The sequence below is a fragment of the Hyposmocoma kahamanoa genome, unplaced genomic scaffold, assembly GCF_003589595.1.
Source record: "Hyposmocoma kahamanoa isolate Upper Pololo Valley unplaced genomic scaffold, ASM358959v1 100021, whole genome shotgun sequence".
Taxonomy (NCBI): domain Eukaryota; kingdom Metazoa; phylum Arthropoda; class Insecta; order Lepidoptera; family Cosmopterigidae; genus Hyposmocoma; species Hyposmocoma kahamanoa.
The window spans coordinates 13,252,470-13,324,558 of NW_020653200.1; the positions used below are offsets into that span (position 1 = coordinate 13,252,470).

General features: G+C 37.4%; 5 protein-coding genes across 6 annotated transcripts in view; 1 reads left to right on the plus strand and 4 right to left on the minus strand.

Moving 5' to 3' along the window:
• Positions 1-7,770: 7,770 nt before the first annotated feature.
• On the minus strand, positions 7,771-8,612 carry LOC113225956. Its single transcript, XM_026458446.1, has 2 exons — positions 8,602-8,612; positions 7,771-8,395 (listed from the first exon to the last, which is right to left on the minus strand). Exons 1-2 carry the CDS (start codon positions 8,610-8,612, stop codon positions 7,771-7,773), a joined length of 636 nt encoding a protein of 211 aa, XP_026314231.1.
• Positions 8,613-8,962: 350 nt separating this feature from the next.
• Positions 8,963-28,250, minus strand: LOC113225634. The gene is made up of 8 exons (XM_026458000.1): positions 28,046-28,250; positions 27,773-27,952; positions 27,308-27,393; positions 26,863-27,033; positions 22,806-22,949; positions 16,274-16,414; positions 15,452-15,574; positions 8,963-9,815 (listed from the first exon to the last, which is right to left on the minus strand). Exons 1-8 carry the CDS (start codon positions 28,124-28,126, stop codon positions 9,713-9,715), a joined length of 1,029 nt encoding a protein of 342 aa, XP_026313785.1. The 5' UTR covers positions 28,127-28,250; the 3' UTR covers positions 8,963-9,712.
• A 7,631-nt stretch (positions 28,251-35,881) lies between these two features.
• LOC113227454 (staphylococcal nuclease domain-containing protein 1) lies at positions 35,882-43,350 on the plus strand. The gene is made up of 10 exons (XM_026460387.1): positions 35,882-36,047; positions 36,379-36,500; positions 37,975-38,278; positions 38,394-38,564; positions 38,959-39,184; positions 39,350-39,566; positions 40,063-40,275; positions 40,351-41,329; positions 41,415-41,654; positions 42,117-43,350. Exons 1-10 carry the CDS (start codon positions 35,997-35,999, stop codon positions 42,288-42,290), a joined length of 2,697 nt encoding a protein of 898 aa, XP_026316172.1. The 5' UTR covers positions 35,882-35,996; the 3' UTR covers positions 42,291-43,350.
• Positions 43,351-46,554: 3,204 nt separating this feature from the next.
• LOC113226969 (protein ABHD13) lies at positions 46,555-51,812 on the minus strand. Its single transcript, XM_026459819.1, has 5 exons — positions 51,521-51,812; positions 50,613-50,841; positions 49,126-49,319; positions 48,648-48,808; positions 46,555-48,535 (listed from the first exon to the last, which is right to left on the minus strand). The coding sequence occupies exons 1-5, from the start codon at positions 51,651-51,653 to the stop codon at positions 48,236-48,238; spliced, it is 1,017 nt and encodes a 338-aa protein (XP_026315604.1). The 5' UTR covers positions 51,654-51,812; the 3' UTR covers positions 46,555-48,235.
• Positions 51,813-66,234: 14,422 nt separating this feature from the next.
• Positions 66,235-72,089, minus strand: part of LOC113226978 (carnitine O-palmitoyltransferase 1, liver isoform) — a 26,944-nt gene continuing 21,089 nt past the window's right edge. For both annotated transcript variants that reach the window (XM_026459830.1, XM_026459838.1), the window contains 3 exons: positions 70,319-70,517; positions 68,370-68,530; positions 66,235-67,478 (listed from right to left, as the gene is read on the minus strand). In XM_026459830.1, coding sequence (XP_026315615.1) covers positions 67,374-67,478; positions 68,370-68,530; positions 70,319-70,517 — 465 coding nt within the window. In that variant the 3' untranslated portion in view covers positions 66,235-67,373. The remainder of the gene's footprint in view (positions 67,479-68,369; positions 68,531-70,318; positions 70,518-72,089) is intronic.

Here is a 72,089-nt window from a genome sequence, read left to right on the forward strand (position 1 = left end):
TTCTTTATGATAACCGGAAAAGAAAAATGCAATGGCTGACCCCAGGTCAAATGCCACAACAGTGTCCTAAAGCAAAACTTACCAATAAAAAGGTAATGGTAACTGTTTGGTGGTCTCAGCATGGTGTTATTCACTATAGTTTCCTCCGATCTGGTCAAGCAATAACGGCAGATGTCTATTGTGCCGAACTCCGAACCATGTTGACAAAACTAGCAGTAAAACAGCCCCGACTCATGAATCGATCTTCACCATTATTGCTCCACGACAACGCGAGACCTCACACAGCACGAGAAACCATTTTGACCCTTCAGGAACTGCAGTTAGAAACCATTCGTCATCCTCCGTATTCACCAGACCTTGCTCCAACGGACTACCATTTTTTTTCGTGATTTGGACAATTATCTACGTGACAAGAAGTTTTCTTCCCAGGAGGCAGTACAAAATGCTTTCACACAGTTTGTGCAGTCTAGATCGTCGGAGTTCTATCGCAAAGGCATTAATAACCTTCCCATTACATGGCAGCAATGTATAGATAATAATGGCAACTATTTTGATTAAATAAATTTGTTAAAAATTTAAAAAAGAAACAATTTAGATTTTCAGTACAAATCGGCAATTTCATACTTTAACCCCTATTATTATGTAATATAAATATTATAATAAGTTAGGCAAAAAGTGCACCCAGACTCCTTATTTATTATATTTCTATTTGTGACGGTCTTTAATTGGGTCTCAATTGTTAATATTATTATTTAATTTAGTTTTAAGCTGTTGATCTTAAGCCTTTTAAATAAATAAATTTAATTCAGAATAGCTCCTAGTAGCTTTTCAAACAATAGCTCAGTAAGTACGGTTGGGTAAGGCAAATCACTTCGGAGCGAAAATAAAAGACTAGCGTCAAAGTAATAATCAAGTACACAAGTAAAAAATATTGTAAATATAAGACACGTGCACGCGCACGCGCACGCACGCACAAACGCGTACGCGCACGCGCACACGCACTCGCACTCGCACTCGCACTCGCACACGCACACGCACACGCACACGCACACGCACACGCACACGCACACACACACACACACACACACACACACACACACACACACACACACATTGTTATTTTATGTTCTTGTGACTCGTTTAAAATCTCCTAAAAAATCGTAAATAGCTATTGAGTACATATTTCTCCATCGCCGTTCTTTTTTATTCCTCTTTCCACCCCCAAACCCTGATATCGATTATTCGGGGCGTAGGTTCGTCATGGAAATACTAAAATAACGTAGCTAATATTCACTTAATAATTTTCATTCAATCTTACACAGAAAGCAGAACATGGCGATGATGAGTTGGGGAACGCTGTTCCAGTAAACTCAACATCAAAGCCAAACAATAAAATGATTGTGATCCATAAGTAAAATTTTACACTTGAAAATGTCATTTTTAAGCTACTGCTCGTTCACTGTGCTGACTTTCCTGAAAAGAACGGGCAAGAAATTCTAGGGATTCTTGTTTTCAAATTAACTTATATCATATGAAATACACTTTGAATCAAGTTTGTGCGTAATCTAGACTCATATCGTCTCTCCATAGATCTTTATCTAACAAGTAGTCTTCAATTTTGTAACTCAATTAAATTTGAATATAGATTTTAAAACTCAGAAAATGATAATCTTAACATTGGCTCCGGAATCTTACTGTAACAACATGTACAGTTCCTCATAAAATAATTGCTTATCTTAGTTAAAAAACATCAATTGCGAACTTGCAGTTCACCGGTTTTTTTACATGTAACCATCGTCGATTTATTTGTAGCTTGTGTGCGTCGATTTATATGTAGATGTTGTTGTATCTAGGTATATCTTACCTACAAAATTATGTGGCCAAACAACATGCAGTAAAGGGAAAATTTTATCTTCATAAAATTCTCGACACAACAAAATAATTCTTTTTAACAGGATTACCTACATATTTAACTAATATGTGTACTTACTTAAAGATAACCTTGTATTTTCAATTAATTTTTATCAGAACCAACGTTATTGTGGCTTAAGTACGAAGATATCGTGTCGCGGACATTTTTGTAAATATTATTATACTACCAACAGATCCGCTGCACGGGCTGGGGGCGCACCCTCTGAACTTCACAGTTGAGGGGATGTTGTCCTGGCCCCATGGCCCCTGGCTAGCGGACTCGGGGGAGGTCGCTGCCCAACATGGAGGGGCCCGAGATGGAAGGCTCGTCTGGTGTTCGACGAGCCTTACGTTTGGAGTCGGGGGACCATTGTGTCTCCCTTCTTGGGGAGGGGCTGCGCTTAGCGCGGCCATCCGCGATAGCGTACCCGTGCCTCTACCTGCAGCGGAGAGGAGGAACATCCCGGGGTTTGGTGCGGTCGAGTTGCTCCCCTTAAGGATTCAGCCCAGTCCCACATAACCGCGGCTCTGCCCCCGCAGGGCCGGTGTATAATCTGCTTACAGATTCCCTCAGGTAATAAAAAAAGCGGGCCTAGTGGAGACGTCGCGAAGATGGAGGAGTGCCGCAACATGAACCAAACGAGGCAGCCGCTTGGCGAGCCACTCAGTGTCGATGTCGGTAAAAGATGCTCAACAGTGGTTCAATGGGTCAGCCGTACGCGTACGCTGTGCCGTGAGCGCAGTGGTTGTGATTTGCTTGATATTCGACAAGATAAGTAACGAAAAATGTATGTATACTTAACCAAATTACTACAATAAATCATTAAAAGATCTAAAAGAAAACACATTGAAAATAATTAGCAAAACCTTCCATTCGGAAATAAGAAAAAAGTATACTTTGTGTGGTTTTGTTTGGTTTTGTGTGGTGGAAAAATAACAACATAAGCAGAGCCTCATTACGAGATCAGGTGAAAATAAATTCTTTCAATGTTTTTCTCAGTTACCTAATATATAAAAAAGTATAATTTTTCAAGCCTTCACCATTAATTATGCGCCCTTCAGACGTCCGTGTCACGTATACTCTAAAATATTATAATAAGCATCCACTAAGTCGATCAATACCATGCTGTGAAAAATCTTAACTCATGAATTCGCCGTGACTAGGTACTCCTTAGTGATTGAAGAACAATATGTTTCATCAATAGCGTTATCGCAACGAGAGTAATTAAATGTTTCTGGTTTTTAAAATCTTATACTACTTTCAACATTCTTATTCTGAAGATTGATATACTATATTTCTGAAGATTGTTACCGACATTGCACGTTTTAAGAACTACTTTAACTAGAAAAATAAGTGAGAAAACAGGTAACCGCCACATTGACACCGAGTATAGTACTCCTATATCTATGATACGTGGTGCGCACTATAAGTTTCCGGAATGAATAAGAAAAAATTACTATAAATGGTCAGAAATTAATTTGTTTCTCAAATTATTCTCCGATAGCGTTAATGCACTTTTTCATATGAATGAACAATTTTTAAAAACATACCACTCCTCCGTGACAATCTCTGAAACAATTTCACACACAGCCTTTCACAGACAGCCTCGTCAGGTGATGAAAATCGTTGACCGCATAACTGGGGGTCTACTCTCGATCTCCGTCCAATATCCGTCTGAAACAATTACTGCCAAATAAGCAATACCAAAACCAAATGAAAAGACGCGTGATGCGAATGGAGCTTCATTCTTGATACTTGTCTTTTAATTTTGTCGAATATTACTTATTTAACAGTAAATGTTTTCGGACGGATGTCGGACGGAGATCGAGAGTAGAGCAGTAAATTGTATGGGATCCACTGAGAGCACAGCTTTTTCACAACCAAATGTTTGTGTAGTATTGATTGTATTTGACTTATGCCTATGCCTAATGATGCCCGAATCTCATGGTATGGCACATTCCTGTCTGTTTTGATCATACGGCGCACAGCATCGATGTCTTGTTGATCACAGCAGTGGACGGGCGACAATCACGAAATTCGTCACTGAGATTCACACGACCGCGTTTGAATTCTGCAAACTAGCTGTAAATAGTCGTCTTGCATGGTGCGTCATCGCCAAAAGCAGTTTGAAGCCAAGCGAAGCTCCGCTGAACTGTTAAATTACACTTAAAGTTGTAGAAAATCATACTACGAAAATTTTCACTTTTTTTTTACAATTTCTAAAATGACGCCACAATGTAAAAACAAGTGACAGTCTGATGAAACAAACTGTATTCTACAGTCAAAGAGTTCCATTTTCAAATGTTGTAATTACTTTTAAATATTGCTTATGTAAGTGGCCAGTTCCGGTAACTTATAGTGCGCCCTATGTAGTACTTATGGAGTGCCCCAGGGAAGTGTACCGGGGCCTACACTCTTTTTGGTGTAGTCTGCGGGGGACCGCCACCTCATGCTCCTACTGGGTGCTGCCACTGTCAGGAGTACGAATTCTTATAGGTCCTTATGCCTCTGTCGCGACGTTGTATCTAATAATTATATTGAACTGGATAATAATTGTAACTTTTTCATTAAAAAAACACCTCAAAAGTTTGCTTATCGGCTTTTTTCGATTTCCACGGGATCTTTTCAGAAAATAATTAGTAATTTGTGATAGCTGAAACGAACCCGAAACAGCGTCGTCGGCATCAGGGACCACCTCGAGGATATACCCTTTCCAACAAAAAAAGAATTTTCAAAATCGGTCCACAATCGATGGAGAAATCGGTAATTACTGACATGCCCATAAAATTTGAGGATTTTCCTCGATTTTCATGGGATCCCCTCATCAGATTCTGACTTGGTGACAATGTGCACCCTTTTAACCAAAAAAGAATTTTGAAAATCGGTCCACAATTGACGGAGAAATTGGAACACATAAAACAGCCAAACGTATAAACTCCTCCTTTTTTTAAATCGGTCAATAAGAAATAAATCAAAGTGAAAAGGTCTTTATTTCATAGGTAAGAAAATTACACTTGAAACAGTCACATTGATTTAACGCTACTACTCATTCTCAATGCAGATTTTCCCGAGAATACTAAGCACAAATTAGAAAGATATAGTAGGAAATACTAAGTAAGAAACTGCGCCCAGTTACACGACGTCAAAGTTTTCGTGCGGCCGCCCAGTTACCACGCTTTCACGTACATTAATGGCGAATCTGAATTCTATTTACTAGGCAACAACGTTTAAATTGCTCTGAATAATACAACCGCGCTGTCGCCGCGCGATCGCCGCGTAGACCAAAGTCAAGTCACACTCGCCCGCCGCGCCCGGGGTGCAAATTTAAGTTAAAACGTAAAAGCCAAATAAATAGAGCGTGCTTTGCCATAACAGTTAGATGCTCGCAGTCGCTGCGCGGCGGCGCAAGTGCGATTAAATTCGTGTCGAATAAATAGGTTTGTTTAGATGAAAGGTGACAACTTTGACAGAATGTTAATTTCTTTAAACTTATCTCAAAGACACTGAGGTCCTGATTGTAATATGCGCTAACAGCACGTTTTTGCTAGACGAATATTCTATTAATATTGGCGGCATTACGCCAAAGCAAAATGCCATTGTCATAAACTATAGAAGTAACTAAAGTAAACCAGTACCTGCAGTTTCTACGTCTGAAAGAATTCAACTTTTTTAAATCGCTTAATTATAATTCGACCACTTACTTATTAATAATCAACCAAAACTTAGTTGTAAGAAATTACCAACACTAATTTCGTGGTGCACCTAATTAAAAGCGACATTTGAGTATTCATTTTTAATGTGACGAGATCCTCTTCACTTCAAATAAAATTATTAAATAGTAAACTACGTTTTTCCAATTTTCTCCACGAAAATACCACAAAACGTTATCAACACGATATTTCGTAATTATGAATAATATTAATATTATATGGTATTATGGAATAAATTGATTTTTATGTCAATTTTTTGGAAAGTGAAAAATATTAGTTCGGACTTCCGAGATCATACGACTGAGGATATACGATGGTTAATTCACGTGGGGATACGAATAAGGTGGGAGGCTTTAGTTCTTCCTCATTCTCTTTCTTTTGTCTAAATAATAGAGATGGATGTATAGATGAATAATTCTTGGAAATTTAAAACGCGTAATTATTTGATGTATGAACATTTATGGGAAGGTATAGAAATGTATCTCGAAGGCCATATATTTCTACTGAAATTATTTCGAAAAATGACAAAAAGGTGACGACAAAAATGTCTTATACTTATACTACTCAACAAATATGCTTCACACTAGAAGGCTCAGTCATAACGGTCATAAACATGTTATAACGCATGTTATATATATATATATATACGCATGTTATATATGTTATATTTGCTTCATTGTTTTTTAATTTTTTTTATTTAAAAATATATTTTTTTTACTTTATTTCTTTAGGGGCTTTGATTAGTAGACCGATTGCATCGAAGGGGAATCAGTTGCAAAGAAATGTGAATGGGTTTATGACCATCTCTTTTGGTTTAGCTTTGCCAAATGAAGTATCTTTGTTCGTCATATCTGTATAAAGAAATTAAAATTTTCTAAAAACATTCTCAATTTTTTTATCGTATTAAGGATAGCTTCAAAAATTACCAACCGAAGACTTCATACACTAATAGGTAGATATCAGTTTTCGTGTCTGTTTTGTTTTTCTGTATTTTGGGACGATGGCATCATAGGACCGCTCTATCGTGTAGGTTACGTAGGGTACGTGAATTTGCCGCAATCTGCAGCACGTTCATACTAGAAGCAGCTATCTCTCTTTTCGGTGAAATTCTTTACAATTTTATTATACGAATCCACAAATCGCCGTTTATTCCCACTAGTTCTGTTGTCGCTAATTGCGAGTGGTCCCCTAATTCCTAATAGCGGATTTTGTACATAGCACATTTAGGTTAAAACCTACTAAAATGAATCCCCTAGGGGATCCATGTGGACAAAAACACGTCCCCCCAGGGGATCGTAGCAGAATATTCAAATGGACAGAGGGCTAACATTTGATTTAAAAAATGTTCCGCTTACCGACTTTGGGGATTCTTTGTGGCTATGCTTACCCACAGGTCACAAAATAATGAGACCAAACGGGAAAGTAGACGAACTGGGAAATAGGCGAATCAGGAAAAACAAGTGGACCGATCGGGAAAGTAGACAAATAGTGAAAGTGGACCGATCGGGAAAGTAGACCAATTGTACCAAAGGGTCTCTATATCTTATAAATTTATTCTGTATCTTCTCAAGCATAAGGTTATACTTTTTCTCGTGAGTCGCCCAAACCATTGCATTGCACTCGAGCTGGCTTCTCACCAGAGCATTATATAAAAGTATGATCGCTTTAACATTCGTGAAACTGTGTGATCTGCGCAGGACAAAACCCAAATTACGGTACGCTTTCTTGCAGATGTTATACACGTGATCTCGAAAAGAAAGGGATGCAGTTAAATGAACGCCCAAATTCTTCACCTCATTCACCCTTGGCATGTGGTTATCCCCTCTACCTTGTAATCGTGCACCCTGGGTCTGTGCGCGCGAGAGAAAGTTATAGCTGCGCATTTGGCGGTATTAAATTGTAACATATTCTCATAGTTCCAAGCTACCACTCTGTCGATGTCTCTCTGCAACTTTTCGCAATCATCCTGATCTTGTACTGCCAGATACAATTCAGGTCGTCCGCAAACAACAAGCACTTGGCATATTGTACCTGCTTCGGCAAGTCGTTTATGACTAGCAGGAATTCCAAAGGCCCAAGATTACTGCCTTGACTTACGCCGGATCTGGTGTAATATGTATGTGACACTTACCCAGCGTAATCTACATACTACTGACAGTTGCTCATATTGCTGGTAAAAAGCCTTAACGGATGTGATGTGAATCCCACACTGGCTAGCTTTTGTAGCAACACGTCATTATCGACTAAATCAAAAGCTTTTTTGAAATCGAAATAAGCTGCATCCACCTGCACCCCACTATCCACAAATGAAACCACGTCAGCCATATAGTTGAGTAGGTAACTAGTCGTACTTCGTGCCGGGCGGAACCCGTGCTGCGAGTCTGTCAACTGCGCGCTTATCTGCGAGTACAATCCCTGGATAGCAGTCTCCAGAACCTTTGCCGGCGTCGACAATATTGCTACTGGTCTGTATCCTTCCACGGTAGATGACGACGCACCCTTTGGCACCGGTACTACCCACGTCAGCTTCCACCTTTCGGGGAAAACCGCCGACGCCAGGCAAAGATTATAAATATGCAGTATGTCTCGACAGTCCTTAAAAACGAAGGGTGGAATACTATCTGGCCCCGTAGATGTTTTAGACTTAAGCCGCTGCAGAGCTCTCCTCACATCATCTAGCTGGAGCCGATCCAAATGTATGCACACTCCCTCATAAGCAGCACTAGCAGCGCTCGCTATACTCTCGCGCACATCCAAATCCGGCCGCTCTTTACTATAAAAATATCTCGTGGAAATATCTCACAAACTCCACTACACGTTGTTCACCTGTCAATACAGTATTTTTTAGAATATGGTACGGATCCCGATTTCTATTTGATCTAACATAGTTCCAGAACACCAAGGGGTCGGCCATCAAATGATTTTGCTTCACTGAACAGAATGTGTTTGGCTGAACAGAAAGTGAATGGCTTCACTGACAGTGAAGCCATTCACTTATACTTTTTACCCTAGCCCTACCCATAGCAATGTTTCTATAATCTACGTCTAAACCACTAACGCTTATAGAGGACAGCTTTTTATATTGTTATTTCGCTAATAATACACGCTTCTCAACACCAGCTATGAAGATACTAATTACTAAATAAAAGAAAAATTACTTGAAGTATCCATTGTTTTATTTTCATAACAACGTTATACTTGAAGGTTTATACACAAAGAAACCAATGGAGCAAGTCTTCGTTTCCGAATTGTATTCAACAAATAGAATCACTGCCAAGCCAAAAAGATCGACTAGACGTCGTATTACATTTGATCTCAAAACGTTTGATTAATACTGAAAGGGAATATTAACGGTCTTCTTAAAATAACACCTTGTTGAATGCGCACCGTACTAACTGGGTATGATAGCTGTAGGACAACTTGACTCGACATTAACCAATACACAAAGACATTGTATAAAAATTACCCTTTGTTAGCAAATACGCACTGATCAAAACTTATATAAAATTATTGAGCATATGAGGATGTGTAAAACAAATGTATAAATATATGAAGATAAACACTGCTTCAGTCTAAGCTATTATAAAGTAAAGGTATAAAAAACAAATTACAAAAGGACGTATCGTCATCATCTATTAGGTAGACTACCGGGGGACGTTGATGATCTAACACTTAATCATGAAACTGTAATCTTAATTACTATGAATCGAGTCTAGTCGAAATTTGCAACACAAAAAAGCTTGGCAGTTTACCGAACGATATATAAAATTAAAATTATCAAAAAGTTCTCGACGAGATTTACACACTGACATCGATAAAAAAGAAAAATCACCCGTTAACTTTGAACACGACTTGTCCACGAGTTTCAAATAAATCTAAAGATTGAGAAGCGAAAGAGATACAAGAGTGGGGAAGAGCGGTCAATGGTGTGTTTCAAATGGCCCACTAAGTTCTGTACAACATCGCATGGCGGTTACGACGATCTGCCGGCAGCTGGTATGGGTATCTTCTCAACGTGCAGTGTAGGGCTGAGACGAAAGAGATGAAAGAGCCATAGGCGAAGGCGGGAGGCGGGAGGCGGGAGGCGGGTTCAGTACACCTTCAGCTGGTTCTTATCGTCGAACCCAGCTGAATGACCCGCATTACGTACTATGAAGGAGTTTCCGTCGAAATGCATACGTCGTTCACCGCGTCTGGAAACGATTATGTACCCATTAGACTACAAAATTTTTAAAGGCTTTATGAATATAAGTTGTTTACAAATCTTCTTATCGTATCGAAGGCATACACTGTAATGCTTGCCAACGCGGTAAAAGGATTTGCAAGTCGGCGTAAGGTAATTGCCACTTGTTGCCCAAGGTTGTTATTTTTAGTATGGCCTGAATACAAACGTTTTTTGCGGTTTATCTACCGAATTTGCTCTAATTCGATTGAAAATCGGAATGTTAGGGCCCTGTGGATATGTGATAACAATTTGTAGTCAAAATAATTTTGCAATTCTTAACTATGGCCGTCAATAAAGAACTATTTTCATTTTTTTAAATATAACCCAAAATGAAGGCACGTGACAGACAGCATTACGGAGGCCCTGTTACTAGTACAAGATCTCACAATTGTTAAAAATGTAAAGCATAGGTACTTCCCGATGTAGTGAAAATAAGATACTTATAGCGTTGTTGTATCTCGACCGTCCCTCTTGTCCCTCTTTTATATATATATATATATAATATATATATATATATAATATATATATATATATATAATGTATATATTGTATATGTATATAATAACTAGGGAATGTCTTGTACTATGAGTACCAGAATAGAGGGCAATACCCAGAATACCCTGACCAGAACCAACTTAAAAATGTGTCATAAATTTGCCCAAATCGGGAATCGAACTTGGAAACTCCTTATTAAGCGCCCTTAATACTAACCGCTGTCCCACCGAAAAGCACATTAAGCACAACAAAAAAACAAAACACCCCATAATCTTAATCCGAATTTTAACTTATTGGAAGATCACCGGCTATTACACAGTAAAAACTGAAATAATAATGGAGAGCCAATGATAGGTCCTCACCGATAGACACACATTAAGTAAATAAGCATTAAATTATAACTATATAACTGCTAACTATACTATATACATTTACGCAACAGTTAGTAATTGCCTACTCGCCAAAAAACAAACTACTAATAAGACGCTTCACCGATGCAGCACTAGTGTTAGAAAGGTAATATATATATGATATGATATAATCAAACTGCTTGGACAATTCATTGAAGCTATTACTCGCGCGTAAGAAATATGCATTCCGCCGAAAATTCGAAGAGGCCACAGGTACGCACAAAAGTGAATTAAACCTAAGAGATTTTGTAGGGGCTCTAAGAGAAATCTTCGACACGAGTTCCGGGGAGTCTACGGCTCCAGAAGCAATTTTAGTGTCTTAGCATGTCTGAAATCTCTGGAGTTACGAGTCAGAAATTCGAGGCTTTAGAAGCTTTTGAAATAAAGGCGTCTATACGCGAAGCAAACAGCAACTTATGATAATACAGCACACCAAGAACACTTACCACAGTATCACGTTGTAATTTAGTATCTTTCAATGAGTAGTTGAAATGCACTAAGTTACTTTTGCGGCTAAAAGTGACGACGATACACGACGACGGGATTAAAATCAAGCTGGTTATCGGTGCCAGAAGATGTCCAGCCTCAAAAGTTCCTCTTGAAGCAGGATTGCATGAGATACTTTAGAAATAGGCGCTATAATCTTCATATCATCCGCAAAGCATAAAAGTTGTGATGATTTAAAACAATGCTCGATGTCGTTCACAAAAATCGCGAACAGGAAGGGGGCGAGCAAAGATCCCTGCGGGACTCCACTAGGCTCCATAAGCCACCCAGAGACGTAATTTTTTACTACATCAGCCTGTGATCTATTGTTGATGTACAACAAGTTCTACCAACAAAACAAATTTTATGCCAAAAGCAGCAAATATGTTCTAGCTTCTTTAATGTTTCGCGTACCCATCATCCGGCGAGTGTAATGGTATGGTGGGGGTTTCGTAACAAGGCGTTAAGGTGAAATTAAAAAATTTTTAAACTGACATTTTAAAGACTGTGGTGAAACCCCCGCCTAATACTAAGAATGGATTGTCCAGCAAGACAGCACCAGCCCATCTTAAGGCCTGATAACGACTCAAGCCCGACAAATTTTCTCATAAGAAACATTTTCACTGCGGCGGAAGAATGGCCACCCTCCAATCCTGATCTTAACCAACTTGACTATTCTCTATGGACTGAATTGGAGCTCAAGGTCTGTCAAAAGTCCCACCAAAATTTAGATTATCTAAAGCGACCAAAGAAGCGAAGCGAACCAAACCCCACTGGAAAAGATTCCTGCCGCGGCCCAAGGTTGGGAAGAACGTCTAAGAGTATTACTTGTATTAGGAACAGAGGCGGTCATTTATAATTACTGGTAATCGTTGGTAAGGGTCTACTTACTTATCATCTGAAAATTTTAAAAATGTAACAATACTTAAAATTTTTATGTAACTTTTACGTCGTTTCAAAAGTTATGAATGAACACACTAAGATTTAAAAATGTATGCCCTTGTAAAGGTAGCAAGTCAATTATATCCACTAGGACGCGTATAAATTAGCCACTGTTAGACGCGCTGCAGCCGCGCGGCGGCCGCGCGACAATCGCGCTGCAGTCACGGTTAGTGAGGTGTACATATTAAATTTTCAAATTAACCACGATGCGAATGTAAATAACACCCTACAATATGGGATAACAGTTCCGCCAGTTATTCCAATCGACTGCATGATAAAAAAGGGCATGGGAAAATTTGATGGCACTTCAGCAGCGCGACGACGCGCACGTCTGCAGCGCTTCTAACAGCGGCTAATTTGAACGCGCCCTTAATCTATTTCAAAGACTTGCTTGTAATATAAACAAAAACATTTATTTCTTGAATAAATATCGCTTCACAACACAACATTTACGGATTTTGCAAATAGAGGTTTTTTTTTAAACAACCAGCTATTCTTCCATAGATAATACAACTCGAACTAAAATGTTATAAAAGGCACAAACGCCTGCAGCCACAATGTATTTAGATATAAAAAAAACAATCTCCAAATTCTAAACATACTTCAGAATTTGAATTCTCAAAATAAATTTAGTAATATACCTAGTTCAATTGCAAATGTTCCGATTTTTTTAAATTCAAGTTTATGCGAAATATACGTTTAGATTTTTTGAGCTTTGCTTGATCGGCAAAAGGTGTAAAAAAACCATAGGGCGATAATGTAATGAAAAAGCCCGTGTGCTTAATTTAAGACATTACGGTGGACTTTGCATGTCATGACACTGTTTACGAGCAAGTGTGATGAAAATCGTGTTATTTGCAAATGACATTTGTCATCAATTCTCACGATGTTTTATTATAATTTGTTGTCAACAAAAGGTCTGCTTCTGCTTCTTAAAAAGGAAGTATAGAGGTCTATTATGAAAGACGAAATAACGATAATCCTTTTGCCTTTAGAATGGTATCTTATTACGAAACTCTACCAAAGGAATATCGGCCGGAATATTGTGATTTTGCAAAAAGGTTTGCAAAAAACCCACCCCGAGACATCAAATGCCCGATTGAGCCGCACTGTGTTGTGTGGATAGTGAAACTACCGTTTAATTAGCAATAGCTTGAAAGATATCCTTTGGGTATCTTAAAAACTTGCGAAAACTAGAAAACATCCACATTCTTCATAGTCTTTCCCACACACCATGAAGCTCGATATTTCTTATAGGTAGCACCGCTAAATTTGATTTATTTTCGTTGTGGATGACTTATCACGCAGTAGACCTCCAGCTCCGCCAAGTTTTGGTGCTGTCATGTATCCTTTAATACTTCCAGGAATGATACAAATATTTTAACAAGTCTTTTGTAAGAGATGGATTGAACAACTATTTTCTTAATACCTCTCAGCAATCGTCTGACTTGGCTGTCGACAGATCAGTCGCCCTTTTGTCCTTCAGTCGTCCTGATCGATCGACTTGGAATTATATAGAATATCTACTACTCTTTATGTTGGCTATACGACCAGATAATATATATTGCAAATTATTTATAAATGTAGAAGGACTACTGTTTATTACAAAATGTACTATTTGGAGAAGAGCTTATTAGGAGAAAGCGTGTGTATTTTTTTACGTATTTCGGAATATTGTGGAGTTTCAGTCGGAACTACAAAGAACAATTTAAAAGGAAATGATAAAACAGCACTTTTTCTGTCGCTTAAGAGTAAGAAAGAACAAAACAAAGATTTAAAAATTGATTTACGGTTTTCATTTACGTTAAGTAACAATCTTGTATGACTACGACTTTAAAAGCGAAGTTGGTTGAGGCTATCCAATTTCGAGGCTGACTGGAGACATTAGAAAAAGTTAAGATGAGATTTCGATATAAGAAAACACGAAGTCCTATCCTAATGGAAATTGGTGTAACGAACGAATCTCCGAGAAATAAAAAAATATTGTCTTCATGGATTATCATCGCACACCATCTAGTATATAACCAGAATTAAAAACGAAATGTCATTTAATTTGAAAACTATTCTGCCATATCATTACGGTGACAACTGCGCTCGGACTGACCAGCCTGAGTTCGAAACAATTGTTTCACTTCAAATCGACCAGTTTAACTTGATATAATGGACGAAAATTTATAAATTACATATTTAATATTTAATTACCGATGAAATATGATTCCGTTTGTTTTGTAATTAGATGTTTTGCTGTTTTCCCACACCACCGAATGGAGAGTTCCCCATTGGTAGAGATATTATCTTTGTTACAATAAATACAGAATATTTTTGGAATATACATACAAGTAAGTTGTTGGCGCTGTACTATTTCAACTTTCTAATTTGTGATTTCAGTGCAAACAAGAGTTGATATTTAAAAGTTATATAAGGCCCATTTGCTTGATAAGTTACCATGGATGGATGGCCGTTATTTCGTCTCTATTTCTGGTTTTAAACTCGATGTCGCTCTCTTTATTTCCCTCTTCATGCTATTTGCTTTTGGTCCTTTTTTCCTAAGTCGCAAATAGGAATAATTATTATGGATTAGTCGACATAGGACCTACTTGCAAAAGGATTATCAATCCAAATAAAATACATATATATTTTTAAAATTTCCTGAATATGTATCCTATACTCTAATCAAATTCCACGTAGAATGTCTGATAACAAAACGTTGCTAAGCAACCAACGATGACATAGGAATAAGAACATTTTTTCAATGTTCATTATTTATGCTTGCTTTGCCCAGGGCCTTGTCGCCTAATTGGAACTTAATTAGGTAATTCATTTAAGTAAGTAGGTAAGTGGGTTTTGCAGACGTAATACTTACCTAGCCAATTATTATAAAGTTTATATTGATACGAGTACGTACGATTATTATTTTACGATTATTTACTGCTAGATAGTAGGTAGGTAATGGTAGGTGAAAAGAACATTAAGATTTTATTTTATAATAATTTAGTACAAGTCTCATCCAGCATCTATTTCAGATTCTGAACTTTACTTCTCGAATTTCGAATGTTTTCAATCTGTCCTTTCAAATCAATAAATCACTAGGGATGTCAGTTTTATAAATAATTATCGGTAATTTTTGTTTGAAATTTCTATGAACAAAATTCATCACACGACTTGGAAGATTATTGTCAATAGTCTAATCGAATTTCGAGGGAATACATTGAAACTAAGGTGAAGCCCCTAAAAATACCAGCGATTATATATTATGTACATTCAAACTAACCTTACAAAGAGATGTTGGGTTTGCCCCAGAGAAGCGGTGCAGTGCAGAAATGGGCTAGTGATTGACGCCGATCCATTGCTGGGGCTCGTTCGCAACTGATACTTGTGGCTGCAGCGGTGGATTCTGCAATTGGACAACAAGTTGTCAGCACGAACACGAACAGAAAACGCACAGAAACGAGAATGTTAAATCCCAACCAGAAATTTTACCCACCCACACTAAAATTAAGATTTAAAAAATATATGTTTATCGAGTTCTTAGGTTTTCGCGATTGTTACACATAGGAAATGAATGGTTTATTTGAAAAAACAAATATACACGATTTAAATCCGGAAAAATAGTTTCATTTCCTAAATATATGTTTGCTATATAGAGACTATTTCTCTAATTGCGTGTTCATCGTTATTTTTTAATCATTCATCGCGTTCACGCCGTGCAGTCGCCGCGCGGAGACCGCGTGGCCGCCGCACAGCGACCACGTGTGTCTGTCATGGCGAAATACGATGTATCATTAAGCTTTTACGTTTTAACTTAAATTATCGTGGCGGGCGCGCGGGCGCGCTGGCTTGTCATTGGTCTACGCGATGGCCGCGCAGTTGCATTATTCCGCGGAATTTTCAATTTTGTTGCCTAGCAAACAGAAAACAAAATTGCCATGTACGTGAAATTTGCGCATTGAGTAACTGGGCGCTTAAGCGGCGAATCAATTGAATAGGTATACTTACGTGTTCCGTGCTTTTAAATCCTCACTTATTATAAGCCGTCGTTAATGACCTTTTATGTATTTTAGAAGGTGGAATCCTGAGCATAATAATACGTAACCTGACAAGTCCATCAGAAGTCTGGCTGACGCGCACATTGTTGATAATCCAGTTGTCGATACCATCATCCGTGAGCCAGTATTGAGCAGCCTGCAGCAGTGATAGTGCTTCGTTCACGTACGACGGCCCATGACGGGACTCGCTGCCAAAATTACGTCACCCTTCAAAGGTAATCTGTGCTAAACAATTAGCATTCAACATCAACCCACTACTGGGCATGGGTCTCCTCACACGCGAGGGTTAATTTAGTCATAGTCCGCCATGTAAATCCAAAGTAGGTTGGCGACTTCACACGTTTTACGAAGGTTCACAAACCTACCTTGACGTGCAGGTTTATCACAATCTTTTTCCTTCACCGAAACGCTCACAGTAGATCAAATTAATTTTCTATTTAGCATTTAGCGTTCGGTTGCATTAAAAAGGGTGTGTAAGAGGGGTGTGTAATGTATCACAAAATATTATTCACATAAATTGGCAATTTGCTCAATTGACTCAAAAAGAATAATTTTACTTCCTACAAACTTATTTAATATAACAATCACTTCACATAACGATCGTTTAATATAAACTAACATCCTATAACTTCATTTTTGTTAACAATCACACTCATTTTTATGTTAATAACATTCTTATGTTATAAACCTCAGTTAACATTACACCAATAAGACGATTTTATCTAAATTTAATTTCTTTAATTTTATCTAACTCCCGGTTATTGGCAAACTGATTTCAATTAATAGAATAAACTAGAATTATTTATTTTAGGCATTGTAGCGAATCGCAACAGTCGCTACAAATTTCTTTTGTATATATTTTATAATCTGTAAGTTTTAGTTTTATATTTAAATTCTAAATTTAAATGAGTATGAAACAAAAGGGTTACGCTGAAAAATGTTCCTCTCAAAGTTACCAATATCCAAAGTGTACCCACCCACACGCCTCTCAACGCATCTTCTGGTATTTACCTCATTAGGGTGTATACCATCCACGAAAGAAGAAACTCAGAGTAGTGCATGATGCGGTACCTCAGACATATGGCGTAAGTGTAAACTCTGTTTTGCGTGAATTTAAAAGCGAATCCAGTACTTCATGTCTTTACAAACGCAAGCGCAGCCGTCTACGCTTGCGTAGTATACTAGACTAGACTCGAAGCATGAGATTAGCTCCCGTTACCGACGAACTAGTCGAGAGCCTCATACAACCCTCTCCTCGCCTGCCGTTACCCACCCCGGTAACTGCAAACGCGACCCGCTTCAATAGTTGGTTGAGGGTAGTCCGCGTTATGGCGCGTACTCACTTAGTTGTAAGCCAATTTTTTCCCATAATTCGTTCACGTGTTTATAATCCACCTCCCACCTTTTCATAGTTCTCGTGCTGGTACCCAAACGTTGAAAGCGGAAGACTTAACCACAGCAGAAGAGGATATTGTACGGAGGTATCATTGGATGCCTTTAAAGAAGAATGGAAACAAATCTTGTCCGCACATCCCTTAAAGAAAAACAGCCGTAAAACTCCTTATAATTAATTTTCATCACAAGACTGCACACGCCTACAACGAAACTGTGATAAACGAACTTTGTTAAGGTTTACAATTTTACGTTTTAGAACCACAGTCAGATCAATCACCAGGAAATGCTTGTTCCGCGCCTTCTGACTCCCCGCACTGCGAACTTACAATAAGAAAGGGCTACCCTTCGTCAGCAACGTCTTTTCTAATGTACTGGCATCGGCTATTTTGGACCTACAGATACAGCAGTGGGGAGACGCAAGGAGAAACGTGATGTCGCTCTGTACACGTGCTTCCGCGCCGTACACCTGAAAATTGCTTACAGCTTGCCAGGAGACACGACGATTATGGGTCGTGAGTTTTATTCCTCCTATCGCGCCATCTTTCAAAGGATATACGGAACGCCTTGTAAGAAGTGTGGTTAAGGGTTACTTTAGTCGGACAAGCTCCTAAATCAGGAATATCGGACAAGCTCCTAAATCAGGAATTTTAGAGACTCTCTTGCTGGACTCCGAAGCGATCGTGAACAGCCGTCTCCTAACTCTTGTTGCGATGGGTGCCAACACCGATGTTGCCAACACTGACGTCGACCACTCACTCCTTTTCATTTTAGCATTAATAGGCGCTTCGTCCAAAATAATTATTGTATAAATCATTTAAGAATTAAATGACCTTGACCTACGCAGGGTAGAGTGGAAGAAACCTCTCCGCCTGAGTAACCACTTTTCAAAGCTGACCTCCCAAAACACGTCTGAATGTAGGAGTTGGTAATAATCGCCCAAGTCTACCCTGGTAGACAGTGAGGTTAGAGTCGCAGACTTAGCGACTCGCGGCGACAGGCTACGTCGTCCTCTCAAGAATTAATCAAGATGCTCTCTCACTACATAAAGGTGGCCACATCCTTTTCTCCGCCCGGACGATGTAGCGAATCGCAGCAGTCTCTACAAATCTCTTTTGTATATATTTTATAATCTCTTTAAGTTTTAGTTTTATATTTAAATTCTAAATTGAAATGTGTTTGTTTTTGGCGCCTTCTTGACTTTAGTTAGTGTTTGCTGTTTTGCTTTAGCGACATACGTGTTTTCTACTAAATTATTATTAAACTGTACATTTGCTTGCCCTTACTCACTGGCTGTTAGCACCCATCCTTTAACACATTAGACCATTGACCTACGCATAGATACTATTAGTAACATTTATAATCAAAAAGTGAAATTTATTTTCGTTTATTTGGTCGCTTTTCGTGATAATTTTAGTATTTTAAAGTTTGATTTAATAGTTAGTTAGTTTAAATGTAAATGTTTATGTAAATGATTGTTTTTATTTCCTCTTTCTTTAAATTTTATATAAAAAGTAAAGTATAGTAAGTAACTGTTAGGTATCTTACGTTCTTTTCCTTACCGCTCATTGACCTGAAAACAAGTTCGGAAACGGAAACAAATTCGCTTCTGGCTTTGCTTTTTCATGTTCTAACTTTATTGTTTACGCGGGTAATACCCATCATACCTTCCGCCTGAGGATACAGGCGGAAGTTATGTGATACTCCTTCTCACTAAAACCCCGCGGTACCCGTCTCTGCACCATGTGCTGGGTCACCTAACCTACTGAATGGAAGCTGCAGTCAAGATTTAAAATAAATACGTTTGTTTTTTAAAATCACTAAGAATCCAGTGTCTAACAATAATAATTTGAAATATTATAATTAATTAATAACGGAAAACGACTCACCCTCCTTATTAAATTACACCCCTAGTATCGAACAAACAAGTACCTTGGCGAGTCGGGTTTAAACTTTTATAAAAAGTGATATGTGACAAAAATTATCTAAATTGACAAATCATACGAAATGATTGTTATATAATATGAGCTTTATATAATAGGAGTCCTGTACCCCACCTACGGGGTCGGGCTCGGCCTGCGGCGCGTGGTCAGTTTCAGTTTACGGGGTGTGCTCATGCTCTTCGGTGGCACAGCAGTTAGTACTATGGGCGCTTGATGAGGAGGTCGATTCCCGATTTGGGCCAATTTAAGAAACGAACATTTCTAGATTGGTTTTTTTGGTCTGAGTATTTTGGATTATCGCTGTTTTGGTATTCATAGTACAGGAAATTCGGCAGTAGTTTGACATTTTTTCCCCCCTAAATACTCTCTTTGGCATAGCTTTCAAGAAAATGGAATCTAACAGATATAGTTGAGATACAACATCAACGCTATAATAAGTATCTCATTTCCACTACATCGGGAAGTATGCCTTACATTTTTACAATTGTGAGATCTTGTACTCGTAATCTATTACGCCTCCGTATATAATTAATTACCTCCATACGAAGGCGTGCGGACGCTTCGGGCTTCGCCCTCCGCGGACCTCGGCCTGCGGCCTCGGCACTTAAATAAAAAATTGGAAACAACAATAAAAGTTGTGATAGCATGTTGTATATCAAATAATAATAATAATAACGCACACACTCAACATAGCCCCGCACTAGGGAAACCCTGTGTCGCGGGTGCCATGGACACACATAGACAACCACAAATTACACTCAAACTCACGAGAGAAATAAATGTAGGCCATACAAATATTTCTCCCGGCCCGGGAATCGAACCTGGGACCTCTGCGTGGCAGTCCGGCATGGTAACCGTTCGGCCATAGAGGCAGTTAAAAGCTTTAAAAGGCACTTAGGAGCTTTGTTTTAAAAAAAATTAATTGCTCTTTAATGGCGGCCATATTTATAAATTACAAAAATATATTATGACCACTAATTATTATCAAACAATCATAGAAATCTATTCGTGTTAATTTTCAGTCCGAGCAAAGCAAGTTACATAAATAAATTACGGCTATATCGAAAAACAGCGGAAACAAAATTTTTACCCCAAATATTCATGCCATGTCATTTACAGTCGAATTAGAAGAAATTTGTATCTATCGCCAAAAAAGTTTATATGGTAGCCATATTGAAAAATGGTGAAAAATAAATTTTGACCGGTAATTATTATTAAACACTCCTAAAGACCCCGACATGTCCATTTTCAATCGAATTAGTGCAAATTTTTATCTGCCACTAAAAGAGTTTGTATGGCGGCCATATTGAAAAATGGCGGAAAACCAATTTTGATCACAAATTATTATCAAGCACTCCTGGAGACCCCCATATGCCAATTTTCAAAGGGATCTGAGCAATTTTTTTTCTGCCGCCAACGAACGCTTCTATGACGGCCATATTTGAAAATAGCGAAAAACAAATTTTGAGCACAAATTATTATCATATTATATTATATTATATTTCTAGTGACCCTCACATGCCAATTTTCAGTCGAATCAGAGCAAATCTCTTTCGCCAGCTATTTTTAACGAAAAAAACACTTATATGGCAGCCATATTAAAAAATGGCGAAAATTTTTCACCCCAAATTATGATTAAGGACTCTTAAAGACCCTCGCATGCCAATTTTTATAGCCGGATCGAAGCAAGTTTTTCTTCCGACGCCATTTTCAAATCGCCATCTTGAATTTTTTTTAACCTCCTTCGAGCATCTCCTACCTATCTCTAATAGTTTCCGTGATAGGAGGCTTTGAAATTTGTATGGCGGCCATCTTGTTTATTTGAATTTCGAACATTTGCTACTTTCTACGGAAATTGATCAAGGCGTATTTTATAAAAGTGCACAAAAATTCGCCCCATGTATTATGGTTTTTGCACGCCGTTGATCACTCGTTTACATTTTCCACATTCAGGTCTTCTCGTATTTGATTCTTTGCCTTGGAACCTATCCGCGTACAATGTTATAAATATCTTTTTTCCACCATATCGGGAAGTATGCGTCCTATTTCTATCAGTGAGTAAGAACTTGTAGCTTTATAAATATAATGAAATGATTGTTATATAATATGAGTTTTATATAAAATATTCTTGTAAAATGTGAATATTATATTAAACAAGAGTTAGGTACATGCAGTTTAGTTATACGAGTAGGAAGTGTAATTAGTCCAAATAAAAATAATAATAATAATAATAATATAATAACGCACACACTCAACATAGCCCCGCACTAGGGAAACCCTGTGTCGCGGGTGCCATGGACACACACATAGACAACCACAAATTACACCCAAACTCACGAGAGAAATAAATGTAGGTCATACAAATATTTCTCTCGGCCCGGGAATCGAACCTGGGACCTCTGCGTGGCAGTCCGGCATGGTAACCGTTCGGCCACCGAGGTAGTTAATAGAGGTATAATATTAAATGAATGGTGAAATTAGTTTATGTTCGCACAAGTGAGACGCACCCATTAAGAGATTATGTAGATTGTTGAAATCTTTATACTGTGCAAAAACTTTCGCATCCTTTTACACACGCATGAGTGCCTTTCAGGTAAATTATTACCAACAAGATAAAATATTATCAATAATTAATAAATTACTGCTATTATTATATATCCCGAACATATATAACAAAACCTAGCAAGCTAATATACTGATGTCACAAAAATTAACACCATATATATAATTAATATTACATATTGTATACCGTTGGTTTCCAAACTTTTTGGCTCACCGCCCACTTAGGTGAGTACTTACTATGGGAGTAGTATTCCGTTAAGAAATGTTTTTCGAAAAATTTTCCCCTACTCCCCTAGTTTTTTAATGATAGTGTTACATTTATTAACAAAAATCACCCTGCATACAATCAAGTAATCTGCCAAGCTTAATCATACATAATACAGGACATTTATCAAAGGTAAGGCAGAGCTGCCTTTTCAGCTTGCAGTCTGTTTCTTTTATATGATTAGTATATTATTAACACCCGCCCGTTTAAGTCATATCACGACGCGAATATCCGTAATGAATATCAGCATCGATCAATGCGTAGACTGATGCGGATGCAGATATTTTCATTTAAGCGGATTATGCAGATGATAATATTTGTAACAACACTGGATTGTAATAGGTAAGGGACTTGTTGCCGCTAAGTGCGCCATCATGCACTGCCCCTGCCGAGTGGTACAATTTTACTGTGACTTACTTATAGAACACGTTGAGGGTGAAATCTTGGCTCATATCAAGGAACGTATCGGTGGTCGTACGCGTGCCGGCAGCATCCACCAAATACACCAGCGCGCACTGCTCTGCAGTGAACGACACGCCCTTGTACCACATCTTCGCATATCTGAAATGTTTCCACCAATTTTAATACTTTACAAACACATTACAAAATTGTTCAAATGGCTAAACCAATCTATCCTTAATTCAATTCATACTTAATACGGAAGGATATGAAATGGATACAGATCTCAGAAATTTTTAAGCGACCTCGTTGGTCTAGCGCTTAGCCATTATTCCCACTAGTTGTACAGGTCTGTTGTCAGAACTATTGGTACTTTTCTTCCCATTTGTTCTGTTGATAAATAGAGTTTTCTTCACAGAACTACTGAGATTTCTCTCCCACTAGTTCTGTGAATGAGTTTTCAGTATAGAGTTGTGTGACGATGCGACCTCCTTCCATCGTTATCCCACATTTTTATAACATTTTCCCTGGTTCCTGGCCACTTGAATATTAGGTGTACCAGAATCTCATATTAAATATTAGGGAAATTCAACGACTTTCACCTGGCAATGTTAACTTGTCACATATCAATTCAAAATATTACTTGTGTCAAATGGATGTTTTTTCACTTGAAAATAACGATTTTGTTATAATAATTACTGAGAATCCGCTTCAATCTTAAGCAAAAAACATTGTAATGTTTATCGCAAAATCAGCGACGAATTAGTTGCATCGAAGTCAGATTTCACGATTTAGAATCGCGTCTCAAGTCTTACCGATTAGTAGTAAACTTGATCATTGAAATTTTAATGAAGCCAAATCGATATGTAATGTGGTTTGTGATTTTTGTTGGTACTGGTGGTCGCCGGCAAGACTACAGTGTGTACACAAAGACAATGATTGGTAAAAAAAACATGGCGTAAATGAGAATTATTCCAAATTGCAAACATAATAAATTATCGCCCACAATATAAATGACATATTTTTGTTTCATCTTAAAATGTGTCAGATATTACTTACTTTTCTCACACACAAATTCATAGAGATCTTAAAGTAGGTACGAGGATAGATCAATTCTGGTCAATTAAAGTATCTAGTACATTTTTTCCTACTATTGATGTTGCCCACTAGAAATTTAAATTTGTGTAAATACATGGTAAATACCATCAGATTCTGGTATACCTTAAATGTTGTTAAAATAATATTTGCCATATTTCTGTCACGATTTTAATAACTAAAAAAGGGAAAAATGTTGCCTAAGTAAATTTTCAAATCAGAGAAGGTTTTCCGTAAAAGGGATGTCTATTCCATCAATTATTAATTGTGTTTGGAGACCCTGATGAAGTCATCATTTTTTACTTGATCCGTCTTCCGTTTTTTTAATGATCCCTTGCAATCTTCATTCAAGTGGATGATTCGTACCGAAAAATAATAAGAATCTTGTTTCATATTTTGAAGAAATTGAAAAAGTGTTATATTTGAATGTCGCATTTACGGCTCGATGCCAACCTTCGACGAAATTGGTCGTTCAATGACGACGGCCAAAGGTAGTCCACGTTTGTACGACGACAGTACTCGTCTAGTCGTCATCCAAAATTTCATGTAACGGACAAATTTGTTCAAATCCGACCAATTAGAGTAATCGGATTGTTGGGATTGTATATATTTCCACCCTTCTATTCATTTCATTATCGACACTACACCTACCTGAAAACTCTTTGAAGAAAAGTACCACTAGTTCTGTCAACAAAACTGTATAACAGAACTAGTGGGAATAATCAGCGGTTGGCAATGTGGGGATTGAATGAGTTGCTCCCAGGTTTCAATCCCCGTAGACCCTGATTACGAAACAACTTTTCTAATTTTCTGGTCTTGGTGTCCTGGTTGCCTCGGAAATAAATTTCGGTGCACAGAAAATTCCCTAACTTGATATCAAAATTAAAAGAATCGTTTGAAAGTCGAAAGTCAAATAATGTTTATTTCATAAGTAAGCAAATTACTCTTGAAATCATCATACTGATTAAACTCTACTAGTCATTCGTAAGGCAGATTCCCTTGAGAAGAATAAGCAAGAACCTCCAGGTGTTGCTCTTTGTACATACATTTAGGGGAAACCGGGTACAAAAGTAACAGAGGTCGAAAATAACAAACGCTGTGTAGAATTATCCAATGGCCAAAATGACGCGCGCGTCTGAATTGAATGACCGCGCCCGCGTCGCACTGTTAGTTTATGTATGAGGACGCCACATGATTTTACGCTCGAAAATAAGTTTTTTTATATTAATTGTTTTAGTATTACATAATGTTAAGATGCTGATATCACTTTACTATTTTAGTAATTAGTTATTAGATTGTCTGTAGCAATCGTTATAAATGATTGCACAGCATTCAGTTTTAAGGTATTGGCATACCTATGTAACGACAACAAGATGGTTGACAAAAGTAACATAACACGACAAAACTGACACTTATTACGAACGTGCACCGAAGATGATACATATTACGTTTGCTGAATAGAAACATGAATCTCATTAAGTTGATCTCAAGTTGAAGTCGATCTGCCTAAGAGCAAACTATTTTTGGAAAAGAAGAAGTTATTATGTTTTTTGTTATTTTTGAGAATAAATGTTTCGTTTTTTATCTCCAAGTGTCTAATAAAAAAATTCAATAAAAAAATTTGATGCCTAAATGCGCGAGTACACGCTAAAATTCGACGTGTCTGCTAAAGAAAAGATGAGAATGGTCTTGTACACGACAAGAACTTTGTCGGATCTAGCCACGAAAACATGTGTCTATTGCAGACGACAAAATGATGAGTATGTACACGATACGAATGCTTTCGGACAGACGTGTGTCGAGTGTGTCAGTGCATTACGAGTCTTCCAGGTAGGAGTCGTTTTACTACAGACTGTTGTTGTATATGTTGACTACTAAGCAACACCCGTCCACGCGCATAAACATTCGTCCTCACCCCGCCCCATACAATAGCGATAGAGCGCCTCGTGTCGGGGGTAGACAAATTTTATTTCTTGTCCTGCGCCGCCGAGGCACTCTACAGAGTACGTGTGTAGAATCGACACGAATTCTTGCATAGACCCGGCGACTTTCCTTAGCATGGGCACGAGACCTAATAAATAATTTTGTTTCTTTTTCATTGTACACATAATATACTATGCTGGACGTTAGTCCTGAACCTTTTTGTTTGACTATAGTTTTAAACCTCGTAAATGGCAAATTTTGAATATCAATCGGAATCTTATTATAGAAGCGTAGGTATACATTCAAATCCTTAAGTGAATACCAGACTTGGTCAAAAAGACTGTCAAGAACAGCTAGTTTATTTTTATTTCACATGTTAATGTAGTCTGTCACTATTTTCCCTGGCCCAGATTGTAACTTCATTCGTTCAAAGATTATATTAATATTGGTGGCATTACCCAAAACAAAATGCCGTATGCCGTGTTGTCTGACACAATATTATTATTATTATAGATATTTTGTCAATTCTAACACCATGTTATGTTTATTATGCACCAATTATATCACTGAAGTACTCGATTGCTACAAAAACACAATTAAGATCCTGATTCCGAAACCTACATCTGTAGCGAACGTGACTGCTGCTCTCACGAAGAGCCGAAGCTGCACTAAGTGACGTCCTCACGATGTTACCTTCAAGGAACCGCTTCGCGCCCTGTGGTACTCTTGGTTATCGCATTAACCAAGGCAACGAGGTTCCATTACTTCTACTCATTTTCTTTCAAATTAAATCGTTCATTGCTGCCGCTTAATATCCTCACCCCGTCTATAACGTACCTCTACCTGCGGCAAGAACTTAACTCTAACTCTCGCGATGATTGTGGTTATCCAATAGCTGGACTGTGTGTTTATTAGATCACTGTAATTATAACAAAAATGAACCTAGGTTTCATTATCCCGAACTTTCCTTCGCTAATTTTAGTAGCACTGTACTAAGTGGTTGGAACCATTGGAGCAATCATTTTACGAAGGGAACCATATGCACCAAAATACACACTTGTTATTGCCCTGCTGGTGGCGAGCCTGGATTTCGACGCGCGAGCCGTAGTGGTACACGCGGCCATTCGGGTGGATCAGCGCCGCAGCTGCGCCAGACCGAGACAGCGCCAAGATTATGTTGTTCTTAGCGTTGGTCACACGTACAGCTCCATCGATCGTCATATCCACTCTACCACGTACACATAATGATAAAATAGGCTGCTGGGTACGAAATTTTTATTTACATGAGGGAGATTTAGTAATAGGTACCTATGCTTTATTATGACCGCAATGTTTGCATAGCTTCCTCGTTACTCTTCATTATTATTATACGTAGTAAAAACTCGCACGAACCTGCTATATGCATATGTCATTATCATACATGCAGAATATATACCATCACGCCTGATTCAGAATACTTTTTATAGTTTAACAAAACTCTCACGAGGTATGTATTGCCTTACTTGACTCTGTCCCTCAACCTGAGACAGATTGTACCGTGAGGAGTTACAGATGCGTTATAACCAGCGCCGCTGACTACGTCGGTGACCTTTAAAGACAAATATGTACAGCTGCCATATATTCACAAATGTGAAAGTTTTGTATTTCCTAGGAAATAATAGCGAATACCTTCTACATATACAAATATTTACCTACGACCGTGTAAGCAGAAGCAAACTTCGCACATCTCTTACAGTCGAACAAAATTCAATTTAGCAATTTTTAATTCAATTTGCCTTTGAAAGCATTCCACAGCACATTGCATTAAGATAAAAGGATTAAGACGCCCTTTGAATATAACACAGTATCTACATCTATATTTATTGATTACTAATTCCTAAAAGGGGTCAGGCAAAGTCAATGATTCAGAGTTTTGCAATAAATATATTTGTATACACACACCAATACAAATCGATATGTTCTCTTACCTCAAGTTCTCTCCAGGTGTCTGCGTGATAAATATCATCACCAGGATAGAAAGGAGCCTTGCGTTGCAAGGGTGCGCGCCATGGGGGTTGCCAGCCTGCGGCACTACCCAGTTCAGCCTGACCCAAGCCACCTTCCAGAAACTTGCTGTAGTCTTGAAAAGCGGATAAATTCGACTCCTCCTATACGTAAAATTTACATTTCACAAAAATCACCGTGAGAAGCATAACGTTGTCCCAGGCAAGTTCTCATACACATAGCTATAGTGTTCGTACCTGGTTGTAAGAATGTGCTGTGTATACGCTTCTCGGGCGCACGGGCATAGTCACATCCTTCCTAAAATCTGTATTAGCCATTCTAACACTTCTTCAACTTAAAACTGTTAAGGTTATTCACTAAGTATTTTAAAAAATACATGAACAACAGTGACTATCGACACTGAAAAAAGCTACATAGTCATACTTCACGATCGGTGGGCTGAAAAGTGAAACGAAAGTGCAGAAATAAGTCATTTGTCATTTATTTGGTTCTATATTTAAAGTATTCTTTTATTTCTCCAGGGCGATGGCATTGTCATCAAAAAGATTTAAAGATTTCTGGATAACTACTTCGTATTCTACAAAAAAAAAATCTTACAAGTACAATAAAAAGGTCCGGTTACATTTATCCAATATATGAATTCGTATTCGAAAATAGTTTAGTTTTTTTATTATTATAAACAGCCTTTTTTGTTGGTTGCGCTATAATTTTAAAATCCAGGCATGTTTCGATTGAAATTTCCATAGCGCAAGATACTTTCATGCTGTGGAAATGGCAACATCTTCTATTTTTGCATGGAATTTACATATTGCAGTTTGCAAGTAGATGTTGCAATCGTATAGGTGACGCTTGCATATTTTAGGTCTTATGAGGAGAGAATATTAGGTAGATATCTACAAGCCTTTTTTGTATATAAGATCACTGCCCACCAGTAAAACATGCGCGTCCACGAACCTGTAACACCACAAAACGTAAGAAAACGTAATATAATATTAGTAATTGAAAGTCTAGAATCTTTTATACAAACTTACTAATACTTCCGATGGAACTGATGCTTGTTATTTCAATTATCCACCATAAAAAGATAAGAAAATCTACAAGCAGCGAAATTGAGCGCATTTTGAACATTTGATTTTAAATCCATAGATTCATTTGCAGTTTCAAGTGTTTCTTTTTTGAATAAAACGTTGATCCTGTACCAAAATTAATATACTATGTTACTTAAAAGATGACTGACCCTTTCCATCGGCATCATAAAAAGTACAGGTTTTTTTTTTCACATTTAGTCCGTTCAATTCCCAGGCATTCAATGACGTATCTTACTTTTAAAAATAAAATGTTTCCATGTGGAAAAATAGCCTATCTACGGTATTTGAAGTACTTTCCATGCGTATTCCATAGCCGTCTGATGGCTCTGTAAAAGTTGTATGACTCTAAATACTTAGATACTCAAAGGTACTACGGCACATACTCTATATGTGACAAATTTCACTGTGCTAATTTTTTGAAATGGACTAAGTTTTATTACCTGTCAATACTCGACGAAAGTCAGTTTTTTTGTCAATTATGTAATTTTGAATCTGTAATTTTAGCTGTATTTTTGAAAATTTCCATTGTCTTCAAATCTTAAAATAATTAAAATAATAACTGAGCTACGGTGGGATCAAAAGCAACCAGTAGCTTGCGCAATAAACAATTTTCTTTCTTTCCTTTCAGTAGCCGATCGTGTAAATAGTGCACAATACGCACAATAGGTTTTTTTAAAGAAATTGGATGGCGCGCTAGACATGCGCTTTTTCATTGACTTCAAAAAAGGGAGGGAGAGGAGGGAGGTTCTCAATTAGACTGTGTTTTTTTTTCATATATGTTATACGCGATAACTCCTCCATTTGTAAACCGATTTTGATGATTTTTGTTTTTGTTGGAAAGAGGGTACCTCAGCAGTGGTCCCATTTACATTTGAAGAAAATATTCGACCTCTAAGAGTGGTAAACTAGGGGATGAATGACTTTTGAGGTCGGTTTTTTTAGTAGTTCGTACTGAGGTTCGTACAATAATACAAAATCTGGACTCTCTTCATCGTTCGTACAGGTACCTCAGTTACAAAACTGGTAATACAATATTTATTATGCAATACTTTTTATGCTCCATAGCGCGACAGTCCAATTTAATTCATTTAAGTAATATAGCCCTAATCAAAGTTACAAAGCAATCAAGCAAGGCATTGATACTTTTCTTGCCTCAATTCGTCTATTAAACTCGGATTCTACTCCCGATATGTAGGCGAATAAACATAGGAACACATAAAAATCTGCACATTTTCAATAAGAATAAGTAGTGCTCTTAAGTAGGTATATATTTCTATAGAAAGACATAAAATAATGAAAATAAATATGCTCTAATACTCTCTCTGGGGCCTCCTCACGAGAAGCGACGAAGTCGCTGCTGATAAGGCCCCACTTCAAATGGGAGCCCCGTATAAGACCATACTCCGGGTCACCCCGGCGTATAGCCTTCTGCATGGGGCTCCCGGCCTCCCGAGGTTGGGCAGGAGCTTGCCCAACGCCCATGCGGCGCCCACTTGCGCCAGGGCTCCCACGCCAACGGAGGGGCGAGTCGGTTGTCCTCCGACCCGCCCCCCAGACGAGTAAGGCCGTGCAATGCAGGCTCCGGAGTTCCTGTCCAGATCCCGCTGACTGAACTGAACTGTTCGCCTTCGCCCGGTATGTCTGCGCCGAAGCGGGTGCCCGTCCGCCGCGTCCTCGCGCACTCGCTCCGCGGCCTCCTTTTGCGACATAACCTCTGCGCAAAAGGAGGCCACCGCCTCCCAGGACTCCTCGCTATCGAGCATGGCGGCAACCACGCTCGGCAATGAGAGGTCCTGCCCTACAGTCCCCGTCAGAGTGCGGCGCTGCTCATGCACCGGCTGCACACCTCTAGGGTGTGCTGCGCGGTATCATCCGCAGCGCCGCACTCGTGTCACGACGGGGACGGTTCCCTCCTCGCCATCTTGTGCAGGTAGTGACCGAAACACCCATGCCCAGTGTGCGTGAGGGGGTATGGGAGACCCTCATCCGTATGTATTTATGATCAGAGAGGGTCTCCTCGTCCTCCAGGACCTGCCAGCCGGATACTCGCGCGGCTAGTGAGGGGGTCGCAAAGGCGATGTCCACGATTGACCCCCCACTTCGCCGCACGCACGTTTTTGCATGGCCCCGGTTGAGGACGACCAGCCCTAAGGCTGCTGCCCAATCCTCCAACTCTGGCCCCCTGGCATTGGTGACCAGAGAACCCCACGCCGCGCTCTTGGCGTTGAGGTCCCCCAACACCAACACCGGCGTCGGAGCTGCCCTCCTCACCAGTCTCCAGGGTCTCCAGGAACGCCTGGAACTGAGCCAGGGAGAGAAGTACACCCCAATTAGGATGACTTCTCCCCACCTCGCCGCCACGAACCATGACCCGCGTTCCTTCACCACTAGAGGGGGGAGTTTCCGGCGGTCGACGCCCCCTAATCCACACCCTGACCCAACTCCTAGCTCATTCCTAACCCAACACCCAACCTACCCCTAACCCACCCCCAAATTCACTTCTTAACCCCCTGACCGACCCCCTGACCAACCCGAACGCGTGGAAGTCGCCCTACCCTCTTGGGACCGGATGTTACGGGCAGCGAGTTATCCCCGACTCGTCTCTCGAGTCCTATTACGGCGGGAAAAGGCGCATTTCCGCGCGGCGCCTCCGCCCTGTCCTCTTCTGCCGGCGGGGATCAGCGAGGACGTCATCCTCTCTAATCCGCTCCGCTGTCTCCTTCCGTGTTATTACAACCTCACAGAAGGATATTTCCCGCCTCGCGTTCAGTTTCCACCTGTGGACGTCTTCGGGGTACAGGTCTGCCCCTTCCCTCCTGGCGTCAGCCCTATGGGTGTATACGGCCTTTAAGACCTCCGCCTCCAGGTCCCATGGGGGAGTTCCCGCGAGGACGCACGCTGCCTCGCCACTCTGATCGCCATATCCCGTTGCGTCCTCCTTAACAGCGTCCTGGTCTGGGCATTCAGAGCTTCAGCCCATATAGGAGCCCCATAGAGAGCCATGGACCTGACCACCCCTGCAAAAAGGCGGCGATACCCTTCTCCCGGGACTTTCAGGTTCGGCAATAGTCGACCAAGCACGGACGCCGTCCCAGCCAGTTTTGGCGCTAGCGCAGAGAAATGCTGTCGGAATCTCTTCGGAATACTTCATAATAAAATTCATCAAAGTAAATGAACCTACAGATTCACAGAGATCGCTGTGCTTCGGAAATTCAATAAAAAAGTGCTTGTATGTGGACCATTTTCGTCACGAAAATGTTACGTTCTATGACTACGCTCGGTTTTAGTTCCGTGCCTTTTCCGCATAGACAGTGGCGCCATATTCTCTTTCCCGCGTTATTGCGTTTATGTATGAACCATTTTAGTGACTCGAAGACTTAGCACCTAAATCGTTCGAAGATGCTCATGATTGCCAAACTAGCTTGGAAGGAAAAAAAATGCTAAGTTGCGAAAGGCCGCTAATCGTGGCGTTTTGTTGCGGTTGTTGTATTTGTACCATCTGTGTCTACTGGAAAAGATCAAATCGCGAAAACTTTACAATTTTGGTTCGTGACTATGTTGTAGAGTGAAAACTATTAAACTTTTTTTCTCGCACTCGAAGTGAAAAGTAAAGTTTTCACCTCAAGACCACGATTACAATCTAATCAAACATCAAATCATGACGTAAACGTAATTCTCATGAGACAAATAATAAAAATGAGGAGTCCCCACGGTCAGTCTATTAAACCTGCTGTGCAAGTTGTCATTAATTTTAGTACCTATCTGTTGTAATGAGGTAAGTCACTTAATTTGCATATAAATTATATCAAAAGATTTAAAATTAAACCAATCTGTATATTACTAACTAAAAAATAATGCTAACGGGAAATAAAACAAATGCATTATGTAATCACTTTTAATGTAAACCAAGTTACTTAATTTGAATTCTTACTAAGTTTCATAATTATAATCATCCCGAATTTCAAACGTGTTATAAAAGTCTACCAATGATTTGTTTTTGATATTTTCCAAATATTCTTCAAACAATTTTACTCTATTTTGATTCAAGCAGTTGCTGAAACACAGATATGATTCGCATATACCGCCGTGGAAAATTTCTTGGGATCAGTGTAACACAGCGAACGCACAATAGACACTGACGATAATGTAAGTATTTTTATAGATATTATTGTATATACGTAGGTGTCGCGTATAATAAAATGTAAACGTTTGTTAATTTTCGAATATAATTATGTAAATATTAGATATTCCAAAAACAAGTACCTACTTACTTTGTGTTGTGTTCAAACATCGAGTATATAACCAGAAATAGAGGCGAAATAAGGGCCATACATTCCTGGTAACTCATCAGTGATACATCACTTTAAAACATCGACGCTCGTTTGCACGAAGCGCCAAAAACTGACCTGTGTGTACGTCTTTATATATTCCCAAAATATTCTGTATTTATAATATAAAGATAATATCTATAACTATGGCGTGCTGTTTCATTTGGTGGTGTGGGGGAAAAATAGCATATCTAGGTAATTACAAAACAAACGGAATCAAATTTCAACGGTAATTAAATATGTAATTAACTGCCTCTGTGGCCAAACGGTTTCCATGCCGGACTGCCACGCAGAGGTCCCAGGTTCGATTCCCGGGCCGGGAAAAGTATTTGTATGGCCTACATTTATTTCTCTCGTGAGTTTGGGTGTAATTTATGGTTGTCTGTGTGTGTGTCCATGGCCACCGCGACTGTGTGTGCGTTATTATTATTATTATAATTTTGCAATTTTCGTCCATTATAGCAAAGCTCAAGTTAACTGGTCGATTTGTTGTGAAACAATTGACAACACCTATTGACGACACCCGTCAATTGTTTCGAATTCGGACTGGCCAACCGGAGCGCAGTTGTCACAGTAATGATATCGCAGAATAGTTTTCAAACTAGCGATTGGCGTTACTTAGCGTAGTAGTTTTAAAACTATCTATTTGGCTTCACAACCATCACTCGTTTTCTAACCCAGCAAAACTATCTATTTTTCACAACGCCCCGTAAAGATTGTCACTGCGTTTTTGATAACCATCGCTTGTTTTGTAGTGATTTTAAAGTGTTGCTATCTCGCAACGATCTATATAATCACGCAATAGATGTTGACGTTGTGGTTGGCGAGGTAGAGGCTAAAGATGGGTGATAAATAACGTCACGATGAAAAAATCACGATGATCCGCCGCCAAACAGTATCACCGTGACTCGTTCCGAAGGAACGAAGTTCCAAAATCACATAGGTGTTCCTCGGTTCCAATAGCTATCCCCGTCACTCACATCACGACATACGTATTTGATACAATGCGCGATCTCCGTTCCGTGGTGACTGAGCGCGCCACTCGTTGTAGTTCGGATAATCGGGCGATTTCGGCGGTGGGAGCGAGTGAGATAGGATGACTTTCTTTGCTCACTCACAAGGGTCGTAGGTGCTTATTACTATTAGAAAGGGCGAAAAACTTTATGTGGATTACTTTGTATGGATTGTATTTATTGTCATCCATTTATTGATAAGTGAATGGGCAATCTACTCTGGCAAATACAAGTAAAACAATACCATTGTTACACTACACACAAAATTGGAAAAAGAAATTCACTACATCCAGCCTAGCCAAGGGTGGAATTTATCTGTGTATTTGTAAAAATAAGATAGTGGTGTAGACTTTTGTTTGTGTGAGACCATAGTGACACAATTTAATTTTGCATTTGAGTGCACCTGTTTGCTTGTAGTACTTGCCCCCCGCCCGCCCCTCAAAAAGTGGCAGAAAGTTTTGTTCGAGAGAATATAACGTTAATAGTGCCTCCCGTTCTGTATGCTCTAAGCTCATGTGTTCAAAAATATGTAGTAAGTAATCATGTCATGGATTTTTTTTAAAGTATGCTTTTATTTCAGAGAAAAGTAAACAACCGGTGATAAATATACACTCGGTGTTTTATATATTTATCCATATCATTTTAGTAAAAATTATTACTTAGCTTTTGCCTTTTTTAAAATTACGTTTGTGATTTTATCATTATTATGTAACCACTTTTAAAACTACGGAATTTATTAGATTTTAGTCAGAATGTACTATTGAAATTGAAACCAATTGTTTTACCCCATTTGAGTGCTGTCCGAGAATTTACAATAACCGTTTTTTTTTGTATACATTTTAATGAAAATGCATTGTAAAATATTTACGAAAATGATAGGTATACATTCTATGAAGTACCAAGAGTTTATACTTTTCTCTCGAATGAAAGTATATACACCTTATTTTTTTAAAAACTCGTGTCGTTTGACTCGTGCTCGATAAACCGCTCATGATGCGATCGCACGAGTGGCGATGCGAGTCGCAACGCGAATAGCGAGCTGACCGTTAACTTACGCGTGTCGAGTATCGCATCCTATTCGTATCGCCCCTCGGCCCCGGTTGGGGGGCCCGGTTGGGGGCCCGGTTGGGGGCCCGGTTGGGGGACCCGGATGGGGGGCCCGGTTGTGTCCCGGTTGGGGGCCCCGGTGGGGGGGCCGGCTGGGGACCCTGTTGGGGCCCCAGTTGGCAATATGCCCTATAAATTTATCATAATTGTCAGTTTTAATTGTTAATTGTTAATCAAAAACATTGAAAAGATTGAAAATTGATTAATTGTTAATTGTAGATATTTGCGATTAACGATTGATCAATTGACAATTAATTAATTGTCAATCTTTAATTGCCAGAACAATTAAATTTTGCCCAACACTGTGTGAGAACGCATTTCAGCCACTCGACACGAATGTTTCGTCGATTGTTTCGACGAAACATTCGTGTATAGCGAGCACGATAGTTTAAATGCGGTATAAGAAGCAGGCCTCTATAACAAATTGTGTTGCGTGTAGACCATGATGTTAATTGGCAACACTAGAACGCCAAATGTCAGTAATTATGCCAAATAGGGCAACATCAGTACAACCACGTAGTCTATTTTTTGCATGAGCAACACCGACGGCCCGCCACGTTTCGCCATCGGTAGTTTTGCCATTTGCCCACTTGTCAGTAATTTTTTATTTCTTACTCATTTAACGCTCTATCAGTGTATTAACTAACAAAAATGAGTGCTCCAGCACCCGCTCCTGCGTATAAAATTGGAATAGTGAAGCAGGTAATACATTTTTGATTCAATTTCGATGTATTTCCAACTGTAATGGAAACTACCTCGTGCCGATTTCCTATAGTTTGCCCTGTTGGCACCACACCGCGTCCACTGTTTGGTCTTAATATGAAAGATTTTAATCTCTTCATCTTTGCTTTGCTTAACTCAAAATTTGTATGCGTTAAATAGTGACAATATGATAATACCCGACTGCCATCTGGCTGATGTGGGCTGTTATATTGAGGTCGGGCGGTCAGATTGTCAAAAATGTAATGCCCTTTCGTTGTAAGGTTAGTTTTAAGTTTCTTTGTTGAATACCAGAGCTATGTGCTTTTTATAGGTTCTGTCAGGAGACACGATCGTAATACGGAGACAGCCGCAAGGCGGGCCGCCGCCTGAGAAAGTGATAGCTCTCTCTGGGATCACGGCGCCGAAGCTCGCGCGTCAGCGAACTGCCAACAAGTAAGTAGCATATGTTTCGTAGTATATACCACAATAGATTTTCATTTTTAAATGTCTCAACTTATGTCATAAAATACAAGTAATATGTGTCTAAACCATGCTGCCCCTAGATACTGTCAGAATTATGCTAACATTCTATCTAATTAATTGCTTCTCTACTGATCACCATTTCATCACTTGACGAATCAAATAAATGTTTAAGAGACAATTTCAATGTTGTTTATGAATATTTAATTTTTTTAATGACAAGTGTAAGTGAGTTGGTGTTTGTCACTGATTAAATTAATGCATTCGCGAATTGCAGTTAAACCATGTTGTCTCATTAATTAATAGTTTACCTAGTGTGGAAAAATGAATAAACATTTAACAAGTACATAATGTTATCTGTACAGATAAATTGCTGGAATACTCACAATAGTGAAAGTTTATTTTTGCATAGTGAAATTACTTATGCCTAATACCACTTTAGCGATCCAGTTTCCTATCCACAATCATTCAATTATGTGTTGAGAGCACTTTATTGCTATGTCTTGATGTTATACAATTTAAACATGACTGGTGACACATTATTATATTTTATATAAGAATAAGTTAAATTTTTAAATGTTATCTGTTACTCCTATAATAAGAATAAGTGTGTAATAAGATCATATTGTCCAATTTATTTTCTCAAGATTTACAATTTATACCGTATCTACAAGATGTTAAGGCATACTTTAATTCCGTTTAGGCAAATTTTATTCAATCAAAATTGCGCCGTTGAGATAGTGAAATTTTATATGCAAAAATCAGACAATTTGATGAGACAATGTAGTAAATTTTTAAATAAGTTACCTAGTTTGTTGACCTTAATATACAAAAAAGTTATTTAAAATGTGGTGAATAGATGCAGATTTAAGTTTAAAATTATGTATTGCCCAACCTCTATAAAAAGTAGTCAAAGAAGTTCATCTCAAGTGAAATCGTAGGTCCAATGTTACTTATGTACTTGCGCATGTTTATCAACAATATTATTTGCTAAAATAACAGCCCAGCGAATATTTACTGCGACATCTGTGATTACAATCTGCATTATAAAAAAAAATCTGTCTTTCTTCCTTGTAGATGTTGTAGGTATCAGAAAAGTATAAACAATTTTTAAAGGAAATGTGTGTATGCTATGGGTACTTATTAATATATTTTTTTTTGTCAAAATCTTTAGTTGTCTTTTATCCTACTATTCATAGATGTACCTTTGATGTAGATAACAATCAAAACATCTTTATAATTCACCCTTCCTACATCATCACTATGTTTGGGTCGTTGACACAGTTGTGGTGGTTTAAGTGGATATGTTTTTGACTATCTTGTCGTTCATAACTTGTTTCAATTTACTAGAATGTTAAGTAGTTATTAAGTGCAAAATACTTGTGACCATGTATGCCAAAGACTGTTCAACCAGTTACAAAGCTATATATATAATTTCTTTTTACAGTGACGCGGAAACAAAAGACGAGCCTTATGCGTGGGAAGCTCGAGAATATTTGAGAAAGAAACTGGTTGGAAAAGAAGTGATATTTACTGCTGAAAAACCACCCAACTCGGCAACCAGAGAGTATGGTCAAGTGTGGACAGGAAAAGACCCTACTAAAGATGAGAATGTCACTGAAGCCTTGCTAGCCGAAGGTCTTGCTAAGGTCAGAGAAAGTGGAAGGAACATACCTCAGCTAAAAAAACTAGTGGAAATTGAAGAGGTTGCCAAATCTCAGGGTAAAGGTATTTGGGGCAGTGATCTTCAGGTGAGACTAAGTACTTATTTTTAAACTATTGACCTGTATATTAAACATTTTTCATAGGCTACAAACTAACATTATCTATATGCAGATGATCACCATTTTCTATTATCTGTAACAGGATCATGTACGGGAGCTTAAGTGGAGCATTGACAACCCAAAAGCTTTTGTGAACAAGTGCAATGGTCAGCCCATCAAGGCTATCATTGAGTATGTTCGGGATGGATCTACTGTAAGGCTTTGTCTGCTACCTGAGTATTACCAAATCACTCTGATGTTGTCTGGTATCAGGGTAGGTAACTTTGATTACAAATAGTTTATGTCTGTATTTGCTTAACCTAAGTCTTTATTTAAGCTATTGTCATTTTGAGTAGTTCTTACAACAGATGTTTTAGGTACTTAGAAGTTTTCCCTGTAGTTCTTTTACAAGACTTAATTAAGATACTGCCAAGTTCTATCACTGTAAAAAAAATTCAATCAAACAAGATAAATAATTATTATATAAATTTGAGAAAACATTTATTGTTATAACCCAACCTATGGAGTGGTGGGAGATCGCCAGAGACAGGGAGCAATGGAGGATTTTGGGGGAGACTTGCCCAGCAGTGAACACCCAAAATCCTAATAGATTAAAAAAGTTAATGTATTAAGCCAAATTTATTCAAATATATTTACATTGTGACCAGTGTCCAGCAGTGAAACAAGATGGCGATTCAGAACCCTATGCAGAAGAAGCTCGTTTTTTCCTCGAATCAAAGTTGCTGCAGAAGGACGTTGAAGTAATTTTGGAATCTGTAAACAACAACAACTTTGTAGGCACTATCCTACACCCACAAGGCAACATCGCTGAAGCTCTTCTAAGACAAGGTTTCGCTAAATGTGTCGATTGGTCCCTCGCTGTCATGAAGTCCGGTGAGTTTGCTGTACTGCGTAAAAGTGTTAACATGCAAAATGAGAGTACTTAGGCCCTTGATAAAGAAAAATATATCCTGACTAGACAAAGCTCATTATAGCAAAACATTACCTTATTTTGAAACTAAATGAGAGCATGATGCAGTTATAATGCGAATTTTACAGGTGCTTCTACCCTAAGAGCTGCAGAGCGCGCGGCAAAGGACGCGAGACTTCGTATATGGACCAACTACACGAGCAACGCCCCTGTTATCGCTGCCAAGGACAAAGAGTTCCACGCCACTGTATTGGAAGTGGTCAACGGCGACGCACTCGTCGTAAAAGTACCAAATGGTGGACAAAAGAAGATCTTCCTAGCCAGCATCAGACCGCCCCGTGAAAAGTAAGAACACTAACCAATGAATTTTGAATGTTCATTAATAAATATTAGGACATATATGTATACTTCTTGGTTAAACATTAACAAGTATTTTTATTGTGAATGTATATAGATTCGAAAGTGGTCAAAAATAACAAATTTATTTTAATATAAATTGCTTAATTAATTATTGTGGGTTTTTTACATGTTAGTCACATTGCCCACTACTATATAGACAAGAACATAATTCTGTAGTGTACATAATGTTACAGTTGTAGTAGTAGTAGTATATTATAACAACATTGTCATGTTATTATTACCAGGCATGTCATCATCACCCCTTTATACATACCACTGGTATATATATATTAAAAATATAATAATAATGCTTTAACCGTTGCTAAAAATGTTATATAGTTTGCTTTACAATGAACTAATGCTATCTTATGCTTATTCCGCAGCTTATTAACAAGTTATAACAGTTCTTACTTAGATATAAAGGCTTATTTTTTCTGTTTAGGAACAATGCAGACAATGCAGAAGATGGAAAGCAACAATCACCAAGGCCGAAAGGATTCAAACCTCTTTACGATATTCCGTGGATGTTCGAGGCTCGTGAATTCCTAAGGAAAAAAGTAGTCGGCAAAAAAGTTAATGTGGTTGTTGACTATATCCAGCCTGCTAAGGACAACTTCCCTGAAAAGACTTGCTGTACTGTATTGGCTGGTGGAATGTAAGGGCCATGAGTGAAAGTTTTACTGTAATTAATTTTTAAAACATGAATAACATTTTACGTATGTCTTTCCAGAAACTTAGCTGAAGCGTTAGTAGCCAAGGGTTATGCCACTGTGGTTAGATACAGGAATGACAATGATCAAAGGAGCTCTCACTACGACAAATTGCTGGAGGCTGAAATGAAAGCACAAAAGGCAGGCATTGGTGTGCACGCCAAGAAAGACATTCCTACACACCGTATTCAGGACACCAGTGGCGACTCAGCAAAGGCCAAGAAATTCTTCCCGTTCCTTAAGAGGGCTCAAAAGACAGAGGCTACTGTGGAATTTGTTGCGAGCGGTTCGCGTATGAGACTCTACATTCCCAAAGAATCCGTCCTCGTCACTTTCCTTCTTGCCGGTGTCAATTGTCCAAGAGGCGCCCGTCCAGCAATTGGCGGTGGACCAATGCAAGATGCCGAGCCATTCGGTGAAGAAGCATTGCAGTTCACAAAAGAAAAATGTTTGCAACATGACGTAATAGTTACGATAGAAGAAATGGATAAAGCCGGTAATTTCATTGGTTGGCTTTGGGTAGACAACGAAAATTTATCTGTCTCACTAGTTGAACACGGGCTCGCTTCAATGCACCACACTGCCGAAACATCGGAGTTCGCGCGGGCTATTAAGACCGCTGAAGAAAACGCTATCAAAAAACGCATCGGCATTTGGAAAGACTATGTCGAAGTGGAAAAGGAAACTGAAAGAGAAAGAAACGCGCCTGTACAAGATCGTGTCGTCAAATATGAAAAAGTTATAATTACTGAAGTTACACCTGAAGGCAATTTTTATGCTCAAAATGTCGATTTGGGCAATAAGCTTGAAAATTTAATGGAAAAAATACACCAAGAGTTCAAAGCTAATGCTCCATTGCCTGGATCTTATGTACCAAGAAGAGGACAGCTTTGCGCAGCTCGTTTTACCTTAGACGATCAGTGGTATAGAGCTAAAGTTGAAAAAGTAACTGATGACAAATCTGCTCATATTTTCTACATTGATTATGGAAATCGTGAGGTAAGAAGTTCTTAAGGCTATTTATTTTTTATACACAGGCTAAAAATAAATAAGTACTTCACGCATTTCATGGGAATACTTTCAGGTTGTGAACAGCACCAGATTGGCAACTTTGCCCGCTGGAACAGAAAGTGAACCACCATATGCAAGTGAATATGTGCTTGCTTGTGTCAAGTATCCAACGGACCCAGATGATCGAATGGAAGCCGTACGTGCCTTCTCCATGGATACGTTAAACAAGAAACTCCTTTTGAACATAGAGACCAGAGGCTCACCTCCTGGCGTAACTCTTATGGATCCTACCACGAATGTCGACTTGGGAAAGGTACTATGACTGTGTTAATGTTTAATAAGTAAAGTGATCCCCTTTACTTATTAAGTATTTCTAATAGTAATGTTAATATTATATATATAATATATAAATAATAATATATATATAACAATAATAGTAGCAGTAAAGCTCCTTGTGAAAGAGTTCCTCCAGGGAAGTGCTACCTTACCAATTTCTGCTGCCAAGCAGTAATGCCATTCCAGTTTGGAAGGGTAAGGGTGCTGGTGAAATTACAGGCACATGGGATTTGCCATCTCATCTCATCTCATCTCAGGGTGACGGGCACAGTGGTAGTGCCCCTTAGATCTTTGCCATTTAAAGCTCTTGAGTGGCACTGTAACTGTTATGGACTGGCGTGTAGCTTACCATCAGGCGCACGACTTGTTCGTCCCATCACTTGGTATTATAAAAAAAGAAGTTTTAGAAATGAATGTATGAAACAATTTTTTGTTTCAGAATTTGATCAAAGAGGGTCTCGTTCTCATGGAAAACACTCGCGACCACCGCCTGGCATCGCTGGTGAGCGAGTATCGCGCGGCGCAGGATCACGCCAAGAATTCGCGGCTGAACCTGTGGCAGCACGGCGACATCACCGAGGATGACGCCGTGGAGTTTGGCGCGCGTCGCTAGCGGGAGCTTTTCCGGTACGATGCTACCGCCTCGCCCTCGCACACGCTCCATTGTGCCACCTGTACGGCACTCCATGTTGAAACAGTCATTTATACGCTCATTAATGAGTTTTTGTGAAGGCAAAAAAGAAATAATACAGACATTTAAAACATAGTGATTTAGTGACTTAAGCAAGGACTACGGAATTAATATTTTCTTATGTGAGAAGTGATTTATATTACTTTATATTAATACATAAACTGTAAAGATTTGTAATATGTAGTAATAATAATTATAATAACAAAATGTACAGGATTCAAGATTCATTATTGCCTTCCCAAAAACCCCTAAACCTGTTAGAATTCTCATTTGAAATCATTGTTTGATTATTTTTATTTGTTATGAATGATTAATAATGTATGATTAGTATATAGCTTACACGAAGAAAAATCAATAATTAATTAAGTGCTATAATGAACTGGTATCGGCCGTGAGTCGTGAGCAATTCGGTGAGAGGACGCATCGCATCGCATCTTCATCTATGTACTCGTCCCGCACCACCTGGTTTTGCGGCACCAAAGGCCCGTTCGCCTTTTTGCAAACTCACTCCTTCCGCTACTTATTGTATCTTCGCAGACATAATATTAATCAGGTTTAAATATTAAAAATCTTATTTATCAAACATATTTCTAAAATATTTTTGTGATTACAGGCATGAATAATAATATATAAGGTAGGTACTTATAATGAAATTTAAAACAAGTTGTTGATCATAATATTTTCTACAGTGTTTGTACATCGCAAATGCAACTTTTATACGTCGTTGTGACTTTATTTATTTAGAATGCATTATGTATGATTTAGTATTCGTCGATCTTAGTCTTTGTGGTCGTGCTTATTATATTGTATATTTTGTATTTTGCTGAGACTTGAAAAGATTAATTTAATGTTAGATAACTGTTGGATTACGTATGATTATTAGATACAAAATCTATTTACATGATGTTTTATGATATAAACTTGCATAGAACTAAGACAAGTCAGCGTACGTATTGTATGTCGTTTTCGATGCACTTTTAGCTTCGTGTATATATATATATATAATATATATATATGTTTATATATATATATATATATGTACTCGTACTAACAGATTTGACGTTGGTCCTACCTCTTCCCAAGACTTAGGTATACATTTTGTTTACAAACTAACGAGTACCTCATGGTGCGTGGATTGTTAAATGAACATGATTATATAAAAAATAAATATTTTAAGAAAGTATACATTTCATTATTTACTACTCCGTTACCCACCTATTTATTCTCTGTAACAAACAACAGAATAGCTAAAGTAGTTATTCCACATGGGGAATTTGGTTATGCTAGGACGTAATCAGGAAGCTGTAATGGTCAGGACCTATGTGATTGCTTCAATGATCTGAAGCACAGGATAGAATTGCACGTAAATATAAACTTAAGACACTGCAGGCCCACCCATACTCCTGGTGTGCTAACTTGCATGTGTAAGGAGTATAGTTGTAAAATAGGGAAATATAAAATGGCTACAATTGAAACTACTGTAATCTTTCAATCATTGTAATCGGTGCATTAACGATAAGGTTAAAATGCTTTTAATAGTTTCTTGTAATTTCTTCCTCTTTCTAATATTAGCACGACATCGTTCTAAATTGCGTAAAATACCGTTTTATATGGCACATGCACAGGCTGTGAGCTAGCTAGAAATTCAGCTTATTCTCCACCGCTCGTTATTTATTACCATGATCGGAATTGAAGGAGTTAATTTAGCTAAACTAAAGAAAAAGTGGACATTCCCGTCTACTATACCCGTGTTTTTCGAAACTGATTATAATTCAATATGCGTATTACTTATAAACTACATAACTGCCTCTGTGGCCGAACGGTTACCATACTGAACTGCCACCCAGAGGTCCCGGGCCGGGACAAATATTTGTATGGCCTGCATTTATTTCTCTCGTGAGTTTGGGTGTAATTTTTGGTTGTCTACCTATGTGTGTCCATGGCACCCGCGATACAGGGTTTCCCTAGTACGGGGATATGTGTGTGTAGGTTAAAACAATTATGTTATGTATGTTACTTATTGAAATTTGAGTACGTTGACGACAAATTATTGTTTCCTTTTAAGTATGTACTACAAATTGTCTCAAAAAATTATACTGTAATTGTTATTACTTGCGTATTTAAATACTTCGGCCATTTGAAATATTTAAACAGGAGACAAAACCATAATTTGAAACGTTTAGGAAATAAACAATAAAAAAGAAATTTTCATATTGATGACGAAATGTGCATACTAAGAAAACGTTTATACTTTAAGTAGATTAACTCTCTCACATCTGGTCACTGTTTGTTGCAATTGTACATAGAAAACCTACGAATTTATTCGATGGGCAACATTTTATTGTTAGTTTTATTCAATAATATTAGGGTATTTAGGACCGAAAACAAATAAGTTGTTGTATATTATTATATTATATAAAAGCATAGAAGTTGTACAAAAACAATTTACGGAAAATCAAACAACTGCTTAGAAAAATATCTATATTCATAAAAATTATACGGAAATTTTATATTAATTTGCACTTTTTGCAGTTGCAAATACTGTTAATTTTGAACGAAGCTGATTATGATAATACAGCAAAACTTTTTTTAGTGTTTTGGCACTATTTTAAAAAAGGTACAGTAGTAAATCACCATAAGGATAATGTATATTACAGGGTGCATCAACTATCCCGGCACATTCAACTTAAAGCGCCTTGCAGTCACAGCTCTATTTGCAACTAAATGTTACATATCGTCGCCTTACTTTCTCAAACTCGTATCTTAAAGCACAAAGTAACTGAAATGCAAAAAATGGATTGTGTATACAAATTTTGCAGGCTGATTTCACAGCGCATTTTATTCATATTCACACACTGGCTTGTACTTATTCTTAAGGTAATGCATCCAAATTAACACACTTGATAAGAAATTTGAAATAAATAGAAAGTTTTGCGATCTCCCTGAATAATCACTGTTTATAAGATACGAGTTTGAGATACTAAGGTATCGATATGAGCCACAACTACATGTGCACGCGACACATCGAATATGCTGAGAACAAACGACGACACATATTGCATTCACAAACAATAACAGGCAACAGTGATAATTGCTGGCTAAAATTGCCTTTTTTGAGAAATATGTTTATTACTTGCATGGAATGGTGTAAATTTCATAAATCGTGTAACAAAAATATCAAACTTGTGACAACGCGTTAGAATCGTTAGATGGAAAAGTAGACACTAGTTATTGCTAATTTATATTAAACACATGAATCCATAGAAAAGACATATTCAACTAATGTCGAATTTATTGCTAGCTTAGTGTGAACCCCACGAGTCTATGTGCTTCAGCATTAAGCGTATCAAATGGGGTCCAATACTGACAAAAAGCATCAGAATTATGTAAATATTTCATAGACAACTATCTACTTTCAATATTACTAACTGTATTTTAACAATAAATATTGCTATGAAACAGCCAAATTGAAACTTACAACTAAATATAACTTAACTAAATTGCCAAAGCGAACATCGCAATATAGATAATAATAGTAATCTTTCGCAAATATAACATTTATATCTGTGTGGCTCTGACTTCCAAACTAGAATGACGTCACTTTGAAGTCAAATTTTTACGAATCCTAATTTACTTACTTTCAGCGAAATTATGGCGGCCTTTCGAAATGAGACAAGGGGACAATGATATGGTAGTCGGTCTGCTGAGTGTGGCCCAATGATAATTCATCACTTGAGAAAAATCCAAAAAGGGGTGCCCGATAGCACTACTAGCGGCGGCACTGTGCGTGAGGTCTCACCCTCGAAACCAGTTTCGGTAACAAGTCCGCTCGAGGGATAGGGACCGGGAACCTCGACGCAGAAGTCCGCGCCTCATCCATCATCCACGAACCTGGGAAGGGAGCTGGGTCTCATCCCAGTCAGGAGGTTGGGCACTCTGTTCACTCATTCTTTTTTCAATAAACTTGCTGAAAAATCTTGTTCAAATTATCCTTTGAGCAGCGCGACATAACTGTTACATAAACTCACTCCTTTGCACCGTGCAGCTGCCTCAGGAACCGACTCGACAAGACTTTATATGTTATATATATATTAAATATTGCTATAAATCCTGATTAACACATTATATTTTATTATAACAGCTTGATTTATTTCTAAAATTGTTATTAATTGTTTCGTTATATATCGAGTTCTTAGGTTTTCGCGATTGTTAAAAATAAATACACGCGATTTAAATCCGGAAAATTAGTTTCATTTCCTATGTTTCGTTATAATTCATTTTAATGTTGCACACATGCCGTCAGCGTCGAAATGATGTAAACATTAAAACCTTCCAAAATATCTATACATTGACAAAAATATAGAAAGTACGTATTCATACTTTAGGAACGACGAAATTCTTAGAAGATAGAGTATTTCACTCTATCTTCTAAGTCATTCAGCTATTATGTTAAAAGAAACTTTTACATTTTGTGATGTTCACTTCTGGCTTTACTATAAAGATACTAGACGTAAAAAATAACAATGCAAAAAATTTTTCTAGGAATGTCTGTAAATATGATATGACAACACATTAAGTATTTTTTACGTCGATCGAATCGATTTGTACTCACGGCCACACATTAAATATATAGTCACATGTGCGTGTGACCCTCCGCATCTACAAACAAGCACATAAACAAAGCAACCTTCAAGCGATGTTCTAATTATGATATTTACAAGTCAAATCGAACCTTTCCAAAATACTCATACATTTTTATAATGCCAGTGAAATTACGAGCCTTTTTCTTTTAAAAAAAAAGAACAAATTTGAGTTCAACATTTGGACCTCAATAAATCATAACTATACTGACTAAAACATAATAATTAAGTTACGTAAACGTCACTAACACCTCCAATACATCTCGCCATAGGAAAATTGCTAATAAACTATTTTAGTGTATTTATTTTGTACGACAACAACAGCTTAACAACTTACTTATAGGCATGGAATTGACACACGTATTGCGTTACTAATTCGCGATTCTGGCTTCTATCACTAGGAGCTACAATTTTGTTGTCTTACTAATATTTTAGAATTGTTTATTGAACTAGGAATTCTATTATCATTTGGACTAGAGTTTTCAACAGGTGATGATTTGGGTCAGAAAAAGTAGGCGTAAGTTCATTACTTCACTGGCCAAGAACCATGAAGGTGGACTATTTAATTATACAGAAATTTTAACGCAAAATACTATCTTGCAAGACTTACTTATTGCTTAGTTTCAAACATTAGTATATACTTATAAGTAGAATCTAAGTTTGTATATAAATACATTTATTTTTTACACTGGCAATTTGTACCATGCATAAGAACATATTTAGTATACTATAAAATTGAAACTAGTCATTACATTGTGCAGTTTTATACATATATGTATATTAGCGAAGTATTTAAATCGGCGTAAGCCTTTCCAATTTTCTACTAAGATATTAAAAATGCATGTTATCAATTTGTAAAAAAATATTCCTTTAAGTGCGATTGGCGGAGATCGAAACAGGCAAAGTATATTTTCCTATATTTCAAAGAAGTGATACTCATAAAATAGATATTATCCATATAGTTTCCTTTAATGTCCTGGAATTATTATATTGTATATTTTTGTACATTTTTGATGTGTAACTAGCATATACTTTGCTACAGTGGTGTATTTAGAAGAAAAGTTTTGTAAAAGTAGGTAATAAAACAATTTTTTTGTTATCTTCGATTTCAGAGGGACGCTTTCTCTACTCTTTCTGTATTGCTTGAAGATTACACAAATTTACTTGCCTATTGCGATTTCTAGTGATAATTTTCATAACTATAATTTTTTTCTAATGTTATTTTAATTATACTGTGTGGACTATGGTATGTCTTACGGCGGAGTCATGATCATTGTCGAAAAAAGGTCCAATGTCATCAGGTAGTGGAGGGACGTTAACTAAGAACTCTTGGATTGAAACGTAGTAATCCCGGCAGGTCCAAGTGTCATCGTGAGCGCCCCCAGGTATCACCACGAGCTTCTTGCATACAGCACCACATCTCATGTAAAGTTTCTTCGCCATCTCTGGAGGCACCAGAGCATCATTTGAGCCACACATAATAAGAGTGGGTGTTAATACTGACCCAATTTTCTTCAATGACATATACTGTAACAGAAAATAATTATTGTATAATATACATTATAAAAAGGTAGTTGTCTGGACTTCCCAGAACGCTCAACTCAGCAGACATTTAACAGAAATTAATTATGCTAATTACCTTATTCTTGTGGCAAAGCTGAGGCAACCATAACAAACATTTCCACTTCAAAATAATCTGCGCCATGTCTGGCACACTGGTAAAAGTATTCTCTACCACAAGCGCCCAAATTTTGTTCCTGTACTCTATTCTTGAAGCCAAATCTATTGCTACAGCACCACCTTGAAATAAATATTTGTTAGTAAAGATCGAAAAATAAGCAACTGTTATCTTTCAAAAAACTAATAAGTAGCACTATGATTATCACTATCAATCTGCAAACCAAGTGTGCATAGAACATCATGTAAGTACATAGATTAGATTATACATTAAATTATAAATCTGCCAGATTAGGTCTAACCTATTTAAAGCAAAAAGTATTCCTTGTATTGTATAAAATTCAAGTATTACATATTAAAACAATAAGTTTTTCCATAAACTTCAAATTACTAAACTACTAGGTCACCACCACAATATCAAATGCTGAAAACACACTCACCTAATGACCTACCAAACACAATAATTTTGGTACGGTCAATGTCGGTTCTCTGCATGAGATAGTCAAGTGCTGACAATGCATCAACGTAGAGGCCACGCTCTGAAGGCGACCCTTCTGAGAGACCATAGCCTCGGTATTCCACCATAAGGATGTTTATATTTAGCTTGTGGTAAAAGCCTGACGCATTTAACAACCTACAATGAGAACATTTTGAAAAAATTTAAGCAAATGTACAAAACACTATATTAAAATTATAAATGAAAAAAAAACAGTGTGAATCAAATTATAATTAGAAAATACAAGGTGGCTTAAATTCTCACATTCGCTGCAACCTATAAAATGAATGATAAGGCTATTGAAGTACACAATTTGAATTTTCACAATGAGTAAAAATGTGGATCTTCAAATGCTGACACTAACATTCTCTATAATATGTTTTGTATGTACAGGAAATTAATTATATAAATTCCACTACATGTAAGTCACAATAAAAGTGGTCAGTATTTGTATTGTTTTTCACTTTTCATGCTTTAAAAGTACGTCATAATGGCCTTACATAGCTGGTGTAAAATGCATCCTTTAGTCTCTAGGAAGTAAAAAGTACCTAATTTTTTAAATTTACTTCAAGTAAACAAACTCAAACAGTCAGCAGTACGCTAGGTTTTAGTTCGGTGATGCCATATTATTTTCACTCGTTAGGGCGTTTGTTGTATCTGGTTGGAAAAAAAAAATTGCGAAAACTTCAGAATTTTGGATTGTAATTTTGTTATAGAGCATAAACTATTGAAGTATTTTTATTTCTCGTGATCAGAGTGAAAAGTTAAGTTTTCACCTCGGGACTAAAAGCCATTATAAACCCTCGGAGTAATAAACACGCTTGCTAAAGCTCTAACCACCTCAGGTATATATTGACTCGTTTTAGACCCTTGATAAACAATATACTGTTGTTTCCCTAAATGCACAAGCAATAACACACCAGAATGGCGTCTTCCACCTGCTGAGACCAAGAACTAGTTTGGCCTACTGTGCCAAGGTAAGTATGCAAGTAAATAGCAATTCTGTTAATTGTGAATGCAATAGAAATTTTGTAATTTAATTTAAAGCAATCTTATGCCCATAGTAGCAACAAAACACTATTCTAAGGCACTGTGTCGGGGTTCTATATTGAAGAAGGGTTCTACTAACACCACATAAATGTTCATCTCCACTCTCCACCACATATTTAATTAATTTTTGGACAAACTAACAAAGGGCAAAAAGATCAACAAACTGTTATTTGTTCTTCCATAAGGAAACTGCTGCTTTCAATCACTGACACTACTTCTTTAAACTTTCTATTGCCAAAAATGTTTTTACTACAGAAAACTATAAATCAACATTGATTTAACAAGCTCATTGAGATTCTTTAAATCTAGCTTAGGTCTGACATCTACAAGCCAAAATTAACATATTACCTATAGAAGTATCAATAAAATGTCATTTCTAACCTTTGACCCATGTTTCCAGCATTCCCGTGAAAGAATATCATTGTAGGTCGATGGTTGCTATTATTGGCCTGTTTTATTAAGAACATGTGAATTTTAAAACCATCCTTGTTTTTTATTTTAATGCTTTCATATGGCAGCTTATAGCTGCTTGGCTGAAATACAAATATCCTGGAGTCCGGAGGATCGTTCGGGTAGTAGAGTAGAAGGTCCTGGGCAGTGTACATGATACCTATGAAAAAGAAACAATTACAATAATGGTATGGTGGTAGGCCAACAGTGAGGTGAGATGAAAATTTAAATTTCATAGGTCTATTTCCACCAAAACTTGCCAATAATAGCTGTTGCAAGATCATAATTGATATTAACAGTCATCACATGGGTTTGTAAAAATATTGAAATACCATATAGAGTACCAGATACACACTAAATTACTTAATTGACAAACAACAAGTTTTTCAATTCTCATTTCATATATCCTTGGCATCTAGACCATTTTCACTAAAGAGGCTCTAAGAGAGAATTGAAATGCAATATCAATCCTCATCTTGTCTCACCAGTGGAAATGCACCTTCACAAACTCTATATCTTGGCTTTTATGCCCTTTCTTCCCAGAAGTATAGACCTGTATACAATGTGTGCGCTTAGCTGCATACAAGGATATAACCTCTTCACAAAAAAATGCTGATTTCAATTAATGGATACAACAAATAACTTAAACTTATAAATAACTTCCTAAAATACGCTGTAAAACGAAAAGGAATATTTCAAATTCAATTTTTTCAATTGTATCTTAAGATTGTAGTTGATTGTTGTTGCTGTAGCATTATTTTTGTTAATGTAGGTCAAAAGCGATTTTTTTGTTGTTTGTCAATAAGCAACTTAATGTATGTAAAATTTTGCAGTTTTACCTGAAATTCCCAGGATAAACGCCGCGATTGCAGTGAAAAATCCATAGAACCAAAACACGAGAACAGATGAAAATAGTGTGAGAGTTGACACGACCCAAAGCCGATACAGTATCACTCGAAGTATGTGATACATTCCTTCAGGGCTAACTCCCACTATTTAACATTTTACATCTAGCAAAAAATAAGAAAAGAAATCAATTAGCGCTAAGTATAAAGGGAATTTGTCCCATCACCATACCGCAAAATTATGATAAAAATTTATATTTTCTAATTTGTGCTAAAAATCGAGAGGAGAAACAGACAGGAAACAAAAAATCACAAATGTCATTTTGACACCATACTATATCGTTCAGAAACACTAATCAGCACACGTTTTAATCAATCACCCATATTCTCCTTTCATTTTAGTATCGTGCGCGGGTTTTGCGACTGTGCCTTTGTGCCTATTTTTTATTTTTTTCCATCCTCTAAAGCCTATTTATTTCCCCTACGTCTACAAGCTTCGACAACCACCGCTTACAGCTTGAGGGTCAGTTCTGACTAGTTTTAGCTCATGTAAGAAAAGTAAAACTTTTTTCTAAACTTTTTTCTTTTCTTTCTTTCTTTTCGTTTTTTTCCATTTGATTCCAGATAAAAGTTGAAAATGCTTATGTCTAATGAAAATTAAGCTTGTATAGTTCATGAACTACGAACTATTAGGAATATATTCCCTACACTGACCGACATGAGTTCGTCATGCACGGTTTTAATAGTTCATCATTCTTTTTAGTTCAGTACGAACGAGGAACTGTCTGCGTTGATAGTTCACCTGTACAGTAGGAACGGTGCGAGCAGAACAAATAGCGATCTTTCACTACTTTTAGTACAAGTTTGAGTGGGATGCGCGATTGAACGTTCCCAGCTCGTTCTAAGTCTCTATTACGTACTGTAGTCTAGGCTCTACTCTATGAGTAGAATCACTGGCTGAGTGAATATAGTTTTGTATTTAGAATAGAATGTGTTTGAAAAATGAAATAAGAAAGAATAGAACATCTTGATAGTTCGTAATGTAACCTGAATTAGAAAATATGTAAAAAAGTACAATAAACCAAGTTTTGAAGATTATCCCAGTTTATATTCATAAAGTACCTCTCGCTACACGAGCCTACGCAACACGAGCTACGTCCCAATTTACAGTACCTACATTATGTATATAAACAAGCTTGCAAAAAAGTAATATTTTTGGTAGGTATCTCAAATAGTTGTACCTAATTATTGATTTTTAAACACACCACTCTAACTAAAAATCTTATTTTGTAAATAAAAAGGATATTTAGTTAAAATGACAGTCTTTAAACCTGTAAAATATAAAAGAAAATCAAACAGTACCGATTCCATACAAATTGTATTTTTAAATATTTAGTATAGTGTAGTATTGACCTCATATACTAGAAGTCCGTAGTAGTTCATGTGAATAAAATTACTAGTTTTTTTTTTTATTGTGACTCGGCAAAATGACTGCACCGCGCCTGATGTAAAGTGCGAATAGAGTCCAGAGATGAGAATGACGGATGGAAAACACAAATATCTTCACTCCGTCACTATCATTTTGCCGGTCTGGCCAAATGCTTCTTCACACTACGTTTGAAGGACCCGATGTTATAGAGGGGAGGGAATACATGCGCCGGGAGTTGGTTCCACAATTTGAAGTTTGGAGCGTTCGATCAATGTCCAGGCAAGAACAAGACGAACTAACTAACTAAGGTACTAAAATTAACTAGATGAACTAAATATCTATTTTAGGGATCAGGCACAAGTCTAATGAAAATTTGTGAAAATAAGCTAATAATATGCAGGTCTGGTTCAGAAAATCACATTTTGGAATGTTTAGTACTAGTTACTTTTAAAGGTAGTAAAAATTTTGAAGCAAAGGTTTTATAAAATCGCCAGAATGTATATATACAAAAAAATAACCAAAGTCACTGAAGTCACTTTTTACTTGCCGTTATTTATATAGACACAAACCAATGGTCTTATTATAACACAAACGTTCTACACAATATTTAATTAGTTCTTAAAATTATATTTTTCCAATTTCTTGTTTCGAAAATTTACTTTTTATTACTTATTTCAGACCAAAAACAACAAATAATACGAGTTTCATTGGAATCAAAATCCTAACCGCCAAAAACATTGTTGGGGTAAGAGGGTCTAGTACTTACAGAGTAAGAGAAACATACGTTCCTCTTTCCCCGTGTCAGGTGTGACAAACGGATATTGTCATATTCGAACAAACTAATAGTTAAAAAATAATAGTTTATAGTATTATTATATAGTTATATACGTACACATATATACTTTGAAGAAATTAAATTCAATTTGTCCAAATCGCGTTTTTTGATAGTAATCGTAAATTGTAGTGACTTCGTCCATGTGATATTAATTTCTGACAATGTTACAATAATTACAACACTACAATTTTATGTGTAAATAATCATACATCTTAAGGTAGTTTTTAAGGTCGGCAGCAAAATTCTGGTAGTACATTTTTTTTCAGTCAGGAACTTTTAGAAAATTCAATATTTTAGTCGAAAACAAAAATAAAATTACATAAGCTCTAAAATAATGACGTAATCTAAGAACAAACACAAAAATGGCTCATTGCACGTTAGCTACGTGGTCACACTACTTCTATACCAAATTTCAATTGATTTAGTGAAACGGTTTTCAAAGCAGAGTGGTTTTGGTGACTTGAGAAGAATAAATTTTGTTAGAAGTATAAATTTATTTTTGGACCAAACATTGCTTTTCTATTATGACGATATTTAAAAAGCACTACCCTTACAGCACAGAACGATACGATCGTGCGCTCAACTTTGAAAAAATTTAGGTATAAAAGTTTTCAAATACGCGTCGTATCGACACCGATCGTTTGTTCGTTTGATTAATATTCGCTGCTAAAGCAGTGTGGCCGTGTTCTAGTTCTAGGGTTACACACCTGTGCCGAGAGCGACAACTGTGGGCGTGTACGTGACGAACATTTTTTTAAATTTCATCATTTCATGTTTTCTGACCTAACGGTACGTCTATGCCTAACGGTATATTTTCTTATTAAGTATATGTTATATTTTACATAAAAAATAATTAAACAATGAATAGATAGAAAATTTGGTTTTTATTCAGTCATAAACTCATAAAACACGATCGTGCTTGTCCGGATGGAAATGATTAGATTAGTTTTTTTATTGCTTAATTTTTGTTTTTGTTTTTAGGGACATTAACATGCGATTTGGTTGCACAAATCATCGGAAACATTAACAAATCGGAGTTAGGTGAATCTGACCTTGAACATTGAGAACAGAAGACAGAAAGTGATAGTGACTCTTCATTGTCACGTTCTAGCTCCTCTATGAGCTCAGAAGAAATCGAACCTAAACCTGGATTGAATGCTCTCATATCGTCTCCATCTAATCGTCGTCGTAGTCATCGCAGTTATTATTTTAGTTAGTTATTATTAGCAAGCCGTATATCTAATAAAGTCGTATCTGTATCCAGAAAGTCGATCAGCGGAAACTCTCACCAGCCCAGATCAGCCCCATATTTATCTACGTTAGTTTTGATTGTAGTGATCCTCCCTACCGACCTTGAGGGTATACGGGAAGCTCACTATAACCTGTGCGCGCACAGGAACCTTATAAGTTCAGGTTCTGACCCCAGATCAGTTAGTGTACAGGGTTGTCACAGACCTTTGTCACTTGACTTCATTCGGTTCTTCGAGAGGCTAGTGCCTCGGGTGAGCCGCCCCGGGTGCACGTACAGTGCTCTCCCTATTTTCCAGATAGGTACCGGATCTGTAGTCACGCTCACTTCCCGTTGCGCATTGCACAACCAGCGGTTGCCACCGTTAAGCGGGCGACTCTGAGTACTCTACCAAATCTCCTCATTGGTAACGGAACTGTAAGGCATGCTCACTTCCCGACGCCGAAAAACAACGTCTCTCCAGTTCCCAATAACCTAAGCGGTTGGAGGGACCGGAGGATATCTAGCTTATCCTCTACTAACTTTCCGGGCTAGTGCCGGAGATGCCAGTCGCAGTGTCCTGCGACAATGTCCGGACATAGCTTCCAACTTAAAGGGCAACTCACGTGTCCCACGCGTCTCCTCGCTTCAGGCCCTCAAATAGACCGCTACAAAGACGCGCTAGCTGCTCGCGAGACAGACGCCCTGGCCACACCTAACCGAGGAAGACAAACATGTCCGTCACATCGTCCACACCCAAGTCCGAGTCCACCGGAGACGCCCGCAAAGGCGTATCACTGGCGGAGAAACCAGTCTTGATCGACAGAGGGTTCCGAATTCTCCACAGTCACTTCTATCATCCAGTCCTGGTAGATCTTCTAACAGTACCCGTTCAAGTACCTGTGATGATCACCAAAGTCGTGGTCGATCATCATCTATTCGAAGCCGTACTTCTGTTCGAGAACGGTCACGATCAGAAAGGCGAAGTCGTTCGGCTGACGCACCGTCATCATACTCGTATAGGTCAAGAAAGTGGAGGCAAATGTCATATGATGATAGGGATCAATTGTGGTAAGTACTGTAAGCTAGGGCGTAGCTCGTGTTGCGTAGCGAGAGGTACTTTTGTAAATAAACTGAGATAATCTTCAAAACTTGTTTTATTGTACTTTTTACATATTTTCACTTTTCAGGTTACATCTCGAACTCCCAAGATGTTCTATTCTTTTTATTTCATTTTTTCAAACACATTCTAAATACAAAACTATATTCACTCAGCCAGTGATTCTACTCATAGAGTAGAGCCTAGACTACATCCCTCTTCCTCACAACTGAAGGGGTGAACATCCCTAGCTGGTGCCCTACCTATGATAGGCAACTTACATAAGTGATCAGCCTTTACTATAGGCTAGCCACACACTGCTCAGAAGCTACTACCTTACCAACAAGTAAAGCCCCGAGGAGGCTATGGCTTTAGTCTGCCAAAAACCTATCTAAAAGGGCAGACCATGACCACATCCTAATCAAACAAATCAAAATATAATTACTCGTCAGCTATCCTAGCTAATTAGGGAACCTGACTAAATCCTAACTCTTTATTTCAGCGACTCTAGCCTGGTTGAATGATCCTAACAAATTTCTAAACATTACTACTAAAACTTCCTAAATGCTTCCCTAAACTATCTTCAACGTGCATGCTGCCACAACGACGACACAGGCTTGAGCATCCATCGGACGATCACTGGGTTACATCAATATTGATCTCCCAGCTGCCTCAGTCCTCATCCTGCAGCTTTCCACGTTCCATCATTTTCTCACTTTCTTTAAACAAACTAGAACAAACACACACATATAACCCTAACAACATATCCTAACATACATAATGATATGAAGTTATACCACATGAAGGATTTCTAATAATTAAATAAACATATTTTCCTTGAATGCAGACAGTTCTTGTTCATCTGGGAGGGTGATCACGAACTATACACACACACTGGATAATATGTCCATGAAATTAAAAAAAAAAGAAAAAGTAAGTTATATCTATCCAATTCAAATCGGCAGTTCATCTTTGCTGGTATACAATACCATCTTACATAGTCTCTTCTTGCACTTTTCACTGGTATCAATTATAAAACAATATTAAATATAAAAATATAAATTATGACCTTATGTACGCTTTCCTGGAAGTTTTGTCGTAAAAATATATAAAAATTTTTCACGACGGACTTTTCTTTGTCATTTTGATCATTCGTAAGCTTGCGTCCACCATTTGTAAGCTTCAGTTATCATATATCTCTTCCATTGACTCAGAGATTTTTCAAAAGTAAAATATAAAAATCACATCGTAATTCGTGCCTCAATCATTTGTAAGCCGGCGAACTCACCATTTGTAGCCTAGGGCGTAGCTCGTGTTGAGTAGCGAGAGGTACTTTTGTAAATAAACTAAGATAATCTTCAAAACTTGCTTTATTGTACTTCTACATATTTTTACTTTTCAGGTTACATCTCGAACTCCCAATATGTTCTATTCTTTTTATTTCATTTTTTCAATCACATTCTAAATACAAAACTATATTCACTCAGCCAGTGATTCTACTCATAGAGCCTAGACTACAGTACCCATCTCGCTCTGCGACTGGAACTTGCTTGAATTTGGAACTTGACTTTTTTGTTTTTTTTCTTTTTACTAACGGCATAAATGCTTAAAAAAATGCAACATCAAATCCAAGCACAAAAAATAATTTTCTCGTGCTGAAAGGGTTAAGTTACTTTAGGGTCGTATTCTAGAACTCTACTCAATGCTCAAGTCAGGATTTGAGTATGGTTTAAAGCACTCGAAATCATACTCAAGTCCCTGCCATTAGGGTCGTATTTCCAGTGCTTGTGTTTCCAGTGCAATCCTGACTTGAGCATCGAGTAGAGTTCTAGAATACGACTTAATGTGTTGATTTGTAAACGAGTGGTTAAAAATGTGCTTTTATTATATTTTGTACTAAAAAAATATGTTCTGTTATGTACAGGCGTGTAGCTCACCATCACGCGTACGACTTGTTCGTCCCCACTTGATGTTATAAAAAAAATTATAACAGATTAGCTTTTTTTTAATTTGTCACCCCTGACCTTAACCTGTATTTCCTCTTGCCCCAAAATTAGTTTTTCACTTATTTTTTTGATAACTATACGTTATTTCAATGGCTTTAAGATCAAATTCGATTGAAACAGTTTTACTTAGGAATAAACTACAGATATATTTAGATATACATTATATTTATATGAAATACGATGACAGTTCCTCTTACCCCATTTTTTGGGGGAAGAGAAACGTTAGCACAACCTGAAAGTTTTTGTCAGATACATCGAAAAGTTTAATTTTAGCGTAATGATTGTTAAAACATGGAAAGCTGTTAAACCAGGGTAAGATTACAGTATTTCGAATTTTGTATAAGACATTATTTATTCCTCCTAGAGCTCATAACATTTGTCTCGAAATAAAGTATGTTCCTCTTACCCCACCTGACCTTACCTAATAAAATCCTTTCAAAAACTTACCTGCCGAGCTCGCGTTTCTCGCGATAGCAGAGTAGTGGTCTGACAGGATGACTTTCCTAATACTCTACTCTGAGGCTGGGGGTATACTCTCGATCTCCGTCCGAAACAATTACTGCCAAATAAGCAACACTTGACCAAATGAAAAGACGCGTGATTCGAATGAAGCTTCATTCTTGATACTTGTCTTTTAATTTTGTCGAATATTACTTATTTGACAGTAATTGTTTCGGACGGAGATCGAGAGTAGACCCCCTGACACAGAATATAACCACTATTACAAATTAGAAAGATAATACTAATAGTAGTAATAGTTACGCTTTTTAAAACGACATTATACACCGATTTCTCACAGTACAACAAAAACAATTTGCTTTAATTCTTTAGCCATTAGAATTGGCATATCCAGCATCCACAGTATTGAATCTATCTAGCGCACTTTTACTCGGAACTTGGCCTATTTTAGTCCCAGCATTTCGCAATAGATGCACTTGTATTTGATTTTGATGATTATTATCCTTTTTATGCTTGAATCACTTGAAGAGCGTCGCGTTAAGTATGGTCTCATATTCTGTATAATAAGATAGACTACAGTAGTATTCTAGGGCAAATTGGTACGTCAGTTCCCTACAAATATTCCCGAAAATTTTAAAAATTTTAACTTATTTCGTGATTGTTGTTTCGAGATTGCCGTCAACACTAATGTAGAACTCCCAAGTCAAATAAAATAAAAATGTGTAGTGAACATGTTAGTGTAGCTAATAAATAAATGACACCTAAGAATAAAGGTATAATTCACAGAACAAAATTTGCAATTTAATTGTTATTGTACAGCATTTACCACAGCTGAGGTTTTTTCGGTTATTATGCTTTACTGTCCATCTAGCCTTCAAGCAGCCGATGCTTCTGGTACCGGTCATAGGTCTCCACTCCAGCACACTTTTGCTCCACCGGTCTGCGGTTATGCGACTTATGTGACTCGGCCATCCCATTTTAATTTTGACTTTGCTGCTCAGAGTTGAGCATTAATACGCCTCTGCGCCACAGATCAGTTAGCTTAGTGCGACTAGATTTCTGATTTCGATTTTGCCGCTCATAGTCATACACAACATGGTGCGTTTCATCTTTCTTAGGGTTACTTGCAACTTTTGGACGCATTGTTGTGGGAGGGTCTAAGTTCCGCACTAGAGACCATTATTACCATTACTACAGTATGTGATACTGCTTCTACGCCCTTCGTTTGAGAGACAGAAAGAAAAGTAAATTGTAGTTATTTTTGATCAAATGTGTTTATTCATAGTAACATCATAAAAAATTTAGTGTATGTAGTTAAAAATAGCATTCAAAATTAATATGTATTTTGTATATAAATTGCATATACAGAGTGGAATGAAATGACCGACAAAGCCGAAAATATTAGTTTAAGAACCCTATATGCATTCGTTTTATTTACTAAATGACTAAACATATAAATTAGAGTACACGTTCATACGTACGTACACAAAATTTTACTTTTGACTTTATGCTTAACAGCCGCAGTAACGCAAAAAATGTATGGGTACCTACCTATCGCACCGAGCGTTCCGTCCGTGCATGCGCATGCACTTGCGGCATAGTAAGGCACAGGTGAATACGGTACATGCACTTACTTAAAAAGGATGTTCGTTATTAATTTTTTTTATTTCGAATGTTATACATCCATATTGGTTAGTAATACAAAGAAAAACCCACACACTAATGTTATTAAATTATATCCGCCTTCATTTTGCAGATATGGCCGCAGAACCCTGCACACGCGAAAGCATCTGGTATTCCATATGCTGAACACAAACACTACTTAATTAAGCCCTATTCCAATAAGTTTCACTGACACTATCCAAGTAATAAAAGTACGGTTATCGAAACAAACGGAAACACGGGATCGCACAAATAGCTGCTACAATTTCGACATTTTCACTTTGCTACACGGAAAGATGCCTACAGGGAGAAATAAAAGGAGAGTAAAAAGCAAGGAAGCTTACCCGAATGAAAGATGCGAGAGGGAAACGTGATAAAAGATTATGCTTTGTATCTACTTGTACGGCATGAGTGGCCTGATATGTGCAATGCAAAAGTAAAATAAGTTCAGTACACGTCGATTAACAAATTGCAATAAATTACCAAAGATAGCAGTGTGAAAAACGATGTTCAAAAGTACGAAAACTTACTGTGTAGATGTGTAGAACTTCAAGGAACGATTCATTTTCATGGAAATTACAAGAACTCTAATCTCTAATATAACAGAATATGTTAAATGTTTGACTCACCAAAACGAACTCTTCTTTGTTTTTACAGTTAGTTATTATTTATAGTTATTTGCCAGTGGCAATAGACTAGTAGACAAAAACTATCTCCCGAAATTTACAAATGCATAATTTATACTATTTCAATTGAAATAAGGTTTAAATTTCAAAGCTCGAGATTGGCGTCAGAGTATCGCAACACATTTCTGTCTGAGCTATGAAGAACATGCTAGAGGGTACCGCGGCAGGAGGCGCTAGCATGAGACGGAATCATCGGCAGACGCCGGAATCCACCGGTGTGCGCCGGAGTCTTTTCCATGCGTAGTCGCTAATGAAACGGAATCAAATCACAGCAATCGGTAGCATGTCGGCGGTTGCCGCTGTATTACAGTAAGGGATATCCCTTACACAATAATGCGCTGCAGACGATATAAACTCCATACAGATGCTTTCTTCCGCCGTCTGCCGGTTTGCCCTGGCCGCAAATCCAAATTAGCTGACAATAAAATTAACATAAGTAGGTAACAATTATATGACTTTTTGTGTGCGAGTTACTATCCAAGATATTGGTTACTAGGGCAGGTTTAAGGTGTTTATATTTTATACAACGTGTTTACTTAGTTTTGTTTAGTGTTATCTTTAACACAGAGGATTGGAGTTGAATTACTGACACATTTACGTAAGAAAACTTACCTTTTCTAAATTTCGGGCGACACTATAATTGCTTAACTTGCTTAATTGGTGGTTATTCTACGGAGGTGCATTGATTGTTAAATTTGGGTATTGCCCCGTCAAAAACGGAATTTTTAGGGTGATAATTTCTCACAAAGAAAATAAAAAACCGCAAAATCAACCACTGTACATACTGTCGTTCACAAAATATTAATATATTAATAGCTGATTAACAATCAGCTAAATGTCAGGGCGCGTTCCCACTATGTTTTATTTATCGTTAGACGACTGTCGTGTCTAGCCTGTTCCCTTATCACGACTATCTGTCGTGTGTAGGCTGTTCCCACAAGATCGTGACGACAATATATCGTGATAACGATAAATGGAACGTGACGACAATAGTAGCTGCGATTATCTGTCAAATGATGATAATGCTAATAGTGCTGATGCAGCTGGTGATGCTTACATATAATGCTGATGATGCTGATAGTTCCTTGGCGCGGATGATACTAATGATGCTGATGGTGTTTACGTGCTGATGGTCCTAATGATTCTGATGGCGCTGATGTTGTTTGTGATGCTGATGATGATTATGCCAAAGGTGCTGTTGATACTGGTGGTGCTGATATTCTGGTGGTGCGGATGATGCCGATGATTCTGATAGCGCTGGTGGTTCTGATGACAATACCGATGACATGCCTGGCCATCAGTCATCATCAGCACCATGTGAATCATCAGCACTATCATCATCATCAGTACCACCAGCATCATCAGCACCCTTGCCATAATCTGCATCATAAGCACCGTCAGCATTATAAGCACTATCAGAATCATCAGCACCATAAACATCATCAGCTGCGTCAGCATTATTATGTTTCTATGTATGTGGAACACCTATTTTCGACCATTGGTCATCACGTTTTTGATCGTGAGGTTTTATTTATCGTCAGACGGCAGTCGTTCTAGCTGTTGCTATTGCGATTCTTGCCGTCGTAACGACAAAAAAAATGTGAAAGACAGTTAATCGTGTCGTACTATATGTGAACAACTTCATTTAAATATACGCGACACTGTAAACTGCACTACTATCTGTCGTCACGACATAGTGGAAATGTGCCCTAACTTTTTAAAGTAAAAAAATTAATACGCCTCAAACAGCTGTTGATTACGGTTGAATATAGATTTTTAAAGCATATCTTTGTCATTAAATAACTCTGAAATGGTTACAGTTGAAGAAAACAAAAACTCGTACAATTTAGCGCATGTGTAGGTATTCAGAATTTTCGGCTTTGTCATTCGTTAAGTTCCACCCAGAATTTGGTCAAAAGATCAATAGTATTTAATGTAAGATTAAAAATAAAATAAAAACGTACTTTCTACCTAAAGATCTTTTGTTCAGAATAGGTATACAACACATTAAATGATTAGAATGTATGCAAAATCTATTAGATATGTGTAGTCACGCCAATTGCAATTTGTGTTATCCTTTACCCTATGTATAACCTATTTATATATATTGGTATACACAAAACTGTATACCAATACATAGAATAGGCATTTTGCATTTACTTTTCTGTTTCAATAAAAAAAAATTATAATTTGAAAATAAAGCTGTTTGTGTAGTAACAAAGATAAATTGTTTACGGTCTACGTTTTTGCTACACCTTGTACCTAACCACCGACTACAATAAATTCTAAGGAAACAAACTAAATTGAACTATTATTACTTTGTTACTTGTACGCATAAATTAGATTTAAATATAACTGAATATTCATTTAACAGCTACCGTTCGTTTTTAAATCCCTGGGGATATTGATCACAACTCTAATCCTCTCCAACTTGTGTTCACAAACATATCCAACTCGGTTAGTTTTATAAATATAAAATTTTATTTCATGGAGTTAGTTTTGATCCACAGTGTCGTGTTTTTACTTTTAAACTTGTAACAAAAACCACACCAAGCTTATTATATTTAAATTCGGTAATACAAAATGCAGTTTTATTTATAAAAGTAACATAATCGAATTGAAAGTAATCCATTCAAACCTGTACAACTTAAATAAATTTTGGCATGTTTTCATATAAAAACTGACCTAATAAATTAATGAAATGCTGGCTTAGAAATATAAGGAAGATTCAAATCTGATTTGTCTGCCTTTACTTGTAAAAACTTTATATAAATACGGTATATAATATGACTGTTTAGGTTCCGTCTACTTTAAGCATTCATAAAACCACCGCATTTTCTTCTCGCGATTCCATTTTCTATATCTTATATAAGTATATTACATCTAATATCATACGCCAAATACTAATAATTTGAGTACAATTACGTTTGCCAACATCAATAAGATTTATTTTAATGAGTTTTTAGCTTTTGACCTTGTATGAGTGGGCAAACACTAATGTTTACAAATTATTTACTATTCCACCTCAAAATTGTACCTTAAATTGTTTACATGTTTTTGAGATTGTATTCTCGGTAAGTGACAGTTTGTGCACTTTCGAGCGTCCGCTGCGGGATCCGCCATTGGTTGTCACACCACAGCCAAGAAATCGAGTCTACTGTGAAACAATCCGCGCGCGGGTCATCTTTCACACAGCGAACGCCCTTAGTGTGTAATCAAATAATCATGCTTTCCTAACGTTCTATCGTGTCCACTTAAGCTTGACCATCTTGCGGGACGGAATTTCTTGCGAGACGTCGTTGCAGCTGCTCTATTATAGTCATCACTGATTATTCATGAAGAAGTTCTATTTAATTTTTCAATAACGACTAGCGAGTGTCTACTATCTAGTTTCGCCGGGCATAGGCCATAAGCCCTCTGTTAAGGCCCCCTTACTGCCGTCCATTAACTAAAATGCGGTTAAGTGATAAGTGGTCAAATATCCGTTTTAAATAGCAAAAGATAGAGCACAAACTTCTCTTTTAAAAACAGTTAAAATTAGTTAACGTGTTCGACTTATCGCTGAAACATTATGAAACAATTTCATTATTCTAAAACTGGGTTATGGTTTTTATTTTTTTTCACGCGGCTAAGTGACAAAAATTATTTTGTCACTTAGTCGCGTTTTAGTTAGCGGACGGCAGCATATGCGGGACCATTTGTATTCCCGATCTATCGTTTCTGATTGATCGAAACGACGTATCGATAAGTGTACGTTTACGTCGTTAAGGTTGCGTAAAAACCTGGCGAATGCGCTTGTTTGCGAATAGCTCGCGAGCTGCACACGTGCATTTCGTAGTGCAATCTATTCGCGTGCTGCTCGCCATTATGATGCAAGCCTTGCTTGAGATGTGATTCAGGCGCACTCACTGCACGCGTGCAGCGCACTTGCCAGGACACAACAAACACAGTTAACTTGAACGCAAAGGGAGTAGCGATAGATCAATACGATTATCGTGACAATCAATCGAAACCAGGAACCGTCCGTATAATGGGGCTCCATAGAGGGTAGGGGGCTTAACAGCTGGAAAAATAGTGGCATGTGCTAATAAATTGCAGCAACTGAAAGATGAATAACAACGGCGATGATAAATAAACGACTCTTAAAAGATATCAAGCGGCTATGAACATCGGTAGAACACGTTTCGGCAAATAATATGAATTCTCTATTATTGTGATATTGTTATTTTACTCCAAATTAATTATATTGACTTGCATTATGATACGTGCATGGCAGTTCCGATTGCCAAGAGTGTCAGAATTATAAATAAATAAACGCACTTAAAATAAGACAATTAACATTATATTCATACCTAAAAATTGCTTTCAGCAAGATACTCGTGAGTCTACGCGTGAGTCTCATGTCATTATCTTTTGCGGAATAAACTTCATAAACTGATAAAACCCTTAGTCAAAAACCCTAAGTTTTACTTTACAATCATTACATGATTCGAATTCATAAATTATGTGTCGTACATTGTACAAACGGTCAAAAATAAACAATCATTCTTTTTCCCCTGAGTTTTCTTTTACTTACATGTTACGTATGTACAATGTCGTGCATAAACACCCTATTATTATCAAAGATCAGCATAGGCAAAGTATATTTACCTAAAATTGAAGTAATACACATAGAGTGGATAATATCTCCCTCTGAAATCTCTGTTTGCCTATTCCGGTCTCTGATTATTAACCACAGGGAGAATAATTAGAAATATTGTATTCTTTTTTAATATTCTACAATAACTGAGGCTATCAGCGCAAAAGTGGTGTAACCCACATATATATTTTCTTTCTACAATATTACTTGAAATGATACTTTAGTATCGTAATTATTGTATATTTGAAAGCTACTTCTATGTTTAAAATAATAACGTAATTTTTATTTAAAAAAAAGGATCCGACTTCAAACTTCGCTTATATGTACATACAAACTGAAACTAAAAAGCTAACAATCGGTTACTGGAAACTGCCCGATTCATCACCTAGTTTGCCACCCTTGGAGGTGAAATATTTTATTCAAATTTTGAACAAAAAAGAATCACCAAAATCGGTTCACAAATACCAGAGTAATCGCGTAATATATATCCTTTTTTGAATTTTTCGAACATCTGTCGGCCTTCATGAAGGAAGAGTTTTGGCCGAAGGGTGTCACATATCAGCGATTCCGCCAGATTGCGCCACACGTCGCCGACAAGTGCAATACGTGTACATTTGTTGTTTATTTTATTTATATTGTATGTACGTTAGTCCTTAAGGCATGTTATATTATATGGTCATGTGGCCGGAAATAAATGTATAAATAAACAAATAAAAATAAATATTTTTTCAGTTAAAAATTAATAATTGCATATTGGGCATATATGATTACTATAATTATATAAAATGAATTTGGCTGATTTTAAATCCCTCATTACCATTTACATGTGCATTTCATGGGGTTTCACCGCTTTCGCGCTGATAGCCTCTATTAAAAAGACAGTATGCGAGCGCGCAGCGTGGTGTAATGATACACCCGAAGTTTGATACCACTTTGTATTAAATTCATTGACATAGAGTAGATACGATGTAGAAATTAATGTAAAAGGGTCAATCTTATGCTAATTTTACAAAGACAAGTGAAAAATAATAATTATCTTATATTATAAGAAATGCTTAACGGGCTCGCCAATACTCTTCTTAAATAAGAAGTTTAACATATTTCATATACCAAAATGAATGTCTTAATTCTTTGTTAGCAAAGTTTACAACTCAAAACAAAGTAAGGCCCCACCATAACGTTATCGTCCAATTTTTACATTTCGCTCATTTGGTGCTACGTAAGACGTAATTGTAATTTTGACAAAATTCTATTAAGTATGTTAACACATCTGTAACAACAAATTTACGTTTGAAGAAAAATCGGCTGTTATTTCAAATTTTCATACACATATTGTAAAAATACACAAAGTTTTATTGATTCGTTATAAATTTGATATAAAATTAAAAAATCAATTTAAATCCATTTCCTGTAACATTACAAGAGGTACAACTGAGTCAATGTAGCACCAAATGAGTGATGCGTATATGTCTTTCTGGATGATTAAAACATAATCACGTGTACATGTGGAATTTTAATACGATTAACCCAAATATCCCTAAACTTATCTAATATCTCCATAATAATTACAAAGATTTGTATTAATAAAGGTTTTCGATTTATTTATGGTGGTGGCGGTCCAGAATTAAGGCAGGCATTTTATTTCGAGTTGTTTATAAGTTATGAGTTGCAGTTTTTTATTATTTATTTATACTATGTCACAACTAAACTATACATACATAATATGTTTGTTTATATTATAAACTACATAATTATAATAACAACAACAAACATGATCTAAAACAATAATGTGTAAGATTTACAATTATTTGCAGTTTTGTTTATTATCTTTGAGTTTATTAAAGGTTAAATACATATCTTGCATATCCTTCAGGGAACACTCAATTTGTTTAACGAAGTTTGAAGAGCTCTGAAACAGTTAAAGTTAATTTATCATATAATTTTAAGACAGGAGAAGACACGGATAAAATGGTACAATAGAGAGATCAATTGGATTGGATTAACAAGTCAACCAACACGATTACTTTTGAAAAAATGGTGCCTAAAGAATTTTTCGTGGTTGTGGCCAATGGATTTATGTCAATTGCTTTTACCATTTTTTAATTATTTATTGGTTTTAAATCACTTACTTTATGTTTTTGTAATGAAAACAAGACGACAAGGTAAAATTTGGGAAATAATAATTTTCGAGTTTTTGTGGGTTAACACATTATTGTTTATCAGCATCCAATTGTTAGGGCATCGAGTATATAACCAGAAATAGAGACGAAATGTAATTTAATTTGTTATAAAACTATTCTGCCAAATCATTCCCGTGACAACTGCGTCCCGATTGCCCAGCCCGAATTCGAAACAATTGACATTCAAATCGTCCAGTTTAACTTGAACTTTGCTATAATGGCCGAAAATTGAAAAATTACTTATCTAATTACCATAAAATGTGATTCCGTTTGTTTTGTAGTTAGACGTTTTGCTGTTTTTCCCACACCACCGAATGGAACAGCCTCCCGTGGTTAGAGATATTATCTTTATTACAATAAATACAGAATATTTTTGGAATATACGGAGACGTACACACAGGTCTGTTGTTGGCGCTGTACTATTTCAGCTTTCTAATTTGTGATGTCAGTGCAAACGAGAGTTGATATTTAAAAGTCATCAAGGCCCATTTGTCTGATGAGTTGCCAGTGATGGATGGCCCTTATTGCGTCCCTATTTCAGGTTATATACTCGATGTGTTAGGGATTGGTGTTGACGTCATTGCTAGATATTATTAGACTACAATATATTATGATATTACCGTGATAGGGCAGCTCTTCTTACTGGAAACATGGAAAAAGATCTTGTCCTCGCCGACGATGATGTAGGAAACGCCGTAGCCGTCATCGGCCACGGGGCCGAACCCGCCGCCCGCACTTACGCAGTTCGGCTTTTTCTTCAGATCCAGCATATTTGTTTGACCTGTATTTATCCATCTCATTCATCCCTTTATCAAAACTATTTACTTAATTTAAAAAAAACCTAGTTATTTTATTTTCTTAGGTTTTCGCGATTGTTACACATAGGCAATGAAACTATTTTTCCGGATTTAAATCGCGTATATTTGTTTTTTTCAAACAAACCGACGTTTCGGGCCCTTTACAGGTCCCATGGTCATGGTTGACTGAGGTGGTCAACCGTGTTCAACAGTCTTCAACCACTTATGTCTAATATTGACGTCGGTTTGTTTGAAAAAACAAATATACGCGATTTAAATCCGGAAAAATAGTTTCATTTCCTAGTTATTTTATTTTCCCTTAAACAAATACAATAGCTTATCAATAATAAATAATACCATATGTATCTACAAAAATCATACGTAGTTTATTGTATGTTCATAGATATTGTACATTTAAAATAAGGTTATTCTATTTTGTTTCCTTAATGGCGGTCACTAGGCTTGGGCAATATTTTGCCTAAACCCTGAGATGAAATCAAAGTAAAAAATGTAAACAAAGGTGATGCCATTACAAAAAAATGTTCCACGAATAGTGGAACAGTGAAAAGGGCTAAATATTAAAACTAGATGCATCAAATCATATTTTTTATTTAAAACGCCATACTTAATAAGATAATCTCAAATAAATGTTTCTCGTGGAAAGATTTTATATCTTATTGGCACTGTTTCGCGTATGAACAACCTTTGCCTGTCCTTAGTGTTTATTCGATTTTTTATTTTAATTGGTATTTATAAACACAAATACTTATAAGTAGAAGTGTGAATAATTAATTGCTACAATACTATTACTTTAATAATTTATTAAATCAAATGTTTTTTATTGAGAATAATAAAATTTAAATAATAAATTGGATAATTGTTAAATAGTGTTAAATTAAATATAATAGTGTTAAACAAAAATTATAATGAACTGAAAAATGAAAAGTGAGTTTTTGGTCAATAGGGATGGATAATGGGTCAAGTCTTCGGATTGCATCCCCACCAGTGCATCACCGCGATTATCTTCATTCGGTTTCTGACGGCTGTCGTTGTCGAATGTGTTCCTAGCTGTGTATGCGTCGTGTTGTTGAGTTGTTGTTTTATATTATCGAGATTTCGTTTTGTGTTATTATTTTGTTAAGTTTTGGTTTTAATCTGTTGTTACGTTTGTGTTTGCTTGCGTTCGTGTGAACATAACTACAATGGAGGCTGAACCAGGTCCTTCAACAAAAAAAAGATACTCTTTCACTGTAGAAAAAAAGACCACTATATGTATGACACAAAATGATTCTAAACAATTTTGTAAATTGTTCAACCCAAAAAGGTATTATTCAATTACAATTTATTAGCCAGAATACAGTGGAACCTGTTAATAAACGAACGTGGAAAAAGGTTTATGGTCTATGAGATGTCACTTTGACTTTGAGTGACAGTTGTTTGTTTACATTTTTTGACTTCGCCTCTTAAACCATGGACTTTATTTTTTTCCATCCTCTAAGCTTCGACTACATCTCAGAGTTTAGGACTTATATGTACATTTAACACATATTACGCTCATAAGAAAGCATAAGTGTCAACGTTCAGAAATCTACTTTTGCATAATGAAGTATTTTATTTTCATGTAATAAAGACGACCCGTAGCAAACATAATATTATTGATATTTCTCTAATTATTTTTGTATCCTTATTTTACCAACTTATATAAATTTATACTCGCTCCCTGCGAGTCGGGTTTTGGATTTTGTTTTTGATTAGGATTTTATTTCACATACCATAAGGCGTCTGGCTAGTAGACAGTCGCCACGGTTCGTTAAACACCTCTTGTAGGAATGGCGATTCGAGCTCGAGGTACTTGGAGACAACGTAGAGGCAAAAGAGGTGGCGGTCGATACCGCGGCCGGCCATCGCGTCTTGATAGCCCAGCTGGTGGCGCTGCGCCGCCTTCACGAATAAATCTACGCGCTGCTCGATCTGTAAATATAGATTCAAAAGCACTCCATGAAAACCATAATTTAAGTTACCGTGCAGTTTTACACTTTATAAGTTAATAATATTAAAATCGTTAGAAATAATACTAGGTTCAAGTGAATCTCGCCACAAAGCAAAGATCTCTTTTTACACCCTATGGTAATCTTTTAGTCAAAGCCATAAGGCCAAAAATTCCGTAAGTGAAACTAATCTTAATTTCATATTCACTTGTCTGTTACTTGAATGAACTTTTTTTTTTTTTTTTTTTTTTTATTGTGACTCGGCAAAATGACTGCACCGCGCCTGTTGGAAAGTGCGAATACAGTCCAGAGATGAGAGTAACGGATGGAAAACACAAATATTTTCACTCCGTCACTATCATTTTGCCGGTCTGGCCAAATGCTTCTTCACACTACGTTTGAAGGACCCGATGTTATAGAGGGGAGGGAATACATGCGCCGGGAGTTGGTTCCACAATTTGATGGTTCGGCATAAAAACGAATTGCCAAACTTTTTAGTGCGGGACGGTATTGAACTGACCGTCCAACTGTGGCAACGCAGTCCGGCACGGGTGGTCCGCTGATGGAAAGGAGAGGAAGGGACAAGGTTGAATAACTCTTCAGAGCACTCACCGTGGTACAGACGATAGAATACGCTAAGAGACGCTATATCTCTGCGAAGCTGTAACGACTCCGCATGCTCAGTTACATGAGGATCGTTGACAACACGGAAGGCGTAGCGCTGCAGTCCATCTAGGGCATCGAGCAAGTACTTGGCAGAGCCGTCCCAAAGGTGCGAACAGTACTCCATGCTGCTTCGGACCTGAGCTTTATACAACAGGTATCGCAGCTCTGGAGTAAAAAATCGGTGCACCTTGTTCAGGATGCCAAGCTTGCGCGACGCGGTACAGATGACGCTCTCGATGTAATCTTTGTTGCTCATGTCCTTCCGGATGCTCATCCCCAGTAGACTGAGCCTGTCCTGCAGCGTCAGCGTTGTACCCTGAAGATGGGGAAGTGGAAGGAATGGGGATTTTTTGGAGCTGAACGCGCACACCTGGGTTTTCTTGGCGTTGAACTCAACCAAGTTTCGGGAGCCCCACGACGATATATGCTCCAAAACATGGTTGAGCCCAGCGACAAGTTTTTCCCGGTTTCTCTCAGGGTCCTCCCGGGTGCTTGACGATTGCTTATAATAGCAACCGTGCACTGTGCTATCATCTGCATAGCAATGAATGTTGCCAAAAGGCAACAAGTCATTGATATGCAGAAGGAACAGCGTGGGCGACAGCACTGAGCCCTGTGGCACCCCAGCATTAACTGTCACGAGCCGCGAAGTGCCTCCGTCAACAAGGACACGCAATCTTCGCTCGCGCAGAAAGCCGGAGATCCACTCACAAAGGCGGCCGGGAAGACCATATGCCGGAAGCTTGGAGAGGAGACCACGGTGCCAGACCCGATCAAAGGCCTTAGCAATATCCAGACTTATCGCTAAGGTTTCGCCCTGTTTGTCGATAGCTTCACCCCAGAGATGCATTAGATACGCTAGAACGTCACCCGTTGATCGGTTCGGCCG

Bases quoted from the DNA above. Each gene is read 5' to 3' on its own strand.
- LOC113225634 (XM_026458000.1), bottom strand. From the start codon at position 28,126: ATGGCTAATACAGATTTTAGGAAGGATGTGACTATGCCCGTGCGCCCG. The intron at 27,953-28,045 runs GTACGAACACTA...TTTTACGTATAG, and splicing joins CAGCACATTCTTACAACCAG to GAGGAGTCGAATTTATCCGC. The intron at 27,034-27,307 runs GTAAGGCAATAC...TGTACGTGGTAG, and splicing joins AGGTTGAGGGACAGAGTCAA to AGTGGATATGACGATCGATG.
- LOC113227454 (XM_026460387.1), top strand. From the start codon at position 35,997: ATGAGTGCTCCAGCACCCGCTCCTGCGTATAAAATTGGAATAGTGAAG. The intron at 38,565-38,958 runs GTAGGTAACTTT...CATTGTGACCAG, and splicing joins TGATGTTGTCTGGTATCAGG to TGTCCAGCAGTGAAACAAGA. The intron at 39,185-39,349 runs GTGAGTTTGCTG...CGAATTTTACAG, and splicing joins CCTCGCTGTCATGAAGTCCG to GTGCTTCTACCCTAAGAGCT.
- LOC113226969 (XM_026459819.1), bottom strand. From the start codon at position 51,653: ATGTATCACATACTTCGAGTGATACTGTATCGGCTTTGGGTCGTGTCA. The intron at 48,809-49,125 runs GTGAGTGTGTTT...ATTTATTTCAAG, and splicing joins TGTGTTTGGTAGGTCATTAG to GTGGTGCTGTAGCAATAGAT. The intron at 48,536-48,647 runs GTAATTAGCATA...TTTCTGTTACAG, and splicing joins AGCTTTGCCACAAGAATAAG to TATATGTCATTGAAGAAAAT.